This window comes from Phoenix dactylifera, chromosome 4 (assembly GCF_051530095.1).
Source record: "Phoenix dactylifera cultivar Ajwa chromosome 4, Ajwa_hap1_PhDact_Kaust_v1.1, whole genome shotgun sequence".
Classification (NCBI taxonomy): Eukaryota; Viridiplantae; Streptophyta; class Magnoliopsida; order Arecales; family Arecaceae; genus Phoenix; species Phoenix dactylifera.
In genome coordinates this window covers 4,150,072-4,213,306 of record NC_143193.1, presented here as the reverse complement: position 1 = coordinate 4,213,306, position 63,235 = coordinate 4,150,072, and the positions used below count along the sequence as shown (strand labels likewise).

The 63,235-nt window shown below is 37.2% G+C and overlaps 4 protein-coding genes across 7 annotated transcripts; 1 reads left to right on the top strand and 3 right to left on the bottom strand.

Annotated features, from left to right (window-relative positions):
- Positions 1 to 2,794: 2,794 nt before the first annotated feature.
- On the bottom strand, positions 2,795 to 15,034 carry LOC103706514 (nuclear pore complex protein). The gene is made up of 9 exons (XM_008790642.5): positions 14,442 to 15,034; positions 14,286 to 14,339; positions 14,112 to 14,171; positions 13,890 to 14,000; positions 4,035 to 4,100; positions 3,874 to 3,960; positions 3,655 to 3,756; positions 3,426 to 3,575; positions 2,795 to 3,334 (listed from the first exon to the last, which is right to left on the bottom strand). Exons 1-9 carry the CDS (start codon positions 14,916 to 14,918, stop codon positions 3,197 to 3,199), a joined length of 1,245 nt encoding a protein of 414 aa, XP_008788864.4. The 5' UTR covers positions 14,919 to 15,034; the 3' UTR covers positions 2,795 to 3,196.
- A 3,968-nt stretch (positions 15,035 to 19,002) lies between these two features.
- LOC103706543 (chloride channel protein CLC-b-like) lies at positions 19,003 to 23,744 on the bottom strand. 2 transcript variants are annotated; one of them, XM_088719642.2, is made up of 7 exons: positions 23,592 to 23,744; positions 23,254 to 23,503; positions 22,954 to 23,153; positions 22,652 to 22,800; positions 21,146 to 21,678; positions 19,871 to 21,020; positions 19,003 to 19,343 (listed from the first exon to the last, which is right to left on the bottom strand). In XM_088719642.2, exons 1-7 carry the CDS (start codon positions 23,641 to 23,643, stop codon positions 19,248 to 19,250), a joined length of 2,430 nt encoding a protein of 809 aa, XP_088575768.2. In that variant the 5' UTR covers positions 23,644 to 23,744; the 3' UTR covers positions 19,003 to 19,247. The 2 variants fall into 2 exon arrangements, with proteins under 2 accessions (XP_088575768.2, XP_089786181.1); XM_089930055.1 differs by having other exon boundaries at positions 22,652 to 22,831; positions 22,955 to 23,153.
- A 4,438-nt stretch (positions 23,745 to 28,182) lies between these two features.
- On the bottom strand, positions 28,183 to 34,220 carry LOC103706513 (F-box/kelch-repeat protein At1g67480-like). Of its 3 annotated transcripts, XM_088719644.2 has the most exons (5): positions 34,034 to 34,220; positions 32,819 to 33,242; positions 32,409 to 32,474; positions 31,377 to 32,267; positions 28,183 to 29,127 (listed from the first exon to the last, which is right to left on the bottom strand). In XM_088719644.2, the coding sequence occupies exons 4-5, from the start codon at positions 31,901 to 31,903 to the stop codon at positions 28,500 to 28,502; spliced, it is 1,155 nt and encodes a 384-aa protein (XP_088575770.2). In that variant the 5' UTR covers positions 31,904 to 32,267; positions 32,409 to 32,474; positions 32,819 to 33,242; positions 34,034 to 34,220; the 3' UTR covers positions 28,183 to 28,499. The 3 variants fall into 3 exon arrangements, with proteins under 3 accessions (XP_088575770.2, XP_008788862.4, XP_088575771.2); XM_008790640.5 differs by lacking the exon at positions 32,819 to 33,242; XM_088719645.2 differs by lacking the exon at positions 32,819 to 33,242 and having other exon boundaries at positions 28,252 to 29,127; positions 31,377 to 32,276.
- A 24,748-nt stretch (positions 34,221 to 58,968) lies between these two features.
- LOC103706542 (transcription factor FER-LIKE IRON DEFICIENCY-INDUCED TRANSCRIPTION FACTOR) lies at positions 58,969 to 60,811 on the top strand. The gene is made up of 3 exons (XM_008790674.5): positions 58,969 to 59,527; positions 59,940 to 60,317; positions 60,410 to 60,811. The coding sequence occupies exons 1-3, from the start codon at positions 59,072 to 59,074 to the stop codon at positions 60,512 to 60,514; spliced, it is 939 nt and encodes a 312-aa protein (XP_008788896.3). The 5' UTR covers positions 58,969 to 59,071; the 3' UTR covers positions 60,515 to 60,811.
- Positions 60,812 to 63,235: the final 2,424 nt, after the last annotated feature.

Below are 63,235 nucleotides of genomic sequence, written 5' to 3'. Positions count from 1 at the left end.
GGATATTCTATCTGAATTACCTTGAGTAAAAAAAATCCAATTCGGACGTGTATATTGGATAGTTGACCATCACTTCTCCATGCCACGTACAAAAGGTTAGCATTATTACTAAATCAAAGATTCCAATTAACTCTGTTAGTAAAGGCAATTTGGAAACTTGGATTCAGATCTCAAACTCACCAACCTGATTTTGGCTGGACTTCCTCCTATCCTTGTTTTTTAAAAAACATCATCAAACTTCTCCTCTGTTCCTCAAATTATGCAAAAGTAGCTTAATTTTCATTTTTTTCTTTCTTTTTTGCTAGACCAGGTGATTCATACAACTCGTGTACGGATACACCCAATAAAATCGGAAAACAAAATATCACAAAGCTCCCGAGGTAGCTCTCTATCCCCTGCCCACAGGGTGCTGCTGGCATGGTTAGCCACGTAGGTGGCCACCCAATCCGCAGCCTCGTTGGTTTCTCTAAACACATGCTTTGCCAGGACAACCCCTCCATCCCTCATCATCATTCAGATATCACGAATCAAGGGATGGTCAGCAGCAACGACCCTCGGACCTTCCGGTTCTAGCTGATGACCGTAGCCGAGTCACCTTCCAAGATGACTGAACTAGCTGAGAACACGCACTGAGCGTGTCGAAGACCCGCCTAGGTAGCTCTCAGCTCCGCACCAGCAACCGTGCAGTCAAATAACTGCAGCCTCCCGCTGCCACGATCCTGGAGTTCAGGTCCCCAATGATGAAACCCGCTCCACCCTTTGTGCCTCTATCCAGCACCGACCCATCAAAATTGACCTTGAGAAAGCTTGGGGGTGGGGGCTCTCAGGTGAAAAACACCGTACGAGAAGCTGTCGAGGTAAAATGAGAACTCCAGATATCCCAAGCTGTCAAAAATCCTTCAAAGGAGGAAACATGACTAAACTCTGTCGCCTGCGCCCGGGCGCTCTCCGCCACGAGCCTTGTTGACATGCTATGCTGGCCGAAGATTCGAGCATTCCTTGCCAGCCATATCTGGTATGCTATGCAGGTCACTCTAACTATCTCTTGGCATGTCAATGGGTTGTCCGACCACCAACGGATGGTCCATAAGAGCTGGTCCCCCTGAGACTAACCCTCCCACAGCAGCCCCGCCGCACTCGCCCATGTGCACTAAAACAGCGCATGGTCCACCGATTCATCGGCTCCGCATGCCCCGTACTCAGGAGGCAGCCTCAATCTCCATCTGCTAAGTACTGCTCTCGTCGGAAACTGATCCCAGACGACCTTCCATAAGAACAGTGTGGCCCTCGGATGGAGGCCCAGGCGCCAGACTCAGGCACACTCCGGACCTGGCTCATGCTCCGGCCGGAGCACTCGGGAGAGCTCCCCCACCCTAATGCCGGTCCTACACGACTTCAATTTTTCAATTCTAGAAATAGTCCTAATTGGATTACTTAGTTAAAGATTTAAATATTTCTAAAATAATCCTAATTAGATTCTCCCATAAAAGACAGCACAAGGGATTCTAATGCTGCTGGACTTGGAGAATTGAGTAGAGAGATTACATATGAACGGATAGGACAAATCCATTTCTTTAATAGACTGGTTTTGGACTTCGTCTAATCCCTTGTTATGAAAGTTTGGGCATATTATTGAGGCTATATCGACAAAACCAAAATCATAGGCCAAAGATGCATGAAACTGCTCCATTAAGTCTTTTGAATGCAGATGTATTCATAGCAGCAAGTTCAGCATTTGCAAAAATGCAGACAGAAGTAAAGATTTGATATTGGGTAAAAATCCAGAATAAAAGTTTGGGAAAGAATTGAGATAATCAAAGAATACAAAATATAAACCAATTCAAAAAATAAATTATTGAAATATATATATTTGGTCACATGAAGATAAGTACATTAATTAATGGCCAAAAAAATCATAACTAACAATATATACCAGATGAAAATCATAATTAATGGTGGAACGGGTGCTAAAAGGATTTATATAAAACTTATTTGAAAATTCAGCTTGTTGGTCTTTGGCATTGGACCCAATCTAAGATGCCAATGGTATGCTGATCCTTCCAATTCAAATACTATTTCATAAAAGGATAGTTACCATCTTGAGAGAGGATAGAATCCAGCATTACTCCCATCACTGCAGATGATAGACTTCACTCTACCTCAGTTGCTTGAGGTGATTAGGGTTCTCAACTCTATAAACAGAGGGTATACCTCAATGGTATGTGAATCATGCACAGATCACAAGCATTGAGAAGATCAGAGATCCAAGGAGCCCAGCCAAGTGAGTGGCCAGTGCTCTAGGAAGTTAAAAGTCGCTCTGCAGCAAGTGGATGCTTTCTGCTACATGATTTTATTCTCATTTGCAGGATTGAGCAAGTAATCTAACCCGAGATTCTAGATACGCTGTGTTCGTGCTTCCACAAGGTTTGATCATCCAAATTTATAAATGCTGTTTTTTTTTTTTTTTTGATCTATGTTACAATCGACACACTCAAAATCAAAACTTGATATGCTGCGAAAGTTCGGTAGTATTAATACCATCTATCTAATAGATCACTGAAAGGAAAAATAGAACTCAAAAAAAGAAGACTGAAAATGGATTAGAAAGTACACATTGTGATTTCTAATCCTAAGCAAACCATATAGATACAGGGACTCAATTTCTTCTAATATCTCATTAAGGTTAATGTGCACAATCTCAGAGCAGCTAGAACAATTTGGCTGACTGTTAGCACTCTCTTTTAACTATCACAGAAATTAAAATCCAAAAAAACAAAACAGATGGGCTAACTGGTTTCAGAAACACAATAATATATTGGAGATGCGGGGTATCCATAACTGGTTTGAAAAACACACGAGAAGGAAAAAGAGCTGACTGTAAGAAAACTTACAGGTAAAAAAGGTGAATGAAATTCACAGCCCATTGATAGATTTGGGGGTCACAAAGTGCAAGCAAACCAAGAAAAAGGTGAGACACTTGAATGCACAAAAATTGAACTCTGAGAACTCAAAAATTAGAGCAGAAAGTTTTGGGAACAATGCCATCTGAGTTCGTGCAAGCTTTCTCCGGTCACTGCTATACACCTTTTCTATTTATGCCCTAATGTGCCTCAAGGTTGAGCCGGCTGCCAATATCTCCCCCGGGAACTGAAAAAGAACATTCTTTCATAGCCTTATATGGCAGGTTAACTTCTTGTCAGCTTCTCAAAGCCCACCTCCCACCACCATCTTCAACCATGTCAGTGCTCTCAGACATAATGATCTCCATATCTCTGGTATCTCTCTTCATTACAATCCCTAACCTGGCAATTGCTTCAGTTTGCTGCTGCAAGACCTAATTTTACAAATATCAAATGATTAAAGATGGGGCCACCATAAACGGCTTAATTGTAGAAATTTTAGGAAATAGGCTGCACTATCTTCACCTCTTGCAGCTCAGCTAGGCTCTGTTCATGAATCTTCGTAGAACCAGGAAGATAGATACAACTGCCAAGAGCACCAGTATTTGCACGCACACGTGATATGGTAAGCATATTATGAACCCTCCTGGATAATTCCGCTCCAGGTCCTTTCAGCTGGATCGACGTATTGCATCCACAAATTTAGTTAAGTGCAACCGAACTAAAAAAACAGAGAAGAACGAAATGGACAGACCTGTCTTGCTATCGCATTCAACTTCTCAGCCAACTCAACTTCACCTTTCATCAGCGGCACACGCAAACCCTTACCCTCCAAGGCCTCCACTATTCTCATTACCTTTATCCAAAACAGAGCAGAAAATAATTCAACCAGAAGTATGAGTAGATAAAAAATTCTTCTTTTCTGATGCCAAAGATACACAAATAAAAGCAAATCCTATAGGAGCCTTCCTACCCTCAAAAGACGCCTTTGAAGCACTTGTTCTTTCTGTTTCATCTTTTGAATCCATGGAAGTGTGTCTGCTTGGAAATGTCTTAGAAGCTGTGGCACGGGTAACAATTTCGGCTCAGAAAGACAATTGTGATGTGCAGTAACATTAGTAAGCAAAAACAGACCATTTTGACATTGGCTTGTGCCATACGCAGCCTCTCAGCATCCGAAGAGAGGACTTCATCTTGAACCTGCAATAACAGGGATGACGATAATGATCAATTTCTTGCACAAAATAGCCGACAATTAGTTGATGAATGACAGATCTGAATGCAATTTTAATGCTGAGGTAGGCAAACTTTGGTCAGTGCGGTAGCAGAGGGGTTCTTCATAATGAATTTAATTCTTATACTGGTATTTGTGATGCAAAAGATGGGGGAAAGGGGAGGAACCAAGAGAAGGAAGATGCTTCAGAGTTGCTATAATATTGTATGACTTACATCAGGTGGGCTGGAATAGTACAATTTTGGCTCAACAAGAACAAAAAATAACATATTTTTAATTAAACCCTTGTTGACATAGATCATAGATCAAAAAGAAAAAAGAAAAAGAAAAAGAAAAGAGTTGATATATGGTTCTTGGAAGTTATTTATACATGAAGGTTGCAGCTGTTAAGCTACTAAATTTAGTAATTTTTGGCTGCCACGAAAAAGAAGTTTGTAATTTTGTTAAAACATTGAACAGAATAGAATATGAAACAACTTGGGCAAGGTTCATGTGTTACTAATCTTTTACTACCTTCAGAGACAAATACACCAGTCAACTTACAAGTTATTCACATCCGCTCTCCTACATATTGTAATAAATCATTGTTTTTTAGAAAATCAGGCCATGCACTTGGAGCTAAAAGGATAGAAGAAGCAGTTTGGAGGCACTGGAAATGGGAGAAGACATGTTTGTAAAGCATCATTAGACCGAAAACTTTTTGCAAGTAAATTTCTGGCAGGTAAAACGATTAGAAGTACATAAATGATCATATGCATCATAAGTAGAAGACCAATTGATTAAACAATTTAGCAGAACCTTTTGTATAATTTATAGAATGTTTGGACTTTACTATCTTACCATTTTTCAAAGCAATTTTAATAGGTCATGGATTTACATTTTTTTCCAATCAGATATCGTGATATGTCCTTACAAAACTCATATTAATAATTTGGGACCAAAAAACAAGTGCGTAGACACAGTGAATGAACAAAAGTCTAAGAATGCCAAGGTTCTGCAAGGCAAAATATAAACCATTATGTAATACAAGTCCAATATTTGCAAATGAAAAGGACCGGAAATACAAAGAATGAGCACAATGGTGATGATGAGAATGACAATAAAATGGATATGTGATATGAACAAAATATCCAAAAGTCAAAAAAAACAAAAAACAAGTTGAAAACCCTAATTTTATAAGAGTGCATCAGATTTATCACTTGGAGGCAAGTTCTCCCATTGTTTAGAATGTTAGATGCCCACAAGAATGCTCAGATGTTCCAATAAGGGCCAGAACCAAACTAACCGCTCAGAGTTGTGAACAACAAGCATGCTAAGTTAACTGGAAACTTGCATGTTGAATATCTTATCATCAAATTGCAAATACGCACTTGATGAATGCTGTGGTTGAGTTGTAACTAAGGTTTGCTATACCGATCGGTACCGTACTGTACCAGCACCAAACCGATAAGCAGTCTCGTACCGTACCAACACTCGGTACGTCTTGCTATCTCGTACTGTACTGCATACTGACACTGTGATAGAACTTGCCCTGAATGCTCAACTGATGAACTGATACGAAGCACTCAAGGAGGTTGAATAGAGGAATATCGCTTAGAAATAACTTAATTTTAGATAAAATCACTATGCACTAATAGTAAATGTCTAAACCAAGTCAAATCATATGCTTGGATAAGTCCCGTGTCCATGTAAACTTGCATGTTTTGAATTTAATTGAATTGTCATATATTTATCTAATATATTATAGAATTGGCAGAAACATCGGCCATTGATGGAGATTACTACTAGCATGTAGGAAGGCAGTAGTTCCAGCAGCCACACCAGGCACCTTGTCTTAGTTAAATTTCCTCCTTCCTAACGAAGCACTCAAGGAGGTTGAATAGAGGAATATCGCTTAGAAATAACTTAATTTTAGATAAAATCACTATGCACTAATAGTAAATGTCTAAACCAAGTCAAGTCATATGCTTGGATAAGTCCCGTGTCCATGTAAACTTGCATATTTTGAATTTAATTGAATTGTCATATATTTATCTAATATATTATAGAATTGGCAGAAACATCGGCCATTGATGGAGATTACTACTAGCATGTAGGAAGGCAGTAGTTCCAGCAGCCACACCAGGCACCTTGTCTTAGTTAAATTTCCTCCTTCCTAGCAAGTTCTATCATGTAGACCTACGCAACCGTGTTAAATTTTCTATCTTCAGGAGCAGGTTAGGAATTATGCAAAGTGGTTTAAGGTATCAGGAATGCTGGGAAAGCAAAGTTACAATGTCTCCTTCTGTTGCTCTTGTTCGTGTCTTGAGGCATAACCTTAATTACAATCTACAATAACATTTTTCACCATATCTTTGTTGGTTGTTTATTTCCAACACCGTACTGATTCTCTGCTATGTGGTATAGTTGCTTGTGACATTAATTTTGAATTCTTAAGCAGGCTTTATGGAAGATCAATTAACATTATTATATAAGTAGGAAAAGATTGTCATTTATTAATTAAAGTGACATGTTACATTGAAATAGGTCTCAAATAAATGTAAAAACATTCTCTCATTCAGGAATCTAGACCAACTTATTATCTATCAATTTTTTTACCACTCTCTTCTATATAAACATTGTGTTTGAACTGATAGAGTTTTTTTGTCACAACATTGGCCAAGCTTCTAATAACAATTATAGGAGGGCCATAAAGACAGTATTTCAGCTAACCATTAAGGCTACAAGTAGCAACATTTTGAATCTTAGCTGTTCAAAATTTCCCTACCAGCCAAAAGGAAGGCACTCGAATAATCAATCAAGTTCAACAGCTAGATATAGTTTATATAAAATACACACACACACACACACATAAACACACATACATACACCAATTTTAATTAATGAAAGCATCACTTTTGTCAGAACATTTGGAAATTTTATTAATAAAAAAAATTGTTGCCATCTTTACTTTCGGATCTTGATTTCTGCCTTCACCTTTGCAAATAGTTTCATCTTATCGTATCTCTCAGTTCCATATTTCTTAGCTAAATTATCCCCAAACGAGCAAGCACTGATGTGAACTAGTTAATCAAAACTCTCCTTTTCCTTTCTCTTTTTTTACTCTTCTCTTCCTTGTCACCATCAGCATTACCAGCATCACATTTGTCTTCCTCTGCTTTTGTACATGCATGCCTGTATATACCTATTTTCGCTTCTTTCACTCTGAATGGTGACAACAAAATCATGCCAAAAAGCTTCCAGCTGATGAAGTTATTATTTTTAATAGTTTAGCTTATTATAAGTTTATACAATACTTCCTACTCTTAATTGGTTACGCATACATCAAAAGACATTTTTCTTTTTGAAAAACTAGAGAAATTTTAAAGCATTCAGTGAATGGTCTAAATGCTTTAACAACAATGATTACGACAGACTGGCCTTCTCAAAGAAAAGCAACCTATAAACTAGAAAGGTACCTAGTAGGGTCAAAGTCTATTGATGCTAGATTGGGCAATGGTAAAAACATCAATACTAGCAAATATGACGCGACAAACAAAGAGAAGTAGGATTTTGATGTTATTCTAGGAGTGTTATCTAATAAATATACTTATGAAGACTCTTGATGATGATGCTCATGTTAAGAATGGTGCAAAAAAAAAGATCAAATTAATATGAGGATCTCATCTAAACCAATGAAGAACTTTAAGATAATAAATATTGCATACAAAGTTATAAGACCGGGAGGGAATCCATGAACATCTCCAAAGTGCACTTGCATTAAAGAAAGAGAAAATTCTTGTCTACCTAACAAAAGGTCACTATGAACTATCACCATGCAATAAAAGCACAAATAGTGCTCACCTAACTAGAATGGAGAAACTGGTTGTCAAAATCAATGATTTACTCATGAGGCACAAAATGGGTAAAAAATGGACCAATCAACAAAGCCATTGTCATAGGTCATGATATTATAGATCCTATCTGCATTTGTTAGGAATATTCAATGTTGGAAAAGGAACAATGTGACAAGAACCCATATGTCGGAGAGCTGAAAGCCCCCTCAATTCGTTGTTAAACTCTCAATATGATCCACGAGGATCACCAGACTCGATATGAACCACTTTGGCAACTACAAGTATTCAGGAGGATTACTAGACTCGATGTGGACTACATTGACCACTACAAATATCTAGGAGGATCATCAGATCGATGTGGATCACTTTTGCCACTATGAGTATCCAAGAAGATCACCAAACTCGATGCGGAATACTTTGGCCACTATAAGTAGAGCAAAACAGGATCCGCTACATCGGGAAGCCGAATCACATGCCGAAACTTCGGGAGGTCATAACTTAGTCATACAATACCCGATTGAGATGATTTTTTTTTGAATTAGGTAGCTTTTTAAGATCTAGAACTTTGGGCTAACCCCTAGAGTATTAAATCGAGACGAAATTCCATTGTTTGGGCTCTAAAATGGACTGGTCAAATCGAAACTGTCATTTTCGAGAAAGATTTTGACCGAACGGCATCTCTGAATCAGAATTAAGTAGAGCAACAAAAGACAATGTTGATGTAGAAGCCGAGATTTACCCCCTGTAGAATTTTATTTTTGGAGATCTGGTTCTATTCGAACTAGAAGAGAAATCCAATCCAAATTGTGAAAGAGAGAACCTTACTAGTATTATAAATAGAATCTATGTGCATTAGTTTAAGAGGTGTAGATCATCAACAAAAGAAAAGAAGACTTAAGCCGTACTTTTGCAATTCTTCCATCTTCTAGTTTTTTTTTTTTAAGAGATTTGAGTTGAGCGGATTGAAAAAAACCTTTCTTCTTCTCGATCGAATCAAGTTGGAATTAGAGCTTCAATCCTCTACATTTACGGAAACCTTAGTGTATGGTCTAGATGCGTGAGCAGTACAAACAGCCAAGAGAAGGGCTATCCATGCTTGAAGTATATTGAAGGATAAAGACGATTATGGATGCTAGTTCTACCTTGATGGATGATGAAACGTCTCACACAACTAAAGAAAAAGATAGCCCAACGCACCAAGATCGTGTCTCGATTGGCGACGCCTTCAACACAAGCACCGGCAATTCTCTCTGAGCAAAGCCAAGTGGTTTGGCCGTGAGGCAAGAAAGCAGGCGCTTCTCCATCTTCAGTTCTGATTTAGCAGGAGCTAAATCCCCTAAACAAGAGAGGCTCCAATCCAGAAGGATGATCAAACTCGATATGGATCATTTTGGCCAATACGAGTACTCAGAAGGATCACCAGACTCGATGGGGACCATATTGACTACTAATGATATCTAGAAGAATTATAAGACTCGATGTGAATCACTTTGGCTACAACGGATATCTAAGGAGATCACCAAACTCGATGTGGAACATTTTAGCCACTACGAGCAAGTCTAGACAAAAACCATGAGCAAGATCCACTACATTAGAAAGCTGAATTTTGTGTCAAACTTCAGGAGGCCATAACTTAGTCATATGATACCTGATTAAGACGATCTTTTTTTAAAAAAATTGGGTAGCTTTTTTAATATCTACAACTTTGGGGTAACCCTCTAGAGTGTTAAATTAGGACAATATTTCATTTGGGCCACAAAACGGGCCGGTCAAATCAAAACTTTCCTTTTCAGGTAAGATTTTGACTGGACGTTATTTTTCCATCCGTGAAAAATTAAGTAGAACGATAGAAAGCAAAGTTGATGTAGAAGTCGAGATCTACCTACTGTAAAATTTTTACTTTTTCTAAAATATTTCTATTAGTCATATTTATTTTTGGAGATCTAGTCCTATTCGAACTAAAAGAGGAATCGAACTCAAATTGTGAAAGGGAGGACCTTACTAGTATTATAAATAGAGGCTATGTACATAAGTTTAAGAGGTATGGATTATCAATAAAAGAAAAGGGGACTTAAGCCCTATTTTCATCTTCTTCTAATTTCTTTTGAGAGATTGGAATTGAACAAATTGAGGGATGTCTTTCTTCTCCTTGATTGGATCACAACGTTGGGATGTCACTCAAAGGAAGAATGCTCCTGATCATCTTGAATGGTTTCAAAATATCTGTACTAAGAACTTGGCCTAAGAAAGCTCAGATGGACAACAAATAAAATGTTGGCTCCTCAAAATAATAAGGCAGTGAAACATAGGCCATCTAACAACAATCCAATTCTGCTTGAATATGGTTTAAGATGTAGGGCTTAAGCAGCTTGACCAACTCAAATCAAACAAAGCTACAAATCAAATATGTTATGGAACTTTCTAATCCAACCCAACCTAATTTGAATCTACATATATTACACAAAATATATATTTGAACCTAATTTGAACCTACATGTATTACACAAAATATAGGATGTTTGTACAGGTTTGTAATAGAGTTATTTGCAACATTCTCGCAAGGGTAAGAGAGTTGTCACAAGGTCTTACCATTGCAATAGTAGAGTTCGTACAGGTATGTAATAGAGTTTTGTGCACTATTCTTGCAAGGCTGTAAGAGAGTTCTCACAAAGTTCGTGCATTACAATAGAAGAGTTTATGCACATATGTAACAGAGTTGTTTGCAACATTTTTGCAAGGTTGTTAAAAAGTTATCATAAAGTTCATGCATTGTAGTAGTGGACTTCGTACAAGCATGTGACAGTTGTTTGCAACATTCTTGAAAGGTTGGAAAAGGTTTCTAACAAAGTTCATGTATTGTAATAGTGGAGTTCATAGAGGTTTGTGACAGAGTTATTTGTAACACTATGGTAAATCCGTATAAGAGTTCTCACAAAATTCATGCATTACAATGATGTCGTCCATGTAGGTTTATAATAGAATAGTTTGCAACATTCTTGAAAGACCGTAAGAGAGCTCTCACAAGATTTGTACATTTCAATAGTGAAGTTCGTGCAGCTTTGTAAAAGAATTGTTTGCAACATTCATGCAAGAATGAAAAAGGGTTCTTACAAAGTTCGTACATTGCAATCGCAGAGCCCCCAACACACAAAACATGACCTGTAAGCCCCCGACCAATCCTAACACTTCTCCACTTAACCAATTAATTTAGTGTGGGTTAAAAGGTATGGAACTGAGTCATGAATAAGTAAGAGGAACTGTATTTCAATAAGGATAGTTTGGATTAGGATTGGGCACTTAACTGGCCTATAGGGTCTTGATTAGCTGCTAGCTTAAGCCCAAAAGAAATAGAATTACAGGCCACTGACTCCTTAGGGGAACTAATATCAGGCCTAGGATCCATCTCTTTACATTTTTCTTTCATTTTATAAGTCTAGTCATCTGTTTAGCTTTTGATATAAATGATAATGTAATTACAGATAATGAATTGTTCTAACCTTTAACATTACTTTTACTTGTGCAAGATTCTACTGGGCACCCATGTCATCTGATCATTTCCCCATGTTCATGATCATCTTATGGATGCATGTTCTGAAAGAATGAATCTTCTTACGCTCGGGTTGAGAAAATTTTTCATCTACTCAATTCAACATCCAAAAGATAATTGTTATTTGGTCCCTTCTCTCTTGGTCTATTCATGAACTCAATCAAATTCCTGACAAACTCTAAAAATGATAATAAGATATCACTATTTTGTCTTGATGTATCTATTAAGTTAGGTTTTAGTAGAATAATCTAAGTGTTAACATTGACACGGAAAAAGTAAAATGAGTGATTTCTTGTTGGTCTATTAAGTTAGATTTTAGTAGCATTATCTAACTGTTAATATTGACATGGAAAAAGTAAAATGCACTCTTACATTCAACGCAATGAGACATAATAATACTATGGAGTTAATAAGTATTGACTGCACTAGTAATGCAAGCTTTCCATTGCATGTATTGACAATACTCTCATGGAGTACATATTTTACTGATGTTTTGAAGGAGCACAATGGTAGACCTTCAATACTAAGATACACTGCCTTTTTTCAGTTCTCTGTATGTCTATATGCATAAAGAATTTATTTGCTTACTTTACAAATTTCTTCTAATTCTTCAGTAAAGTCTACCACGGATTCAAAGCATGCAAGTCACATTAAATCAATAGCAAAACTCCATGATGCAAAGACTATTTATGAAATTATGTAGTGAAAATTCCATGAGTTTGCATATGTAGGGTAGAAGAAATTTACAACTGAATGCAGATTGGAAAAGCAAGCAAAAGCAGATGCCTCTAGTTCGCAACCCAAGCTTACATAACAGTCAAGCAACCCAATGCCCCCAATTCATACCCATGCTTCCAGGATAAACAAGTTGGCAGCAAACCCATATGTAGAATGAAAGGAACTAGCTCTATATTTGACACCTTCACTCTGGATAAGTGTTACACATAGTACCACATAATGCATAGCTGCAGATCGGTGAAAAGGAAGAAGGAAGAACATGGAAAGGCCTTCTTACTATAATAAATCATGATTACAGTAATAGTTGAAGATCAAATATCTAGAAGGACAAGGCTATTTGCCAAACAAACATTATATACTTTGATTATGCTTTGATAATGGATGGTAGGTGCTCCATATCTGGCTTAGAACTTCCTTGAAAAATAGGTATTCAAAAACCAAGATTGGCAATATCTCTCTCAGTTAGGAAATTAAGAGAAGGTAGAAAACTCATAGAAATGTCTTCTAACTGTCATTGTCAAAGATTTATCAAAAGCAATTACGATATGACGTCCTCTTCTATGGTAGCATCATATATTTTGTGGGGTCCATTGTGAATTTATGATAAGTAAGGTGTCATGTAACTCGGTTCAGTCCAATTGAAGTTGAATTCCAGGGGAAATTCAATGTGATGCTGGTAAACAAAGATAAAAAGGGGATAACATAGATCAGGTACTTATTTTGTTTCATGATTTAGGAGTAACAGACATTCTTTTTTGTTTATGAATAAGGAGTTTGAATAATGTAAGGTAGCTATGTTAAAAATAAGTTAAAATCAGCTCAAGCGATAATGGATGCATGTGTTTGAAGTTGCTCCATATTTATGATGTGCGAACTACATGCTTGATGAGGCAAGCAAAGATGTGGTCAGCCACTTAAGTAAGTGTTATGCTAGCTTGAGAAAAGAGGGAAGTTTTGGGCCCAATAGAGGCAAAATTCAGAAGAACCATTGGATGGCTAACTTTTTGGTGGAGGCCAACTAATATAGAGACCTTATAGTGGTTGAACATCCAAATATCCATTTCCCTTTCCCCCTTAACCATGAGATTCAAGGAGTCTTCTCTTTTTCTTCTTCGTAGGCTAGATTTCACTTTTCCTGTAATCTCATCAATATTTATGTGAATCTCTGTTCAGGCATCTGCCCAATTCTTTTCTTTTCCAGATTCAGATGTTCTCTAACGAAACAACTAGTCAGATTTCCTATATTTAGAATTGAAATTATATCTATATCCATATTCAACCTCCAAGTAGCCATGTCAAGAGGGGTATGCAAGATTTCAAGCAACAACAATTTTTTTTCTTAAAAAAAAAAAGGCTTGCATCCCATAAATGACGTTAACAGCAATACAAATTAACCACCTTCCAAGCTCAAATTAACAGCAAATTAAAAGCATGTCATGTTAATTAATAACAAGTCAGGAAAAGAAAAAAACCAGTGGAAATATGTGCATAAATGTGCAGTAAAGAATGACAGAAGAAACACCAATGCTAATATAGTGGTGAAGGTCCAAACGAAATGGTATGATGAGGGGCAAAGGTCAATTAAGCAAACAAGGGGCTCACATTTCAGTTGAATTGTACCCCTTGTTCCTTACCTTGAGCCGATGAGAGAGATCTTTAAAACTCTGAATAAGCTGAGGCCACAGCCTCTCCCGATCCAAACTATCCATCCCCTCCAGCTTCCTCATTGCCTCTGCCCACATAATCTGCAACCACAAGCCATACTCCCGTATCAAATCCACAAACCCTAACCAATCCCAAAACAAATCCATCAACAAATTAGCAGAACAAGCTGAACGAAATAATCAAGAACTCACATCTGACACACCAACTGGCTTCACCCGAGCCGCTGAATCAGTAACACTGAACAGCAAATGCTGCAGAAAAGGAAAAATTTTCCATAAATCGAGAAACGCCAAAGAAGAGCGGGAAACCCTCAAATTCAAAATTTTCAAACAAGAATGAGAGGAAGGTGAGCAAAAGAATCAGACTCTGAAGGAGTACTTAGGGTTCCCAGGGTCCTCCCTGTAAGCATCCACGATCGCCTAACAACATCAAGACACAAACTTTAGAAGCATTTCATCGAGGGTTTCTTCATTCCTTCAACAATCTATGGTTTGGGTCTCAGAGATGCACGGAATTCGAACCTGGAGGTCGCGATCGGCCAGGGAGAGGGTGAGGGGGGCGACAGGGGCCATCTGGGTGGTGATCTGAGCATTGCCGAAGGGCGAAGCCGATGGCTGGAATCCAAATGACGGCATCGATTGCTGCTGCTGTTGCTGCTGTTGCTGCTGCTGCTGCTGCGATTGAGGGAAGAGGGAGAAGGGCGACGGTTGGGGTTGCTGCTGCTGCAGCGGATGGGAGAAGAAGGGCGAGGGTGAGGACCCAAATGCCGACGGCGTGGCGAAGGATGGAGCCGACGGGGTGCCGAAGGCCGGCGTCGATGAAGGGGTGCCGAAGGCCGGCGTCGATGAAGGGGTGCCGAAGGCCGGCGTGGAGGAAGGGGTGCCGAAGGCCGGCGTGGAGGAGGGGGTGCCGAAGGCCGGCGTCGAGGAGGGGGTGCCGAACGCCGGCGTCGAGGCGGGAGTCCCGAACGCCGGAGTGGACGGAGGGGTCCCGAACATCCTTCTTCTTTGCAGCCTCCTTCGCTGGACTCTCAGTGGGAGGGCTTGCTCGGTTTTAGGGGTTTTGAACGGGGTTTGGTTCCTTTGCTCGGTTTTGGGACTGGATACGGTCACCGCTGGTGAGAAGAAGAATTGGACCGGCACGTATAGTGGCTAAGGTGTTCGCTCAAGCCACGAAGGGAGGGAAACAGAGAGGGCAAAAATTACGTCAACCAATTTTATGTAGCGTCCGGCATACGCTTTTTTTGTTTGCAATTTTTTAAAATTTAAACTTAATTTTTATAGAAAGCTAATATTTTGAAGCTATCAGCAACGATGATAATGATGGATGGTAATGAGCGATGGCCGATGGCCGGCAACAACAACCAAACAAGTTATGATTGACAATGGGCAATGGCTAACAACAAGTGGTGGTTGGTAATGGCTCACAGATGATGTGTGGTGGCAATGGTTTGGTAGTGGTAGGCTATTGTTTGGTTTCAAAAAATCAAAACCATGTTTTGTAGTTTTCACGATTTTAAACACTCAAAAATTGACCACTAGGCTTAGAAAACCAAAAATAAAAACTAAGTTACGAAAAACCTATCTTATCTCGATATTTATGCCTTTTAAAAAATAAAAATGTGCAACTAGCAAGTTTTTTAAAATTGGGTTTAACTCGAAGATTAAATTCTATTTAGAGCTACACGCAAAGAAAAATCAAATTGAATTACAGAAGAATAGTACATCTAAGGCCATGTTTAGATGCTAGCTAAAGGATGGATAACATAAATTTATCCTGCTAACTAGCCAACACCATCTGAAAAAAGGCGGATAAACTTATTTGATCGAAGGTCTAAAAAGTTGTTTAATATAGATGAGTTATTTCGAGAGAAAGTGAAATAACTTTAATCGTACAAAGCTCTCTCTTCTCACTCTACTTCTTTATTTTTTTCAACAATTTTATCCCACTAATGGGAGAACCAAGGAAACAGCAAAAAAAAAAAAAGGTTATTCCATAGTTAGGCAGGAGGTGAATACCCATGTTAAATATATTCAAGGAGTGATTAGCTATTCGGTACCCAAAAGCATCCTATGAGATCTTGTAACTATTGGGTCAGACAAGAAGCCAACTCTCAACTTGATCTACCAAACTTTTGTTTAGCAATTAAAGCTTTTAGGGATGATGCAATTCCAAGTTTTCGGATCTAAGTAATCATGAAGCAGGTGGATCTCCCATTCTTTCTCTATATATATATATTTTGATTTATTCTCTTTGTTCTCCTAGATAACAATCCTTCAGCTGACCAATCTAGCAGCTCTAGAGATCTAGTAAAATAAACAAAAATTTGGACTCTACTGGAAAAATGGCAATACTTGTATGCACTAAAATATTTAGTAGTAATTGAGGGATAGTCAATAACAACATATAAATATGCCATGAATGTTGAAGCCACCATTAACCACATATAATAGCATTACAATTAAACAAGGGTACTTGAATACGACCATTTACATAGGGATATGTCAAGGTTACGCCTGTTTCTATGGAAGTGAAGAGCCCAAACTGCACTTCAACAGTCTTTCAGGCATTTGTTTACCATGTAACTCAACCTGAAGTGAGCAACTTGACTTTACACTTCAATAAGAAAGCATTGAAGTTTGGTTCAGATAGAACCGAATCAAGTTCAAGCATAGGCGAGTAGTGTATTAATGTACCTTTAATGTCCTCTTACTCACTTTCGATTATAGATACTGCTTTTTTATTTATTTTTAGTAGCAGTTTATAAGCAATGAAGTATGTAATAGAGGCAGCTCTTTCCAAAATATCCTAGAACAACTACAAGAGGCTTCACCAACTTGATTAGTTGGCACCTTTATCAATTTAAACTTTCAAAACTCGCATTTCTAATGTTTGCATGGAAACAAATGAATCCTAACAGAAAACTATTTTATTGAGCAGAAAGATGTCAAACCCTTTAGGAACATCTCCTAAATATGTTTTATTATTAATATAAGCAACTTCCAAAATCTAAAGCAACTTTGGTCAAACAAAGTTGTCCAAAAATCCACCTTACTTTAAAATTTAAGAATTACCTACAAATAGAAGAATAGAGAGGAAATTCCGACTATTGATGAAATTGGAGCGATTCTAGAGTAGTTTGGCTGAAAATCTAATTGAACTTTGGAGAAGTTGTAAAGTTAGAGCAACACTTGAGTTCATGTATCCAAATAAAGTAGAAAGAATGAAATTTATTTCCTATATCCCTGAGGATATGGAAGAATTTAAAATAACTATATAACATCTCTAAGTAAAAGAATTGATAAGAAAATCAAAAATCTTTGTACGTCTTCCATATTAAATTACAATATATTGTAAAATAAAATAGAAGAAGACCTATGCATACTTGCGTTTAGTTTCATATCTGTTGTGTATTAGAAAGATCTTGAATACTCATATAGAACCGAGAAATTTAAATTGCACATTGTAGCTAGGATTTTACTATGATCATAGTTCTATTTTCATTAATTGAATGTCTAAGATGCAGTGAAAAGAAAGTACAAGGCTACTAATTATCAGAATCAAACATTTGATTCTAAAGCTTCCTGCTTCGCAAGAAAAATCATAACTGCTTGCTCTCCACAATATGTTTGCTTTAACTAAATATTCTAGAGTAATTTAGATGAAAACTCAATTAAAATTTAGAAGGGAAAAAAGGTGTTTTTGGACAGAAACAGATCTTTGCACCATCTAATGTCTCTTTAATATAACCACTAGTTCATTGGATGGCCCCCAAATTAACCGGGTCGGTTAAAGATTACATTTGATGGAGCCTTCAAACAGACCTTAGCTGCTGCAGGTTTTGTGATTGAGGTTTTTAGTGCTGCTGACATTTGGCTAACAACATTATCAGCAGCCTGGAATAGTGCAATCTCTGCAATGGAGCTTTTTAATGCCACTGACATTGGCTCGAGGGAGACCCTTCCATGATTATTACTTGGCTACAAGGTAAAGGAGGTTCATCTCACCATTTTCTCCATGATCTACTGCATTTAGAGGACTTGGCTACTCGCTTAACAGTTTTCATATCTATAGACAAGGCAACCAAGTGGCAGATTTACTAGCAAACATTGTCTGTCAATCTTCTCAACCTTTATTCTAGGATCAAAACTTTCCACCTGGAGTTTCTTATTTTGCAAATGCTGATCTTTCTTCTTCATGTTACGTTTGTAATGTGCTGTTTCACCCCTTATTTTCACCAAAAAAAAAAAAGGGAATTAGTCCATGATGAGACACAGGACATGTGGGATTCCTCAGATCTTGTATAGCTTCTATTAGAAAGTTATGCTTTGTCCTAAGGCACTTAATGATTGAAACTACTTCAAGAAGTGTACACCTTTTAAAGTCCCTTGGAAGGCAATAGTTTTTATCCTTCTGTAAGTTGGTAGGGTGGGGTTGTGGGGCTGTAAGTAGGATAGCATGGATCTCAAATACAGGTGCTGATTTTGTTTCCTTTGACATCTCATCCAGTGAAAATTATAATATCATAACGGATGGCGTCTTTATCCGCCTCCTTATTCATCAAAAAGAAATGGAGAGAAAATTATAATATCATCATATAGAGAAATGCCTGGATTAGAATGTGTTCTCTGGGAACTGAGAGCGTTTTGTTTTCAATTTCATTCCATGCACACCTCATGTTTACATTCTTTCAATCTATTTGTTAGTTTTCCTATGAATGAATTGTCTGACCTCATGGTCATTCATGACAATTGGACCTATTATTGTTGACCGAACTTTTAAGCCTACAACATTGAAGATGAGAGTCATGATCACCACCATTTGCTCCAGATTGTAATATTATTCTAGTCTTGATCAAGTGGTATATAAGTCAGATTTCTGAGTTATTCTATCATTTCAATTCAGGTTGGATGTTACTTTGATCATATCCTTTCCCTGCCTATTTCAATTTCTTGATGCTTCATTTGTTTGTATACCATAACATGGACATGATGCTGAACTTGTGGCACCATTAAAATGGGTCTTTAACATGAACATGCACTGAAAAAACAGGAAAATAGGAAAATGGAGATAACAAAGCAATAAAAAAAAAAAATAAGTTTTGGATTCTATATTTAAACTGTTGTTTGGTATCTTTTTGATAAAATCATATCTAAGAATAAGTAAAAGGAATGAGGTTTTACAAGCCATTGGTTTTATTTGAACACTCTTTTGGAATGAAAAGAATAATTATAGTGGTCGCGAAAATTTTACAGAGTATAACGAGCGATCGTGAATTCCCTGTGAACTGAGTAGCATTACTGCCTTTTGACTAGGAATTGGTACTTTCACTTTTCTCCCTTTTTTGCCAGATGAGGGAAGGCACCCAAGATGTTGTGGGCCTTGAGATCCTGCCTGGTTAGGATGCCTACAATAGGTGGTATCTACAAAATCAAAACCAAACATCCAGTTCAGTGAAAAGATATTCCATAACATTTTGTGTTTACTAGTACTTTTATAAATCTCTAAATCTAACACAGTTTGTAAAGATTAGTAGAGTACTGCATCTTTGTTTTCAGAGAACAATATGCTATTTAAAACTTCTTAGGTGGCATGCTGCTAGTCTTTGTTTTCAGACTTGGTGATTGATGCAAACACATAAACTGAGCTCTATGAACCAGATTTTTGCAGTACATATATCCAATCATAAATTTGTATATATATAAAAAATAAGTAGATGTCCATGCATGAAGAGAATAATGTTGAAGCATTGGGTGGATAATTGTATTGTATGAACTGCCTGCCTTAGTTCTTGTTAAAGATTATAGATGGTCTATATTAAACTGTCCCATGGATTTTTGCATTTTTCTAGCTGTTTTGTGCTATTATGGCTAATGCGGACTAAGCATGAGAGCACCGAGCATACTAAGGTATGTAGGAAGAAGAGGAATTGGAGAAGAATTGAACTCACCCCTGCTCCTTGGTACTTGGGAACAATCAGCAAATGCCGAAGAGCAACTTGTCTAAAAAGCACCACAGCCTTTGCTACTGACATGGTTTCCACCACAGTATATGGTGTTGTATTTGTGAAAGGATGTAGATCAATGTACATATCCATCTCATCTTCTGTGAGCACCAGCTCTTGTATTTTTGGCCCCTTTTGTGTTAGATCAACTGATGTAAAACTTTCTCTCACTTCCCACTCTTCAGTTCTTCTCCTCTCTTTTAGAAGCCACTTTTTCCTCAGCACTGCAATGAGGTGCGACCGAAGGACCAGTCCATGAAATTCTGTTGCTCCGGTTGGCATCCCTATGGGCGACGGCACTCCTTGATCAACAACAGGGAAGCCATTGTATTTGGTGGATTTCAATACCTCAACAACTCGAGCTACCTTCTCTATGCCTCGAAGACTCGCAACACTGGGCTTAGCTGCTGCAAGCTCTCCTACAGTGAGATTCCTCATCCACGGCTCTGGATTTGCTTCCAAGAATGGCAATCCTTTGAGGTCAAGTATGATCTCATATATGCTTGGGTTAAAAGCATCACCAACAGTCTTGGCAATGAGCAATACAAACATCATTATGGGCAGGAGGAGGAGGTTGTTTGTGAGCTCCAGGAAGATGACACAGAGAGAAACCGTCATTCTCATGGAGCCAGCCATCAGTGCAGCTGCGCCGAGCACGGCATAAAGACCATGATCGATGTAGATATATGATCCCATCGCCAGGGCAAGCAGGCGGCCGTAGGCCGAGCCCATGAGGATGATGGGCAGGAAGAGACCCGAGGGGACTGCAATGCCGAAGGTGAAGAGGCCTAGAATACAGTAGAGTGCAAAGAAGATGAGGAGAGAGATGGCGCGGAATTCAGTCGAGGTGCCCGTGGAGAATATGTTGCGCACTGCATCATCATTGGTTGCATGAAGAAGGCTGGCCAAGTCGTTGTAGTATCCATTTGGACAGTTGAATTGCTTGAAGTTGCCGCTCCGCCCGACCGTCGGACAGGCGGCATCCATGGAGGGGTCGCATGGTGTGCATGGTGCAAGGAATGGAAGGAGGTAGAGGCAGATGGAAGTGAAGAGAGAGACTCCTAGGCTGAGCAGCAGCTTGGCCATTCGGCCTTTCCTGCAATTCAAGTGCAAGTATGGAAGTATCAGTGACACATGGAACTGTTCATCATGAAAACATAGTTAGATGGAAGATTTATAGAATTCAAATGATTACAAGGCAAAACAATGGAACTGACTTACTCATTAATTAGGTTGTAAAGCCTAAGAACCTTGTGCAAAAGATGGTTGTATAGACTTCCGAGTACTCCTCCTATTATGCCGATCAATGCGACAGGAAGAAGATCATTTGCATGATAAGTCACAGAAACAGAGCTGACATCAAAGAGAATAAGTCCTCCTTTTCCAAACAAGCCACATTTTCCAGAGTTGCAGTACTCCATGAATCCCCTCAGCACCACGACGACGATTACGGTGCTGAAGAAGGTCCTCCAGAGAAGAGCACTCCTCCACCATGATGCAACCTCTTCGAGAGCGAATAGAACACCCCCGACTGGTGCTCTGAAGGCGGCGCAGACACCAGAAGATGCACCGCAGGTGATGAGGTCCCTGCGGTCCCTATCATTCTGGAGGCATGGAAGCCATCTCCACTTGAGGTGGTAGTCGTCTGATCCACCTTGGCCTAACAAGGATGCGAGGCAGGCTCCGATGTGTACCAGTGGCCCTTCTTTTCCAAGATCTAGGCCTGCAGACACAGCTACAATGCTTCCAATAATCTGTAGAAGGAATGAATTGGAAAAGGAGTCATGAACGTCAGAAATGGTTGCTGAATGGTTTGAAGTTTGAACTATATTTTCGCTGTTTGAGCTTAAGGTGCATAAGAAGTTTTGGAGGCTTGTAAACTATAAGCTAGACCGCTCAATGGAATTCCTAGTATCATTATATCAGCTGAATCAAATTAGTTAGTTTAGTCCATGGAGCATTAGTTCTCTCACATCCAAACTTTTATTCAGAAATTTTTTCCTGGAAGCAAGTTCAGCATACCTATGCTGTGGATGATTTACTTGGATAGATAAGTCTTTGAACAAATTCTTTGTGAGGACCTATGCAGGCGTTTGTATTTGATCCTACATCGGCTATGCATTGGATAAATCCTAAGTACTTATACAAGCAAAGAAGCTCAAATAGCACTTTCCGGCTAGTCTTTTTGGATGGTCTTATGTTGTTATATTCTCTGAAGCAAATCTATTGATAAGTTAATATCAAAAATTATGATTTCTATAGACATTCTTAAGTGACTAAATGCATTTATATAGATGGATTTGATGATCCGAATTCTCCACAAGAAATCAAGAAGATATCATTATGCTACATTTAAACTTGGTAAATTCTCTTTTCAGAAAAAGAAAAAAAGCATCATGGTGATACGTTGTCCACTTTTACCTGGATGAGTGACATCAATGGAAAAATTACAAATATTCTTGCCTGAAATAGGTTTAACTTTAACATACAAATATTGATGAGAATGGTTCCTTTCACTTAAGACTTAAGAAGATGGTTCACTTAATAAATTTTATCTATGGAGAGAATCTCTGGGTAAGTTCATCTATTGCTTTTACAAACTTGAATGCTTTTCATATTAAATTCAATCGAGCAATCACTAAAGCAAACTTATATAGCTTTAAAACTCAGAAACTAAAGTTTTCAGGTAAATCGCAATACAGGAAGATAATTCATAATTCACCTTACCTTGACGATCAGTGTGGATGCAACAAACATATTGGGAGTGTCAACTCCATTAAGGTAAGCTTTGATCTCTGGTATTCCTGGCCCTGCTGCAGTTGGAGCAAACACGACACAGAGAGTTGCTGCAACCATGGTTAGAGCAAAATTTGCCCCTGCGAAGTAGACAAAACCATTTATATACCTGCACCGCCATCAAAAGAGACTATTCCAATCTCAGGTTTACAAATTCTCAATTAAACAGCTACTTACAGTTCATTCTTCAGCAAACTAAAACCTTACTGCATCAGAGGGAATAGAAACTCAACTTTTTTCATTCACAAGGCGTGCCATGAGAAGCATCTTGATGCCAGCAATGTTTTCAATAGCAAGGTTGATGAGGGAAGCAATGACACCAGTTAGTAGTCCGACGAGAAATGCCGACATCCATTTCAAGAATACATACTGCAGCACCTGAACACTGGATCTGCTCGTCCAGTCATGCTTAAATATATCATTCTCATTGATCCTGCGCCAAGAACAAACCATAAAAAAGTAAGACACAGTACCCAATTGGATATTTAATTGTTAAAAGGAAAGAATTCATGGATAGATGGTTAAGGACATACTCATAGTCTAAGCTTTCTATATGGGAGACCTTTGCTCCAACCATGGCCAAATGATTGGTAGTGAGCGTTGCAGTTCTCTTGAGAAGTGGCTGATGCAGAGAGTTCCTTTCTGGATCATGTTCATCTTCTTCTCTATCCACTTCCAAATTGGCTTCTGCTGCTGCTGCTGGCACTGGGAGTGGTCTTGAGCTCTCTTCCATTAGCTTTTTGCTTGCTTCCAATGAAACAGGATCACTATTGTCTGGTTTCTCTGGTATCCAAAGCTGAAACTGGACAATCTGGAGTAGGAAAATTGACTCAAAGAGTTCTACAATTCAAAAAGATGTTTAGAGCCATACTACAGAAGATTTGAATGGACCTGTCCTCATGGACTAGATATTGATCACCCATGTGGAAGGTGAGGAGGCTTGGGGCCCCTTTGTTTTCACTTTCTATGAGTCATTGCCAAGGGATAATGAGCTATAGATGGTTACATAAGGCATAGAAAACAGAAGAACATTTGTCCCTATCACTACAAATTTAGAATACATCAATCATAGACAGGGAAGGACAAGATCTTCCAGTGACTTGTGGGAATGGACTAATGAGCAACTCTCCCAATTTGGATGGCTGAACAGACTGAAATGCTCCTCTAGATTGATTAGAAATGAGTATTTGGTAGGATTTTAGATGGGTGATGGTGTCATTTTTTGGGACCTAATGATATAACTAAGGACCATGCATCCCACCTGCGCGAATTTATTATTTCCTGGCCTCAATTCTTCAGTATTTGAATGAAAGGATAGTTCTGTTTTCTTCTTATCTACATAATTGTGTAGGTTTTATCCCCTAGATTTTTAGCTTTAATCTCACTTATATTTTGAATGGGCCCTTGATTAGTGAGAAAGGGTGTAGCTCACGCAGTGTGGAGTCGATGAAAATCCAAAGTGTATGAATGAAGCATGCCTGGTCTGATAAGTTGAAGACAACATGATTAATCAAATCTTTTAGATGAGGATGAGGAAAATAAAAAATAAAAAAGGAAAAACCTTGTGTATTAGATAGAGAGTATAAGAAGTTTGGAAAGGCAAGTTGTAGCTGTTGTCTTGTCCTCCTCTAGTCTTTTTTAGACCTTTTAAGGGGCATCTAGTCTCAGGATTATACCATGAGTTCTGGAAGAGGATCATGCTTGGGTGGTTACATCATTTAAAAACAAAGTTAAAGGCTCACCATGCATCGATATCAGTATATGGTTGGAACAAAGTGTTTGCATCTCATTAGTAATTATTGTATATGAGCTATCTTTATTAGAATAATATATGATTGTAACATCTTGATATTTTAGGTATAACTAGATCTATCATCACATCTTCCTCTTCTTGACTATGATGAGTTTTGATTTTTTTCTAGCCAAAGAAATAATGTTCACCATATTATTTGGACATGGCATAATGACATGAAAAGTATAGCAATTGGCTTCTGACTTGTTGCTTACTCCTCCGAACATTTTTACCTAACACGAGATTAAAACCTTTAAACTTGTATATCGATGACATCCATGAAAGTGAATATATCAATCATAGAGGGACAAGAAAAGAATAAACTAATCCAAGGCCAGACCTTTATACGCCATTTCCATCAATGAAGAGCATTTATTGCTTAATAAGCTTAGATCACTGAGTTCAGCATCTTTTCATTGACATAATTGATGTACCATGCCTTGCTTGACCAAGATGCTTCCACAGCAGATTTAGACCAAGATGATTGATTTATGTTACTGTGCCAATATAGCTGGAGGAAACTCTTTCGGTTCACCGAGTCACTTAACTGAAATTAATATGATCTCAAATAGTTAGGACAAGACTTGATAATTATCATCATGCTCCTTGAGCCACCTTGGCCACAAGGCTGGCCCTACTTGCACCCTAAAAGAAGCTGGTCCTACGTGCATGAATCCTTAAAACTTTAGATCTCCATGGAAAATGCTGAAGCATGAGAAGGAGACAAACACGCATGTCATCATCCTCCAAATGATCTGCATGAGATGGACGGATAAGAAAAACTGGCCATTCGAGGTCCCAAGAGCCGCCTTATCTAATCCAGTTGTTCTTTTGTTAATCAACTTAGTGTGACGTGTGTAAGTACGATGGACTGATAACAATAGGCTGGAACCAGTCATGGAAAACAATCAACCATATGGGTGTTTGTTCTTAGGCTACCTATCATTCTGAATTCCATCATGCAGAGGAGTACACATCGCCCTTTGAGATCCTCAAGGTTGGCAGCATTCAATAACAGCTCTTCCAAGAAAAGGGAGTGGAGAAAGTCATGTGGGTAACACTTGTATTGAAAAACTCGTACGGGCGTATGTTTATCAGTCCCACATCAGTTATTCGTTGGGTAGATCTTGGATACTTACACAGGATCAAGGAACGCAAATAATATCTTCCGACTAGGCTTTTTGGATGAGATCCTGAATTGTTACAAATAGTATCAAAACGGACTAGACCCATAATCTGCGGATTAGGAGACACTACAGCACGATTAATTGGGGCTGACCACGAGTTGATCATAGTGCTTGTGTTTAGATTTGAATAGATTTGAACCCTTAGCCTGACGAGGACATTAGGGCTTAAACGGAGAGAGTATGTGAGGATCTGTATGGGTGTGTGTTTAGTCCAACATCGGTTATTCGCTGGGTAGATCTTGGATACTTATACAGGATCGAAAAACCCAAATAATACCTTTCAAGCCTTCCTTTGTACAAGAAAAGATAATGGGTACTTGCAATAAATTTTCATACACCGGTGTTTTTAATCTTGAGAAACACTTTGCTTACTAATAATTTATTTTTTAAAAGAAAAAAAAAAGCAATTACCTTGACATCTGCGGAATAAGAGGATGTCATCTGAGCAATTACGGAATAAGAGGATGTCATCTGAGCGTTTTAGTATAGCCTTGGCAGGACTTGGTTGTTCTTTGGAGCAGTGCTTCAATACTTGTCCACAAACTATTTACAACAAGCAAATCACTAAGCAAATAAGGCTTGTTCTTTGTAAAGAATTTATTCATTTCAGCCATATCTTGACATCTGAAAAAAGATGTGTGTCAATGAACACATGGGTGCCAGTAATTTATGCTGTCAAAATTCATCTTCTTGTTGTTACAGGGAAGAAATTAATGCAACACAGCAGGAAATATTGCTGGTGTAATCAGAATTTTCAGAGCAGAACTGAATATTGATTGTGTGGGAAAATAATCAGTTCTTGTATCTAGCTAGATAATTGTAGTCTAATGGACCTTCTGAACCGAAAAAGATAAAAAGAGCATTTACACTTTTAATTTATGAGACTTGCTTAATCAATTAATCTGTTTTGAACTTGTCTAATGGACTCAATAGTTCACCAAGGAACTAAACAAAGTGTTCATTGGGCAATCAAATAGGGCCATACCATCTTGTTCGCATCGGACTACTCATTCTGAATTGCTGGGTGGAGCTCCATGATTTCGAATATGGTGCCATAAATCGAGGATTGGCAAGATCAGAGGAAAACCTGACCTCATTCTGAAACACTCCCACTATTGTCTATTCTGTTCAAGAACTCCTGATCGATGATAAAAGATTATCAAAATAACATTCATCTCATTAACTTTGCTTAAACATATTCTGAAAAAAAAAATCAAATCCTACTGACTCTTAAGAAGCTCACAAGTTAGAGAAGACTGTTTATAGAACAGAGAGTTATAAGTAATTCATGTGCTGATGAAGAACTGAAAAATAATTTTCTTAACATATTTTAGTATTTTAAATGAACTGAAGTCTGATTTTCTATTGAAACATGGGAGTTATTTAAAGATTGACCAGGGACTTAAAGGTAAATTTACTTATCATATCTTATTTTAGCTGAAGTTGGTGACCTCACATTGGAGTAAGCAAATAAGGAGTTTGTAGCGCTTCAATACTAAATGCCTAACTTGCTTTTCTGATAAAATATTTGAAAGCACAACTACTCTCACACGCTAAATGGGCTCAGTTGAGCCTATCCAGTGTACTTGGATCCGATTAGAATATGACCTCAAACTTAACTAAGAATTTTCATTTCAAGAATCTGCAAGAAAATGTGTTTGCTTTATTGAGTATGTTCTAGCCCTAGCTTTCTTACTGAGATCTGATTAACTGAACAAATAAATTGCATGACCTTGCAAAACTACTGCTAACCCACTCACACACATGGTTTAGAAAAAAATGAATCAAAGTTGTTGAAAGATTCAGAAAACTCGATAACATTTTAGCAAATTATCATATCATGTCTGTGTCAATATCGCATATAATCAGAAATATGTGCTGTAATTTGATTGGCATCTACATAATATAGTAAGTAAATAAACTATAGATCAAATAGGTGAATCCACTATGATTTGCCCATATTTATTTTATTCGTCGAAGTTGCCTGATTTTCCATAAGAGCCATATCAGAAGTTGGATACGATGAATTCAGTTTGTAGTACGCTAGTCACGGAGGATTTATAAAGCCTGCCATCTTCAGATAGTTGAGACAAGGCTTGATGGTTATGGTTTAGATACTAAGATTAAAATATTTGGATTTAAACTTTAATTCAAATGACACCCAATTATTTAGGCTAAAATTTTTTTTGGTCCATTTTAATTTCAAAATGATATAGTGAAGAGCCATCAGACTGCTGCTCCAGAAGCAAAGCTTCCATCCAGCCAGAGAACACCTGTTCCAATATATTGTATCCGACACAAATATCGTTTCAAACTTGTTACACTGAATACTAGCACTCATCCAAGGACAATAAGCAAAAGAAAACTTAAGGGAGCCAATATACTAAAATAATTGCAGATCACAAGAAGACAATCACAAGTAAAGCTTCCATTCAGCCACAAACTCTGCCTGTTCAGATTTCCTTGTGACCTGTTCCAATATATTGCATCAAACACAAATAGCATTTCTTATATTACATTGAATACTAGCATATATCAAAGGATAATCACAATAAGCAATACAGAGCTTAAGAGAGCCGATATATTAAAGTAGCTGCAGCCATTGTATGGTCACACCAAGAGAATCATTACTTAAATGGAGTTGAAACCAAGTTACCAGTTCATACATCCCACAAAACAAAGTAGGGTAAACCGGTCTGGTCTCATTTGCGATCTAAATAGAAAAAGAACATCTAACCTCGCCTTAAGCAGCAGCACACTAAATAGCAACAGATAAGTAATCCATGGAACATTCAAGACTTCAAGCTTTGATCGTCACACTGCACAAACACAGACCAGAAGGCTTAAGTGAAGATGTTTGCCACTCGGATCCCACTGGAGCAACCGGATCATACAGCAGTGTCTGGTACCCAGGCTCTTCCTCCAGTGCAAAAAGCAACAGTTTGCCATCAAGTATCCCAAAGCGAAACTCTATGGTTGAACTCCCAGTGACCGGCACAGGGATCTTTTGCCATGAGTTATCAACCGGATTAAATATTGCCAGCTTCCGCTGGCTCTTCCACTCCATACAGAATAGTTTCTTGCCAAGCACAGCATGTGCAGTGACCATCACACACCCATTCTTCATCTCATACCAAGACTGGCATTCAGGGTTGTACACATCCACAAACCTCGAGTTGCCTATTGTGAAGCTTGACCGTCCACCCATGACATAGAGCTTGCCTTCAAAGCTGCAGGCAAAGCAGCCCCACCTCGGGCGGCGCAGGCTTTCGATCAAAGTCCACTCATTTTTGTCAGGGTCATAAACTTCAGCACTTGATAAGCTCTCGCCATCAGATCCATAGCCACCTACAGCATATATTAAACCATTGACCTCGGCACAGGCAAAGTCATAGCGAGCAACGTTCATCTTGGCCAGCATGCTCCAACTACAAGCAAAAGGTAATGATATTTATATTGCATAAATCTCCAGTAGAAAGAAATAAGCTGAAAGCGAAGCATAATCCATCCAGATTTCACAATTACCAGAGTAAATGGAAAGCGAAGTATAATCCCACAACCTTGCGATTGAGGTGCAAGACATGAGCTGAAATCACAATGCAATATACCGAACTGAGACTCGCAAAATAGTAATTCACAAGCTTAAAAATAGGTAACAGCAATTTGCTGAGGGCATATGATCATATGTCAGTGCATCAATTATTACTTATTGCTTGTTATAAGCACTCCGTTACAGATTTAAAAAGAAGGGTGATGCCCCATAATATTGGTGAGCGAAAGGTGATTTAAAGATGGAACCACCTCTTCTCTAACCAGATAAATACCCTCTGTGTACATATATATAAAGAAAAAAAGAAGATACATACCATGTGTTACCACTTTATCGACCCAACCCCCAATCAGCCTCAAACCCTAGAAATCCCACATCAAATAGCACACACATACGGTGGCCAAATAACACTATGCTTTTGGGATGAATAGTAAGCGGTAGAGGCAACACCATAATGGTAGGATGACCTGCCGATCATGAGGTAATCCTCAAAGAATCTTTTCATTCAGTACGGTAAAAGATAGAAGCTTATGTCATTTGTAACAAATCACATCTGACTATTATTACAGACATTTACATAGTATACTAAAATCATACCATGTGACGTTTATGCAAAAACTGATTTTTTATTTTTTTATTTTTTTTCCTTGACATACTGGAGCAAGAAGTTGCAACAATTGATGATCTCATGGATGTCAAGCTACTGCTTGAGTATTGGAAGGAGAAACAAATTTCTCACATCTACAGGTAGGAAACCGAGCCACTAAATGGGTACTGAAGCAAGGAACCAGCCCCCAGCATCAGCTGCTGTGACTGGAGAAGTTACTAACAATCCAATCTAGGTTGATATGGAGGATATATCTGCAGGCTAAAATGCCATGGGATTATTACTGCCCCAGTTTTGGTGCCAATGGAAGGAAGATCATGATTTTAAAATTTACAAAATCAAGGCAGAATGGAGTTTCATTTTCACTACTTTTGATGATTATACCAGGAGGGTCCCTTTATGTACTTAAATCAGTTAAAACACATAAAATCTTAAACTATAACTAACCGGCTACGCTACTAAATGCTTTGAATAAACCTCACAAGTATTGGACATATGCAATACATGTGATGCTTTCATGTAGTTTATGAATGCTTAAATATTATCCATAAAAGGAGTGAGTTTATTAGCATACTTTTAAGCTAACAGTCTATTCTGTATCATCTAACATCCAATTTAAATATAATTTGACATGAAATCTTGACAACCAGAAGATATGAGTCACTTTTTAGAACAATGGATGCATTGATGCTGGCTGTTTGAAGACAGAGCAGTTCATTTTTCCCCCTCAATCTGAATGAAGGAATATTGTCAAGTTCCATCTCATGTCTGGGTCTCACATGGAAGTGAATTGGTTTCATGTTCAGTTCAGAAAAGAAATCCCACAAAGTTGACGTCCTAAATTTTCACCCTCCAAAAATCCTCCTTGTTTTCCTTTTTAAACAAAAGCAAGGATAGATATCTTTCATGGACTGTACATTTTTGGATAAGCTTCCTGTTTTGGCAGCAATTAAGTTTGGATAAAATTTCTTTCAATTCTACAAAAGTTGCACCAAAGTGAAAAGCAAAGAAGCTACTTAGCTACCAATGCACCTTTCGACAATACAAGCAAATAAAAATCATAATTCATGGCAAGACGCTCAAAAAGGAAAAAAAAGTTAACCATGTTACACAACTTGCAGCCAACATTAGAATAATGTTGGTACAGATTATCAGTGCCTTGGACATGAAATTAATAACAACAATAAATACTACTTACAACAACAAATATTATGAATATGAAGATTGGTAAGAGTTAGAAACCATAACAGGCTATGTAGTTGATTCGCTGGAAGATACCAACCTTCAAGAACTACTAACAAACTTAATATAATTTAGCTGAAACCTCCCTTATTTCAAAGAGCACATATAGAAGCATATTACTCATCTAACACAAATGCCAAACCATAAATAAGAACATATTCCTGATACCTGAAGATACCTTTACATAGAATTCTCAAATTCAGCATCACTCCTAGGCAATAATGAGACGATAATGCCTTAAAAAAGAAAGAAAAAGAAAAGAGCAATATGTTACATACCCATTAAGCCGAGAATCATATTGATAGACATCATCTAAAACACACCCTGTCCCAGCATCGACCAAATATCCAGCTATTACTAAAAGCTTGCCATCAAGAACAACAACTCCAAAACCAGCTTTTACAGGACCAGGCATTGGTGGCAACACCTGGTGTGTTTCTCCAAAGCAGCCTAAGACCTCCCAATGACTCCCCTTTCCATCTGCATCACCAGTTAAGATATAGAGCCATTCCTCAAGCTTGCCTGCCTCCTTCCTTACAGTTATGAACTCCTTGCTTTGGATAAATGATCTCCATCTCTTGCAGACGGCACCCATGACAGGAAAGTAACACCGGGGAACAAGTGCAAGGCAATACTTTGCCACATCATCAGGCAACCCAGATAATAAAGGGCAGTACATATCCCATGGTGCTTGCAGGGTAAGCCCCGTGGAAACTTTCAAACAAGATGCAAAATTATTTTTTGTTGCAATGCTGAGACACTTCTCTGACTCAGCAAACCGTTTTCTGACACCAAAGTCCAGCATTGTCAAACTTCCCTGTTAAAAGAATCTGCAATGTGCAAGCAAATCCCTTGTGCCCCAACCAAATGTTTCTCTTCGACTACCAATAAAAATTGTTGGGTGTATTATAAATGACAGTAACTCAAACACAGGGATTCGTGATATCCATCACTTATAGGGATTTTAAGAGACAAAGGCCTGAAGGATGGCGACACTCGGGGCGTGAATGTCAATGATGCTTTGGAAATTGCCCGCACAGTTTTAAATGCCATTCCAGAGAGGCAGCTCTTAGAATAGATTCTCCCTATTGATCTGCAGAAACTAAGCACCTGATTTTTGTTGTTGCTGTTGTTGAAATTGTTCTCTCCCCCAAACATCACCCCAATATCTACACAATCTCAGGAGAACCCAAAAGAAAAAAAGAAGAATCAAAATCTCCCACACTATCTCTGAAAACAAAGTGTACACACACAAACACATGCAGAAGAAAAAGGGGAGAGGAGGGGGGAGTGAGAAAGAGAAAGTTTACCAAAGGCCATAGAATTTTGAATTTATTTAGCCCCCGGTAGCATCCATTTTCTAATAGCTGAATCAACTGTAACAAGGAAAATGTAAAAAAAAATAACCAGATTAAGCAGACTACCAAAATGAAAGTTTAGTTGGCATACATTCACTGTCAGAAATTTTTAATTTCTTGAAGATTTTAAAGGCTTGGGATTATTTAGCTTACAACTAGTAACTAATGGTCTTGCAATTAATTAACACATATTGGCACGACATACCAAAATTTCCTTAGAAAATTAATTTCAGAAATTTGTGCCTTCAATAATCTGATTATCAAATGATGCAGTGCAGAAACTTTCACATTCTTTTTTTCTCGATAAAAGAAAACGATTTCATACTGGATGAAACAAAAATTGAAATATGATTTTCCAAAACCTGTAAGTAATACTGGCCATCTGCTTGGGTGTATCTTCTTCAAACTTTATGCTTGGATATTTGAACAAGAAAGAGCCATTCAAAACAATCAGAATATGATGTTCCATCTTGCAGATTGGACCGAGGAAACTAAACTGAAGACTCAAAAAATAGATGCATGTTCTTATCAAGGAGTTAGGTATCAGTAGGCTCAAACTCTAGAATCTTGCACCCTCAAATAAACCATGAATGGGCCCAGTTTCTGCTTGAGTATTGTTAGGTGTTCTTGTCATTATCTTAATAAAAAGTTCATCGGTGTTTTGCCCGGGCTTGAGAGTAAATATAAAAGGAAATAATTCCGTAGCACATCTGAAGTAACCCAATGGCTTTCTAATATTCTGGAATTCAAGAGTTTCAAATGCTTAACATTTACACCAGATAGTTCCTGCAATAACCACTTCAAGAGATAAATATCTTATCAACATGTTCAATGAAAAGCCGAATTTATTTTTAAGCACTTTCTACAGTAGCCACCTTTATAAGTATGACTGCTTCAGTATAAGTGCTACATAATAGCAGATTCTCCCCTATCACCATAGCAATGGAAAAAAAAAAATCTACAAAGAGAAAAAGAAACTCATGACTTCTATGTGTTTTTCCTTTTCTAGAACATATTAGGTAGATATAAGATATCTAGATGGATGTTCATATATTTTCATTTTTTACCATCCAAAATTCCAAATGGACACAATAGAACATATAATAACTACTTTACTCAAAACCTCCCCTCTCCTTCCCAATCTCCAACTAACAAATCAAGCAGAACATCAGAATAACCAAAATCTAAATTTATTAGAAGGAAAAAAAAATACTAGAAGAAACAACAAGCAGATATATTCAACTAATTCAAAAAATTGAAAGAAAATAACCAATTTACTTGAAGCAAAAAATAGACTTTCAAAGAATCTCATATAACTCCATAGCAAGCCGCCGAATCGGAGATCACCAGTGAAAAAAAGAAAAGAAAAGAAAATCCAGACATACGGAAAAAATCGAATTTTTCGACTCGAAAAAAGGAATTTGCACGTAGATTCCTAGCAAAAGCGGAAAATTGATACAAAAGTTCGCTTGGAAGATTAGACAAATTCGATCTGCAAGTCAAACGGATAGATTTTGAACAATATACTGAATAAAATTGAGGCAGAAAAATAGGGATAAGAAGATGAGGAAAAATACCTAAAAATAAGATTTTTTTACCCGACCAAAATCGGAAGGTGAGGAGAACGGCGAGATAAAAGGGGGCAGAGAGGGATGGGGGTCGGAGTTGGGGTGGGGGGGTCCGGAATTCCCCAAAAAAAAGGGACGGAAGAGGACAAAAAAATGGCAGCCAAAGGAGTTCATCCGTGCGCCGGCTCCACACAACAACAATAAATTAATTATTATTATTTTTTTATTATGTTTGTTTGCAGGAACAAAGGGAAATTATTAGTATTTTCTGATATTAGATTGAAACGAGGTCTCAGAATTTTTTTTTTGATCAGTCCTCAAAAAGTTTTAGGACCTGTTGGATATTCTTTTACTCTTTACAGAAAATAAGGCTCAGAATTCTGTAGAAACCAGAGCTACTTATCCATCTAACTCATATCTTCTAAAAATTTATCTAAATTCCAGCCCAAATCCTATCTCTGAGCTAAGGAAGAAAACAACGCACGATTTCTCCATAAAAAATTTAATCCATCTAACTCACATCTTCTAAAAAAATTATCTGCCCAAATCTAATCTTTGAGCTAAAAAAAAAGACACAATTTTTTTATAAAAAAATTAGTTTTTTTTTCAATAGAATTTATATTCAAAAATGTTTGATTAATAGAGCTATGCATAAATGTGCCGCCCAATCGATGAATCCTGCAGAATTTTTAGCCTAATTTAATAATAATATCTAAATAAACTCTTAATTATTGCGTATCTAATTTTAATAGATCCCATAGAAGTTGTTCTTCTCATGTAATAGCTATTATTTTCCCAAAATATATTATTTAGATTTTTAAAGGAAAATAATAACTATTGGGGTCGGTATTATTTATATAACGATGAAAAATAATGATCTATGGATAGTGTTGCTTCTCTATTTATCTTTTATTAGATGAAAGATATTACTTTTCAGGATAGCACAATAAAAATCTAATTAAAAAATTTAAATTTAAAAAACTAATATTTTATTTAGAGATTAGAGATTATTATACTGCTAGATGGATATTGTCATGTTAAATATATGTTAAAAAATAAGCAAAATTTTATTTAATGTAAATATCGGTTTTTCTGATTGTTGTAAAAAATAAAAATATAACTGAGAAGAAGTCCGTACCATAAGAAAAAATAGACAGTCGTGAATTTTTTTATCAGAATCAGTTTTCTATTCTACCAACACTGAACCAAATTCTGTTTGCGGATATAATAGCTGTAAAGTATGTAAGACACTAGCTTTTTCTTATTTGGGCTACAGATTATTGTCCAAAATGATATTTAAGTTTTATTTAAAATTATTTTATTTTTTTATTTTTTAATATAATATTTGAATTTCATTTAAGATTAATAATTTAATTAATATTCTGTTAAATTATGAATTATAGTATTGAATAAAAATAAACTTTAAAGGGATAAATATAGGTTTTTGAAATTATTGTAGCTTGGAGTAATCTATCTCTAACCTTATTCAATATTTTTTTAAAAAAAACAATGTTATTTCCTTTCTCTCTTTTTTTTTTTTTTTTTTCTGCTAAAAACGGTGATTCATACTACACGGGTACGAATGCACCTAGAAGAGTCAGCATACAAAATGTCCCGAAATGCACCGGGCAAATCATCCTCACCAACCCATAGGGAGCCGCCTGAGTGGCTCGCAACATACGCCGCCACCCAGTCCGCCGCCCCATTGGCCTCTCGATATACATGCACAGCTCGCCATAGTACCCCCTCCCTCAGCATCAACCATATATCCCGGAGCAATGGATGAACTCCCCTCTCGTTGAGAGAGCCTTTCCGGATCCAGCTGATCACCGTGGCCGAGTCTCCCTCCAAGATGATGGAGCTCGCCCGAAGGACAAGTCGCGCAAATCGCAACCCCATCCAAGCCGCACGCAGCTCTGCCCCTGGTACCGAGCTGTCGAAGATCTGACAGCCTCCATGTTATTTCCTTTTCTCTTCCAATACTCAGTAGAGTCAAAGTTAGACAGGCCCTCGTCCCTTTCACTTACGGCTGCTGTCCTTTTCGGATCAATTTAGAATATGTTAACTATCCATGTGGTACGTGCGTGTACTCTTCTGCAAGACAAAAAATTATTACAGAAGTGTGATTTGCTTTCGAACTTTTTTTTTTTTTTTTTTATATGCAAGGGCAACCCACACTAATTTGCATGAGCACAATCAATAAAAATAAAAAAAAAATAATAGAAAAATTCTCATGATTCTTTCAAAGACTTCTATTTCAATATCGAATAATAAAAAACAAAATGGCCTTATCAGTAATTTTAGAAAGTTGCTACATCCTTTCGATAGCTTGTGAATCTTCTGCAGCAGTGGTTGTTCGTCGTCGTTCTTATATTGGCTTTGAATCCATTTAATCACCGTGTCGGAATATGCTTCAAAATAAATACAATTTACATCTAAAATGTGCCTCGTATAAATGAGATTTTTTCAGGTAGAACTCAGTTCTACTCGTACACAAAAAAAAAAAAAAAGGGCTAGTTCATAACTCTGCTGATGTCACCATATTTTTTTAGTTTTCTTTTTCTTTTTTTAGGCTACCAGGCTGCAACATTGGGTTAGCCAGGTGATGTCACTCTATTGTGGATTAGAAAATGATGGAATGGTCATGCTTTCCTTGATCTCTAGGCTGGGAAGAAGCCCTGTTTGGCTAAAAAAGTGAAAACAAATGAAAAAAGAAAAAGGAGGAGAAACAACTTTCCTGCTGTCTACTTCAGTATTTTTATTTCATCAAAAATTAATTATTTCACTATCCTAGAAATGAAATAAATATGGAATACAGATCAAATTGCAATGACTCCAAATTTTTTTTTCAAAATTGATGTCTTTTATAGCAAAATTCAGATGCATTTTAGTTGTATTGTCTAATTAGCTCCAAAGTGAAGTTGCTCAGATGGGAGCACACCAAAGCATGATCTCTAGCAAAATCATGACATTGCGAAGGGAAAATAATATCAGGGTAGAGATCTCGTGACATCGAAAGGATGAGTAGAGGTGAGTGGCGATCTTGATTTGCCTAAATCTTTGGCAGTGGGGCAGCAGCGAACTCTCTACTTGGATAGACAATGAGATTAGGTGATAAGAGTGTAGAGAAGGCAAGAATGGGAAGAGTAAGAGCAATTAGGGTTGTGGATCTGAGTCGGTTTTCTTTTGAGTTGAGAGAAACTAAGTTAAATTTTAAATAAAAATATGTGCGTATATTAATTTAAAAGCTTAACAGAATGGAGCATCCCACTAGTCAAGTTTGGTTTGATTGTTTTACAAGCTATATTTCAAGTTTGAGCTTGGTTCATTTGGGCTTTGAATGAACCCAAATGAGCTCTCTATGGAGCCAAGCTCGAGGTTCTTATAGACAGCATGGTGTGTTTGCATGACTAGATAGTATTTCCACTATATTTTCTCAACATTGAAACACTCATCCGAATGGAAAGAAGAAAGAATTTTCTCAACCCGTTCAACTTGAATCTCTTTAAAAAAATTACAAAAAGGTGAAAAAATTATGACAGTGGAGTTTATGTTTCATTTTTTTTCATTAATAATCTACACCTCATAAACTGAGGTACATAGCTCCTATTTATAATAGTAGTGAGATTCTTCCTTTCACAATTCAGATCGAATTTCTCTCCTAGTTTGAATAGGACTAGAACTCAAAAAAAATATGACTAATAAAAATAATCACAAAAAAGACTAAAATTCAATAGGAGATAAATCTCGACTTTTATATCAACTATGCATTTTGTCACTTTGTTTAACTCTTTATGAATTAAGAAATACATCTGAACAAAATCTTTTCAAAAAAAAAAAACTTTCGGTGTGACCGACTTATTTTAAAGCCCAAACAATAAAATTCAACCATTTTAATACTTGAAGGGGTTCGCACTAAGTCGTAGATCATGAAAGATTACCCATTTTTTTTTAAAAAAAATATCATCTCAATTGGAAATTATATGATCAAGTTATAACCTTTGTAAGTTTGGCATATGATTCGGCTTCCTGATATGCTAGATTTTGCTCCTAGACCTTATCCAGCCTTACTCATAGCAGTCAAAATGGTCCACATCGAATCTGGTGATTCTCTTAAATTAAAGCTCCCTCTATTTAGGAGATCTAGCTCCTACTAAATCAGAACTAAAGATGAGAAAATACTTATTTCTCTATCTTACTCTTGAACTACTTAGTTTTGCTAAGAGCAGACTTGCTCTTCTTTGATAGATGCTAGATCTTTATCTTTAGAAATGGAAGACAGCTTCACTATAGAAGTTACTGGTGCTTGTGTTCAAGATGTCGTCAATCGAGATACGATCTTGATGAGTTGGATAATCTTCTTCTCCAATTGCGTGAGATATCCTCATTATCCATCAAGGTAGAACTAGCATCATACCCACCTTTATCTTTTGATTTACTTGAAGCTTCTATTATTTTCTTATATTACTTGCACATCTGGACTATAAACGAAGACCGCTATAGATGTAGAGAATCGAAGCTCTGATACCAACTTGATCCGATCAGGAAGAAAAAAGAAATTTCTCAACATACTCAACTCGAATCTTTAAAAAAAAATTAGAAAGATGAAAAAACTATGAAAGTAGGGTTACGTCTCTTTTTCTTTCATTGATGATCTATACCTTATAAATTGAGGTACACAACCCCTATTTATAGTAATAGCAAGATCCTTTTTTTCACAATTCAAGTCGAATTCCTCTTGTAATTCGAATAGGACTAATTCTCCAAAAAAATATGACTAGTAGAAATAATCACAAAAAATACTAAAATTCTATAGAAAGTAGATCTTGGCTTCTACATCAATTTTGTTAGCTGTCACTTCATCTAATTCTTTATTAGTTGGGAGATATATTCGATCAAAGTTCTTTCCAGAAAAAAAATAATTTGACTAGCCTATTTCGAAGCCCAAATGATAGAATTTTAGTTTGTTTTAACACCTTCAAAGATTGGCATTAAGTTGTAGATCTCGAAAAGTTATCTAAATTAAATATTCATCATTCTAATCAGTGTATGACCAAGTTATTGTCTCCAAAAGTTAAGCACACTGGGGCTTTACCTGTTGGGTTGGCTAGGGACATCTAAAACTTCCATTCTGCTCTTGCAGCGTCTAGGACCGTGCATGTCTCTTGGGTGCCCCCATCCCCTAGCTTCCTCAAGATGAACTTCGATGATAGTGTGGGTGAGGACGACAGCTGTGGAGGTGTGGAATTCACCATCAGAGACTACGCTGCTTGTCTGGTGGCGGCAGGGGGACGGTGGATTTATAACACGTCTATTGCATGTGCCGAGCTTAGAGCTGCCTGGGAGGGGTTGTCCTATGCCCGACAAGTGTTGGCGACAGATAGCGTCCTCCTCGAGGGAGATTTGGCTTTGGTGATCGAGTAGATCCAAGGTTGGGTATGTATCACGGAGGAGAGACCGATAGTTCATGATATTTGCAGACTTCTGAGGGAGTGCAGCTCCTACCAGTCTGCGCATGTATACAGGGAGGCAAACGGTGCTGCCGACTGGGTAGCCTCGTTTGCGGCTCATCACTCGGGTGGCTTTGTATGCGTGGACCAGGCATCTTTGTCAGTGGGCCTATGCAATATTTTGTTTTCTGATTTATTGGCCGCATTCACACTCGTTGAGCATGAGCCGCCGTTGTACCAAAAAAAAAAAATTGGCACATGACTCGACTTTCTGATATGGCGGATCTTGCTCGTGGATTCTATTTAACCATATTTGTATTGGCTAAAGTAATCCACATCAAGTCTAGAGATCCTCCTAGATCAAAAGCTAAAGAAAAATATACTTGTTGGATAAGGAACATCCAACAAAATCTGGAGAACCACATCCCAAAAACAAAATTTGGAGATAGACATCTAGATCTAGATGAGGTTCACTTCCTAATTCCAAGAAAATGCTATATGATATAGCTCAGTGACACAAACATGTAACACTAGGATGGTACATTTTGATTTAATCAACTCTTCAAGAATCAAGCCAATACCCTCAAGTGGCTATTAATCCCCTTGTGTCACATGATATTAGTGCACGTTATTTGTTTGATGATATCTTATATGATTAATGGTGTAATCTAACTGAACTTGATTGAGTCTAGGTGTGATCAAGCTTGGATGGGAAATTATTTTGAGCTCAATACTTGAGATTAAGCTTTATTTGTTTGCCATCACTTTGAGTTTGATACGAGCTTAATTTCGAACAAAGCCAAATATGAGCCTAATTGATTAGCTTGAAAATCATAAATCAAGCTAAAAATCAATTCAAGTTGGTTTAAATCTTAGTTATGAACTCTCAGTCTGAGTATGTTATGGACCCCACCATGGGGGCTAAAATGTTGGTACTTAATTAGTCCTAAAAGTTATATCGCAAGAAGATGCGTGACATACCGCAAGCAGATATGCCATCCCAAAGAATTTAATCGCTAGATGATGCATGGCACACTATAAGAAGATATATGGTATTATGATCCTACAACAAAAAAATATGGCCATAGCTCATGATTAAGGAGATAAACTTGATAATTTGAAAGAATTCTAATTTATAAACAAAATTTAATTTTGAGAAAGATTGAATTTAGCATGCATAATATTTGATAATGCTGCATACTAAAATTTGGTTTTGAATTAATGAATTCCATATGTTTATTTTCTATAAATGATTATTTAATTAATTACTTGATTAATCTCATTAAAGTGTTCATTACTTATTGGGTTGTGTAGTTCATTACTCAAAATCTTACTATTTTTACAAATCTAAGAACTAAGATGGCATGGGGTTATGAGGAGAATGACTAGAATCCGAATTTGACGGGTTTAATTTAGACCAAGATTTGACTACAATTTGATGTAAGATCTTTTGAATATTGTTGGTTTTATGAGACATTAAAGTTTGATTCTAGTTATTTAAATTAAAGTTTGAACATTAGTTATTTAAATTTATTTCACTGCTTGCTTTATGATATCATGATGAGATGCCTTGCATGCTTGTGGAAAGAATTTTCGATAAGTATGCGGCGGTTGCTGCGACCCCTAGCTCGTGATCTTGGGTCGGAGGTGTGATAGGATGGTCATTTCGAATTCTTTAATGTCAGGCCATACCTAAGTCCTCATATCGTGTATTAATTAACAAAGAGAAAGGTTTATGGGCATGGTTTGGCCATGCCAAAAACACGTCTAAGAGTCCAAAATTCACCACAATTCCTTTCTCTGCTTTTTTTATTTAAAAAAAAAATCTCTTGCTATATCATACGAGGCCTGGAGTTCAATATGCACACTAGACTTGAGGTTTTCGCACTATATAAATAGAAGTTGAGACGGTGTAAACCAAATACATTTGCATGATTATGATTAAAGGTATGAATGTGCCAAGCTAAGCCCAACATCAAGCTACTAAGCTTAGCTCAAGCTCGAAGAAAGCTTAATAGATATTGTTTATGTAACACCCAGCTCAACTAGTAAGGAACTAGACCTAGTCTACTTGATCGGCCTAAATATATAAGTTAGAGTAGGAGATAAAAAGAAAAAGGATAGAGCCTTGTTTGACTAGGAGTGGGAGACATACTTTTTTCTATTCTGATTTCTTTTAGGAGCTAGAAAACCTAGCCCGCAACAGCAATTTAAAGACCCCAAACCCCTTTTCACCTCACTACCGATAGATTATGTCGATCACCACCACTAGAGCACCATCGATTCCTTTCTCCTTCTCCTCTTGGCATCCAACGACCTTGGCTCATAATGCCTACTGAAGATTTTAGTTAAGTGCTCACCGGAGTCTTAGGTTCCAAGAAAATTTTTAAAATTAATTAAGTCTCTAGTTTGGTTTCGCTTGCAAGGTAAGTAATGTGACCATTTTTCTAGATTTATTGGCAAATTACAAAATTATTATATTAATCATTTTGAATCATACTATTCATGATACATGGATTTGATGAATGGTATTTTATTATTAAATATGCTTTATTTTGAAATATTATTACAATGCTTGGTTGGAAATATTGAACTCATTCTATTGATTTCGATATCGCATGATTTTTTGTATTTTTGTTAAACTGAGATATGAAATGCATGATTATTTTGAACTCTCAACCTAACTTTATTAAGAACTCGGCCAATGGGAGCTAATATGTTGGCACTCGATTTGTCCTGAAAGATTTATGTTGCAAGAAGAAGCGCGATATACCACAAGAAGATATACAGCATTATGACCCAGCCATAAAAAATATGGTCATACTTATGGTTGATGAGATGAACTTTATGATTTGAAAAAAAATGAATTTATGAATAAAATTTGATTTTCTGAAAGATTAAATTTAGCATGCATAATATTTTGATAATGTTGCATACTGAGATTTTTTTAATAAATGAATTCTATATACTTATTTTATGTAAATAATTATTTAATTTATTACCTAATTAATCTATTAAAAGTATTAATTACTTACTAGGCTATTAAGTTTGTTATTCCATACCTTGTTGTTTTTACAGATTTTGAGAATTAACATGGCATAGGGTTATGATCGGAAGAGTGATTAGAGGCCGAATTTGACATCTTTAATTTAGATTAGGATTTGACTAGAGTCTGATGTAAGATCTTTTAAATATTGATTGGTTATGTGAGACATTAAAATTTGATTCTAGTATTTAAATTAAAGTTTGAATATTTGTTATTTAAATTTATTCTGCTATTTGTTTAGGATATCTTGTTGAGATGCCTTACATGCTTGTGGGGAGAGTTTGCTATAAGTATGCGGCGATTGCTGCGATCCTCGACTCATGATCTTGGCTCGGGGGTGTGACAATTCAAGCTGAGCTTAACTCAAATGAGATACTAGCAATTCCAGCCCTATCTGACCATAAGTAGCTAAGTTGCAATAGTAAAAATAGTTCCAAAAAGAAGATTTGTAAGGGAAGCCAGGTAGGTGACATATTGATTTTTTTTTACATGCAGGGAAGGAGTGATATGTAGAATGACATACTATTCCGTGTATATCAAATGCACTAGCCCGGAATCCAAAACAAACACTAATTAATTCATGAAATAGAAATGAAAAAATAGACAGAAGAAAGATTTTTGGAGAGAAAACAATTTTTTTAATAAAACATAGAAGCCCAAATGAACAAATTCGGCTTCTCTCCGCAGCAAAGATGCCACAAGCTCTCTCTCTCTCTCTCCCCCTCCCTCCCTCCCTCCCTCTCCCTCCTCTCATAAAAACTCTTCCTACCTATGGTGTCTCAAAAGAGACTCCCAACTCTACTCTTCACTTAACTCTCCCACTCTTCATAAAACCATATACTCCCACTAAATGACAAAAAAGTTCATCTTCCATTAAAAGATGAAAATAGCACCATCTTCCACTAAAAGACAAACTCTAGTATATTGTATCTAGAACTCAATCTAACTTAACATTGATTTGAATCCTAATATTATTAAAACTAATGATCAACTAAATAGAAATTCTAATAAGATTAGGATTAGGCAATCGATCTCAACATTCCCTCTCAGTGCAAAGTCCATGCCAATAATATTGAATCTTGCTAAAATCAGTGCAATAGCCATTACCATTATTGCTGCAATAACAACATACAAGGACTTGTCAAACTAATAACTAAATAATTCAACTTCTTTATGGGTTGGAATAATAACTCCTTCACTAGCTCGTCTTCTTCGATGCATATATTGAAGTCGACAATGTTTTTTAACATTTTTTCTCAACATTGACTCCATAGTTACAATACTAAGATTCCATCAAGTATCTAAATTATTCTAATGAACATCAAGTTGCTAATTGTAATCGCTGCGAGCATCAGCAATTACCAAGGCATATTATGAATCATCTACACCAAGCATGAATTGTTATTGTTTGATCTCTAAAACTACTTCCAAATTAGCTGGCTCTTCATCCTTGTGGCTAACTAACTCTCCAAAGTAAACATCCATATTTTGGATTGTTTTATCATAAGACTCTTCTAAATGATTTGACTTCTCTATAACTGGATTAATTATAGCATCCTTTGACTCGTTCTAAGCAATTTCAAAATCAATTTATTCTTCCATCACAATCTTTTCTAAACTTGATATGATATACATTTGATCGAGCTTCTCCTGCTCTAAATTTTCTTGTGGAAATGATTGATTCTTGAGCTAATTAATCTCATGCTTTAAATTTTTAGGACTTGATCCAATTTCTAATTGAATATTCTCTCTCTCTCTCTCTCTCTGCTTCAAATCTTTATCGTTAAATCAAATCCTCTCTTTATTTGAATTTTTGGGATAGCCAGGAATTAAAACTCACTCTTCAAGCAACTTTTGTTTGAAAATACCTTGATGTCTCGTCTCGTTAGATCTTGAGTAGACAACAGCAAAAATATCCTATATTATCTGCTGCTTTAGTATATCCTAGATATAGAAATAATTCTCTCTATCCATCGTAGCCTATAGAATCCACATCATCTTTTTAACTTTCAAATTCTACTTTCTTCTTGCAACCTCATTATCAAGAGAATCTATTAGCATCATCTCTGACTTTTCAAAATCTTGTCCCATCAAATATGATTGATCATAGACTTCCAAATTGGATCATTAGTATTGTTTAACTTACAAAGACAAATGATATCAAAAGTAGCTATATTGATGTTGATAAAGTCGACCACAATAGAGTCTACATGTTTGCCCACATGCACAATAAATTACTGGAAGCTTTAGAATTATGCCAAACAATTACCTTCAAAACCACCAATAATCAAGTCACCACTTCAAAAACTACGCTCTGAATAAATCTAATCGAAGTCCTACACCACTTTGCCATACTCCAATCTTACTTTGATATCATGTACAACAACATGTTCCTCGGTATAGATCAAATATGGCAACCTTCTATCCAGAACAAGAACCAATTAATTCAAGCAATAGAAGTGAAAAAAAAGAGAGAATAAAGATTTCCGGAGAGAGAGCAAAATTTTTAAAGAACAAACTCAGCTTCTCAATACAACAAAAATGCCACAAGCTCTCTCTCTTTCTCATGCCATGCAAAAACTCTCCCTACCTATGACATCTCAAAAAATTTTCCCAACTCCACTCTTCATGTAACTCTCTCTCCTCTTTATAAAACCAAACACTTTCTCCCACTAAGGGCTAATTTTTTGGGAATAAAATATCAGGAAGAAGTTAGTTAACTTTTTTGTTGATCAACTTACCTATGTTATCATGCTTCAATCAAAACGTGAAGTTGTTGTGGAGTCAACCCGGGTCTGAATCAGAAAGTAGAGTTGACTCAGTCACTGAGGCAGGCTGAGCCCAGATGATTTTTACTGTAAATTGGGCCAGTAGGCCTGGACCCATGGATGTAGTGATGAAGGAGGTTGTGTCTGGATTAGGCCATCTTAAGCAAGCCAGAAGCCCACCAACGAACTAGAGGCCTTCGACCCAGGAGAGGCTGACCTCTCCCCAACCCAGTGGGGGCGAGTCCCATGAAACCAGTGACCCCCCATCCCTGATGGAGGGGAGGTCTCTCCACGTAGGGTTTCCGTGTCCCCCATACCCTCAGCTCTGCCAGCCGAAGAGGGGGCGTCGGCTAGTCCGAATGAAGCCTTGGCGATGAAGGGAATCACGAAGGATGAAGGATCAGGGTGGGGGCTCAGTTCAGTCCATCCATGTGGTTCAATGGGTAGAAACCTGGAGGACGTTGGTGAAGCCCGATGTGGTCGCCAATCTTGCTGATTCAGGGGGGTTGGACCTTGAGGTAGCGACTACCAACCATGGGAGGGTGGTAAGGGAGGGCTGATGTGGGCCACTTGGGGGACCAGCAAATCGGATGGATGCAAAGGTCTGGTTGAAGATTCAATTGCCTGAAATGAAACTATTGACTTAGAATTGTAGAGGGGCCCGTAAGCCCTTCTTCCTGACAACCTTTAGAAAACTCGTGCACTTGAATGGGCCAAATGTGTGTGTCCTTCTTGAAACAAGATTGTTAAGACGAAGTCTTTAGTTGGCAAGGCGACGTTTCCCTCCCTCTTTGGGTTTTTTGCTATTGAGTCTCAGGGCTTATCCGGAGGCATTATGGTGGTGTGGAGGTTGGGCTTTGCCATCTTCGACATTTTTCATAGATGTAACCAGCAAGCTATTATGGTAATTACTGAAGAAAATGGCAACCCTTGGTACTTATCTGCTGTGTATGCTAGTATGGATTACATGGTGCATCGGGAGCTGCGGAACGAGGTGTCATGTATAGTATAGCAGGGCATTCCCTCATTGGCGGCTGGAGATTTCAATTGTATTGATGGGCTAGATGAGAAGCGAGGGGGAAAAGCATTCTCAAGCAAGCCCAAGGTTAGGAAGTTCTAGATTTTTATCTCTACCAATGGACTTATGGATTTGGGGTTCACTTGCCCAAGGTTCACCTGGTGCAACAACCGACAGGGACGAGCGAGAGTTTGGGAGAGGATTGATAGGGCCTTCGCCACGGCGAGGTGGATCCAATGCTTTCCGAACTACCATGTTCAGCACCTAGCCCGTATTGGATCGGACCACGACCCAATTCTCATAAGTACTGATGCCTTTATGACTCCTCGATCGAGCAATAATACAGAACACTTGGAGATTGAGGAGAATTTTGGAGGGCTACTGCATTGCTTCCGATTAACGAGTTAACCTATCCAAATCTGTTGTCCTCTTCAATTCGAAGACCAACCAGCATCTCAGGATTGGCATTAGAAAAATTCTAGGTATAGAGGAGCAGGTTGGCAGCTAGAGATATCTTGGTGTTCCTATTACTGGGAGAAGATTACAGATGACAAAGTGCAGTGATATCAAGCAGGGCATCAACCATAGGTTGGAAGGGTGCTACGCGAGAGCGCTCTCTATGATGGATAGAGTGACTTTCGAAAGATCGGTCCTTCGCTCAGTCTCAGTTTATTTGCTGACCCACACTGCTATGCATAGGACTTTGCTTACAAAGATCGAATAGTTATTCAGAAACTTCATATGGGGTGCACACGATGGCAGGAGGGGTCTTCATCTTGTTGCTTGGGAGGTTATTTGTTAGCCCCGAGACCTTGGGGGCCTGGGTATTTGCTCTCTACTATTGAGGAGGGAGGTGATGGTGGCCAGTCCTATTGCTCGATTCTTGCTTGAGCCGAATAGTCTGTGGAGCTCCCTGATGAGGGCCAAGTATGGTGACCGAACCATGGTGTCTAACTTTCAGGCAGATCATCGCAGCTCTTTTATTTGGCAAGAGATGTGCTCTTGTGCCTCAAAGATGATGACAGCCGATTGATATGGTCAATGATCCCTGAGAGTCAGATATTCCTATTCGATTATGGCATACCAGCTTTTCGAGGGATCAGTTAGCGGAGCAAATTCTAGCCATTCCGGTGCCTCGAAGGGGAGGACCTGACAATAGGACCTGAAGCTCGACTTGTAGATCCAGGATGAGAGCTAGTGACCTTAAGGAGCTGTACAGAGTTGAGGAACCTCGGTCGCTAGATGGTGGTTGGCTTTGGAGGCTCTATGTTCACCCCCAGATTGCCTTATTCCTTTAGAAGGTGCTATCCCAATGAGAGGAGTTTTAAGCAAGTGGGGTGTAAGCATCCACCCCACTTGTGATTGGTGTAGGGAGGAAGAGGAGACCATTGAGCATGTGTTGTTTAGTTGCCTGAGAGCAGCTCACATGTGGCAGGTGGCAACTGGTGTTTCTTACAGTCTCCAACCCTAGTTGCATCTTTCCTTGATTACCTGAAGGGATCCACAAGTAGACTGGTCACGGTGTTTGGGGGTGTCATTACTTTCTAGTTGCATATCTCACATGGTTGGACAAGAATGCCAGAACCTTTGAGGGACATAGAAAAAGCTTGCGTACCATGGCTGCTAGGGTGGTTATTTTGGTAGAGGAGTTTACTCAGACTCAGGCTGAAGGAGGATCTAGGACAGTTAGGGACATATGGAGCCCCTAATCAGCTCTTAGAGCGACTCGGATGATTCTCGTCTTTTAGGAGCCTCCATCCCCAAGCTCTCTCAAGGTGAACTTTTATGGGAGTGTGCTTGAGAAAAAAGGTTGAGGAGGTGTTGAATTTGTGATTAGGGATGCCGATTCTAGGCTGACCGCTGCAGGGGGGACCCAACTCTATGATATTTTTGTTCCTGGAGCCGAGCTCAAAGCTGCTTGGAAAGAAATCACTTATGTGCAGGTTAGATTGGGGCTTGAGTACATCCATGTAGAAGGAGACTCGACTATTATGATCAGGTCGATCCAGGGCCATATGAGAGCAAGGGACGAGCACCTGCTGCTATAGAAGATCAGAGATTTTTTGAGAGATTGTGTGGTCGTCCAAGTTACTCATGTTTATCGTGAGGCGAATAGTGCCGCTGATTGAGTCACCTCCTTTGTCGTGCAGCACTCCGGCGGCTAGCTTTGTGGGAGCTACGAGTCTGCTCGAGCCCCTTTTTCTCACATTTTTTTTTTTGATTTTCTTGGTTGTAGTCATGCTAGAAGGGTATGATATATCTGGTTTACCAAAAAAAAATGAGGTTGCTAACTTAGTTTCCCATAGGTAGCATTTACCCAAAAAATGGGCGGAAACACTTATTCATTTGAGAGATAGGTAAATTGGTTTTCCATCAGTTGGGTAAGCAAACCCTATTTTTTGTTCCTAAAATGCCCCCACTTATTTTGATATACTAACAAACCCTAACCTCTAATCTGCTCTATTTACTAGGCGGCACCACTGCAATCCCCAACCAATTCCCGACCAAATGTTTGGCGGATTTCTGGGAGTTTTTCATATTTCTCAGTTAAATCTCCTCCCCTTTTTTTATCGATAAGTTTTACATTTTAACACCGGTAATTATGGATGATTCTTTCTTCCTGTTCTTTAGTGGAGATTATATTCTTTTATTCTTCGATTTGTCAGATTCCATTATTTTTTTCTATTTCTTCCCTTACTCATATTTAATTGGATATAGTTTTGACTTTTTTGTCATACCCTTATATCATCTAGCTCTCCTAATTTTGTATGGGCTAAAAGTCTAATTTGGTACAAAAAATTGGATTTAATTCACAAAGGGACAATACATGATAAGTGTTTAAATTGGATCTGAAAGCATAAAGGATGTTATGGAAAAGATTAAAAAATCTTAGTAACTTATCTAGAAAGTTGTAATGCAAAAAAACATGGGTAAGAAATTTTGGAGCCACTTTCTAATGCATGAAAGAATTTGAGTAAATTATTTTTCTAAGTGTTGCCTGAGTAACACTTGTCCAAAAAATGTAGATTTATGGATAAGTTTCATTCTCCTTAAAGAACAAGCCTTAAAAGACAAAAAAGTTACCATCTTTTATTAAAAGACAAAATATTACCATCTTTATAAAAGTCAAACTCTGTTATTTTGAGCCTAAGGCTCAACCTAACTTAAGATGAATCCAAATCTTAACATTGTCAAAACTAAACAGAAAGTCTAGTAACATTAGGGCTTTGCAATGAATCTTAGCAGGATGGTAAGGGTGGGTGTGTGTGTGTGTGTAAGAGAGAGAGAGAGAGAGAGAGAGAGAGAAGATTTTTTAATTCTCCTTTGGATGTCCAAAGCACGATTAGTGCATTTTTATAGCAAAATGTTTTAGTAACTCAAAATTATAACTCAAAAAGTCATTTAGCTGATATGTTGCAATCCTGTTGCTTCCTTCCAATTGGCATTTGAATTGTGCCACAGAATAAAGCAACTAAATGATGCAAGATAGCTTAGTGACATTTTTGAGTAACCCCTCTAAGTTACCATACGGTGCCTTCGTTTTTTTTCCTTCTTATCTAGCATTCTTAGCTTAACTCTTCCTCTTCTCTATTTGTCCAAAAGAAGTAAAAATAATATAGCAACATTAATCATCTTATATATCTCTTTGTATAATGTGAAAGAGTGATCTCATCCATCTAGAAAGACCCTTCATGACTCTAGTACTCAAAGCAAGTCTCTTTATTATCTAAATTTGCATTGGCCTGAGGAGTATGGAACTTACACTTAAATGAGGCTCACATAAATGCTCTCAGTTCCATACATGGTGAACTCTCTAGTTTAGAATTGTGGTTTGAGGTCCATATATTTAAGAGAAATTACACCCTATACTACGTGCACCTTGAGATCGTGCACCATGCCAATCACCACATCTCCTTTCTATGGGCCAATCATTGAGACAAGGGCATGATGAATGGAGTCCATAGGAAGGAGACATGGTGATTGGTGTGGTGCACAACCATGTTGGTGCACGCAGTGTAGATTTTAATTTTTCCATATTTGGTAGAAAATAGTTGATATGTTGGCCTTAAATCATCATTTTTTTAGAAGAATAACTCATCATTATTAAAAGATTTAACTCGATATACTTTGAAAAATTAACATTTATATATATTGACTAGTTATAGTGCATGTGCATAAGTTATAGTGCATGTGCTTATGCACATGCATCCAAAAAAAAAACCATATATGAATTAAGTAAACTAATATAAAGAAAACATATCAAACTTGCAGAACTCCCAACTATCAAAAGTCAAAATTTAAGTTTCCAACAGCAATTCTCCTATCTCATCCATCTCTTTCCCATTGCATGCTTCTTTAGTTTTTCATATACAATGACCTACCACTATAAATTTCACCATAGAAAATCAAATTAAACCTAGAACTGGAGTAATGAATAAAAACGTTCAAAGTAATGGATGGTGATGACTGACATTCTAATGAGTGGTTATCTATATGGGTGATAAAGAGACAGTGAAACTTTTGTTTAACACGCTCAACTATTGGAATAGTCTCTCTCTAAAATTTCATTACATTTTTCATACTATAGCCATAATGCAAACCAAGTTTGTAATACTAAAAAAAAATGATTATTAGCAGTATTCTTAAGTGCCACTATAAGCTGGAAAGAATGCCTCAAATACCTTTCCAGTATTTTTATGGTATTTTCTTCTGCTCCATCTTAAGATGGTGTCGGCAATTAATTATCGGCATTTTCAAAAAAATATTGATAAATATTTCTACTACAGCAGCATATATAAGTGCCCTTAAAGTTTCAATTCTTGCATTTTATATATGCCGGAAAAAAAATATCAAAACTAAATCATATATCTTAGAATTCGAACCAAGGGAGGAGTTGTTATTAAATAAGAACTGTTTGTTTAATACATTCATATCATTAAATAAGTATTTGAGGTACATTTTAATATTTCATATTTTAATCATTAATTTTAAAGAATTCTTTTATTTTTCACAAAAATCAAAAATAAATTTAATTTATATAATTCTTTATGATATTTCTAAGATTGTTGTTAAAATATTTAAAAATTAACTTTTGTGTGTCGCTATGTTCATATATAATTTTTTCGCTAACTCTTTAAGATTAGTTAATTCATTATTACTTTTATTTAGTTTATAATAAAAAGTATTATTTTTATGCAAAAATGGTAATATTATTATATTACATTTTTATCTTAAATAATTTTAGTTTCTTAATATTTTAATACAAGCTTGCTCAAACCAATGACATATATATAGTAATGCTAAGGAGATATATGTACGATAATATATTTCATGGCATATGTATAAAAAATAACAATTAAAGTTTATCGGCAATCTTCCAAAATTCCACAAATTATGATATATTTACCAGCATATTAATTAAATGCCAAAATAGCAATTTTAGTTTCCAGCACTTTAAGATATATACTATAGACTACAAGTTTATAACAACATTTATAATAAAGTACCACTAATAAAAAAATGCTTATTGATAGATAGCGGCATTTATACTATTATAATGCAGCGCATATAATAAGAAATGCTATAAGCAATTTACCGCCAAAAGTCATTTTAGTTGTAGTGTAAAAATCAAATCACATTTGATTTAGCACGTTGGGTAATTCTTGCCCAAATATGAAATAAAAACTCTCTCTTAGTTCTGAAAGTATTAAACCCTTTGATTAGATCTCTTTTTTTCTCATTCATTTGTACAGCTATGTACCACTTACATGCATCATGTCTCCATAGGGTGCATGACAAAACCATGGAAGTGGACAAGTGAGCAGAGGCCTAAACTTAAGTTATGGGGATTGTTATCTCAAAAACAATAAAGTTATCGCAATCGATATTGGTGCCACTAAGATCACTCTAATTAGCTGAGATTGGAAGTAATGGACATTGTGAGAAACTTGGCTCTTAGGTACTGCAAGACAAACTAATGGTTATGAACCACTTGAACTCCAAGAGAGCCAGTTGAAAATAAAAGGAAGGAATTGATGAGTATTTGACTACTTCAGCCACATGTTATTTTATCTTGCATCACTTGTCCATATATCAAGAAGATGTCAAACAGGAAACCTGGAGCTGTGATGATGGAAGATATATTCAAGTCCATCTCAAACCGAGATTTTGTAATTAGCCGTTTGTTAAGAATTTTAAATTCTTTAACAGGCAATCGTTTAGGCGAAAAGACACACCAAATGAAAAATTATGTTTTGAGATGGCGATAATTTTAGATATGAGACAGGAGGAGTGTTGAGTGTTCTGAGCAAAGAATTTGTTTAGCAAAGATATTATGAAAATAGCTAATATTTCAAACATTATAAAGGTATTTTCTGATAGGGGCGTTCTAAGAATAATGAAAATTTCCATATAGTTATTCCCACACTTATGCAGTTTTTAGGATTATACGAGTAGCAGATCCAGAAGCACTATTTACAAACTCAATGATCTAACTCAAGGATCATAAGATTTGGATCGTAAAGGTAGGATTCCTGATTGGATCGATCATATCATAGTAAATGACTTGATCAAAAACTTAATGATCCAACTCAGTAACTCGGTCAAGTTTTTGAGCGGATCGGTGATCTAGCTCAATCAATTTTCAGAATTATCTTTATTAAAATATGTTTAATTTATTTTATGCACTTAAATCTATGTAACTATAATTTAATATTTTGTATCTTTCATTTTTTAGTAATTTATATTAATTTGAAATTATATTGTATATCTTTATATCTAATACAATTTATATATTTATACATATGTTTAACAATATATCTATACATTTAATATATATTGATATAACATTATATATTTATATTATTCAGATATTATATATTAATTGTTTTTGTATTAGCTTGCAAGTTAACTTGTCCGAGTTGCCAATCCACTCAAATTATTGGAAATCCCAGCGAACCGAGTCTCCATGGTTTTTAGACGCTGAGTAGAAGACTTTTAACAAGGTAATCGCATGAGAAACCAAAGGCATGCAAACCTCCTCCTTTTCTTTTTTTTTTTGCTAAGTTAACCTCCTCCTTTTTGTGAGACTAATTTATATCTATTTTTTTGACAGTAATTTCTTAGGTTTTTTTCTGCATTTGAAATCGAATAAACGGAGGTGTCAAACCTTTGCATTATTCCATCTCTATATACTACTGCTGAGTGCGTAACTTTAATTGTCTATCTTTTCAAATTTAGTTATATATATGTATATATATAGCTTCAGCTCTTTCCAAGCTGCATACATTAACAAGGGTGGTTCTGGAAAACTTGATCTTAAACCACATTAATCATGTCTTTTTTTATTAAAACCATAAGGAACATGAGTGTGTGATGCATGGGGAGTGTTTCCTTTATGAATGTACTGGCTATCTGTAATAGTTCACTTAAAAAAAGAAAGAATTAAATAGAAAAACAATAGGGAATCTGAACTTTTGAAAGAATAAAAGAAATGAGCATTGTTGATAAGTGGCATTGCCACCAGTATTCTCCAAAGAGCAAACATTATTGATCCTTGTTTAATCTGGTAGATTCGACGTGGGATTCGACGTAGGCTAGTTTGATGAGCTTATATGATTTATTAGTTTAGTTGTCCACATCATTAGACCATGGTTTCCTAAACTAGAACCTTAATTGGTTGAAGAGGAGTGCATACATGGAGTTTTCCAACCAACTGAAGGATTGAGAGGAACATAAGGCATGTTAGAGGCCAAAACAAGATACATATAAAAGCATTTTGACTTCTTCAAATAAATTGGGATTAATCCAGTGGATGGGCACTTCTCCTTGTCAAGGCTTTCATCTCGGCGGATATTTAGGTTTGAATATGAAGCAGGAACCTACCTCTACAATGTGTTTAGAATCTTAGGCTTTTTATATTAAGCTGATATAACTCACTTGAAATTTTCACCTCAGTTAATCTCAGCTTTACTATATCAGCTGAATATAGATATCTCTCACTGTACACATATCTGAATTCATCTAGGTTTTGATCATCCATTGAGAAAACCAATACTTCGACATTCGAAAACCCTTGCTCCTCATTTGGAGTTCTGAGAAATGGGTCCCATAATGTGAATCTAGGAATTTGATGTGGCTGCAAATCCAATAGAACTCCAAAAGTATATCAAATTGAGGTGGAGGGTAGGGGTTGCATCTTTCGCGCAATAGAAGGATTCACCTTCTGTAACAACCTAGGACCTCACCCAAAATGACTAGCCAGAAGTTATTATTTGGGTTCCTTGATTCTGTATAAGTACCCAAGATCTACCCAACGAATAACCGATGTGGGACTAAACACACGCCCGCACGGATCCTCACATACTCCCCCTGTTCAAGCCTTGACGTCCTCGTCAGGCTAAAGGTTCAAATCTATTCAAATCTAATCACAAACACCACGATCAGCCCGTGGTCAACTCCAATAGATCCGTGCTGCAGTGTCCCCTAGTCCACATAGGTTATGGGCCGGGTCCGCTCTGATACCATTTGTAACAACCCAGGACCTCACCCAAAATGGCTAGCCAAAAGTTATTATTTGGGTTCCTTGATCCTGTATAAGTACCCAAGATTTACCCAGTGAATAACCGATGTGGGACTAAACACACGCCCGCACGGGTCCTCACACCTTCCTTCATAGGAATCCACCATTGGATCACGCAATCATCGCTTCGAGAGTTTTGCAGGTTGATGAATGAGGGAGTTTGGAGTGTTTTGAGATCTGTGTGGGGTGAGATCCAACCGATGGTGTCGTGAAGAACATCAGTCATTCTTTCATGCGTAAGATACAACTCGAACCCGGTGGAGGATGGAAATATGTGTAATTAGATGCAAATCTCTTCAGATGGTTGAATTTAAGTAAAGCTACGTAGCTCTACCCTAGAAATTCATGACTCCCTGAGCATAAATTTTTGAATGCAACATAAGTCGTTTTGTTCTTGGATGAAAATCCGATGCCGGTAAGAGCCATAGCTTGATTCATTAACAATTTGGTTCTCAGTTAATTTATTTATTTTTATAACAATGGGAAAGGGTTTCTGAACACCAGCCAATTTTTTGAGATATAAATCTCTAATACTACTAAATCCTAAATCCTATTAGATTAGGCAACTCTTCACTTAAAGGTCATGGGTCTAGTTGATTGATTCGAGTTTGAGGGAGTTGAGTTAAATTATATGAGATCCATACTTGATCAAATTGGAGAATCCTAAATTTTGGAACTCATGTCTAACCCATGAGTCTTGGCTTCGATTATTGTTGGAGTCTAAGTTGGATTTGATTTAGGGTCAGTTTAGCTCTATTTGACCCTCCTGATCCCTAAACCCAATGTTTTTTTCTGTTCTTTTTCTTTTTTTAGAGAGAGAGAGAGGGAGAGAGAGAGAGAGAGTTCTGAAATCAAATGGAACTCCCATCAAGTCTATAAACCAAATCAAAGAGTTTCTGCAACGACCACATATGGGGAAGGCTGCATGTAGTTTAGGTTTATCCCAGGAAGGTAACAATTAATCAATTAGCTGACCTACCAAGTAGTGCTTAATTCGTCAACTAAAATAAGATAGTAGAGGTCCTTAAAGATTATAAGTGGGACCTAATTATAACATGATGGTTATTTATAAGAGCATATTATCACGTAAAATAATCAACATTGGTTTTGTCACCATTAGGATTCTTTCAAAGTGATTACATCTGTTTGTCTCTTTGTTCTCTTGCTCTCTATGTGTTTTTTAAATTTTTTGGTAGAGCACTTGATTTTTTATAAGGAAGTTGTCGGAAACACAGCTTGCGGTGTCGAAGGTCAAGAACATTATCTTACTAGACTATACTGGAAATTAAAGAAAGGAAAAAAGCTTAGACAAGAAAATAAGAACGTAGAAGAGTTAATTAAATTGTAAAAGAGAAGAATTCTTATTATAGTGACTCTCGATTTGTTAATTCATTCATATGAAGTGATGTGATAAAAATAAAATGAAGTAATGAGATGTTCATGGTTCAACCATTCTAGTTCAAGCTATTAATGGTGAAGTTCTAAACTTCTAGCTAAATTGAGCAGCATTATCTTACGAACGGATGGTTCAACCATCATTAATTTACATCTAAAAGAAATTGAGTGGCATTTACTTCCAACCAGGTAGAAATCAGAGCATTATAATCTTGATGTCTATGCTTATTGTGATGTTCTATAATGTAGTGTTATATAATTTCCATTATTCTTATGAAATGAAAAATATAATACATTTGCATCCCCTTTTCTAATCTTTATATATCGAAAACAAACAAAGCAATTAGCTGCAATGGCCAAATGAGAATTTGATAGTCCAAAAATTCTAGTCCCTCCTTTCACTCAGAAAGATAGTGCTTATCTCCCACAAACTTTAAAAGAAACAAAAAAGAGAGAGAGAAAAATTAGTCCTTAAACCCTAGCAATCTTACAGTAACAATTTGATTCAACCATGCAGGATGAATGGAAATCTGACCAAAGCTGCACTCCTAATGAGGGGGAATAGTTTAAATGGTTTAAGACTTTGAAAGCAGGTAAGATGTGACGAAGATAGCCATATTGTTCCTCCAATTAAATGAACCCATGTCTTCATGCTGGATACCACCAACTGTTGTAATGTCATCTTGGGCATTTGGAGCCATTGGATGCAGCTACATAACTCATATTAACTGCCTTTGAATAACATGGACACTACATGGCATATGTTTTAAATATCCAAAGGTATAACTAAACAAGAGCTGAACATTCCACCTGAACTATATATCAACAAGTCCTATGTTTTAATGTTGGTTGAGACATGAGAAAGACTGCACTAATATAAGCTCTATCGTAAAAGACATGGGACATCAAGGAGATGGCTAGAAGCATCCAACATTGCTTTCAAATGCACCAAGGTGGCATGGCTTATTTGCCCATTATCTAACACTCATGGATGGTGTGAATGTGAACACATATGGAATCAGCATCTAATGAATAATTCTAACGAAGGCATGCTGTATTCTCCTAAGAACATTCACAACCAACTCCCTTTTCAACTTTCCACCGCCAAAATGATTAGAATAAGAGACTTATGTTAGACCTTTATGGTAACCATCTTCGTGGCAACCGATACCCAATTGAGATAGAATGATATATCGGTTAATCTTGTCTGATATTCAATAACCAAAAATAAAAAAGTTATAGAGTATATTTAAAAATTAATTATTAATTAAATTTTAATATTTAATAATGGACAATATTTTGTAAATATTAATTTGTCTTATACCGATAAAAATTTATATCTCAGCCAAAATAAGAATCATGACGATAATGTAGAGAGATAGAGAAAGAGTTTTTTATAAAAATTCAATGTATTAGTGCATTGTATCCTATCAAACTTGATATGGAGAAATGAGAGGCATTGATTGATTCAGATGGATGCTGAATGTTGGGTGAGGTAATGAAGACATGCATGAAGTCAGTCCTAAGATTCCAGATCATGTTCTTGTTTTGATGGAAGACTTCTCTTGAAATATTCCCTTTCCTTGTTTCAATGTCTAGATAACCTTAGGATATCTCGATTGGGTTTTAGGGTACTTGGGGGCCCCTTCTTTCTCAATTTTTTTTAAATTTTTCCTTTAATTTTTTAAATTTCTTTAATGACCTATAATCTCTGATTTTGCTTTTTTGATTTTGGCTTTCTCGGTTCTAAACCCTCCTACTGTAGTTCCTCTTGGTTGTGTCCTCTGGCCTAGTGCCTTATAGGTGGCCAAGCTCTTGTGCTCTTCTCATAATGAGTATGCAATTGAGAGGCTCTTGTAGCAGTATATCCTCTAATAAGTAAAGGTTTTCTGGTTGGAGGTTCATGATTAGTAGTATCAAAGCCAAATTTATTGAATGTCATAATCTTTATTAGTCATGTGGATTTTTTGGGCAGATATCAGAGTCGAGTACGACTCGGGCCACAATTGACCCTCTCTCTCTCTCGAGCAATAGCCAATCATAACGAAGGCATTGCGAAATTGGATGGGAGAAATTATCATAGTCTCACATTGACAAAATAAAAAAAAGTACCATATGGGTTTATTAGCCTGAGCTGGTTCTTCTTCCAACAACTTAAGTTTTTGGATTATCAATCCATGACAACATGTCGATTATTGTCCAAAAAATTTGCTCGATTCCATGGTGAAGCATTCATCTTAGAAATTCCGGTCTAAAGATAAGACATTTTGATGGGAAACAGCTCAAATGCTAAATCATTCTTGATCCCTTCCACTATTCATCATATGTTAAAAGATTAAACTTGCAATACTTTGAAAAGTAAATAATATAGACTATGTGTACATATATGAATGCATGTTTATCTAATTATCATTACTCTATTCCCCTTTCAGCAAAAACAGTGGGCGACCTGTTTGTAACCCATAAATTGAGTCCAATATAATGTTTTCCCTTTGTGGCAAAACGATGGGCAGCCACCAGGGATCGCTCATTTAATATCTCACCCATCCATTTGTGGACCACACGTGCCATTTTGGCGTATGCACGTGTCTGAGGGGTGCTAGTACGTGACTCACAGCACAAGAAGGGTTTAGGAGTATTAAACACCCTTGGATTTTATTTTAATCCAGTTCTCTAATCTGCTTATATTCGCTAATGATTCCATTCATACTACGTAGGCACGGTCACCATTTCCACCTTATATACAAGTCTCGAGCACTCTGAAAACCTGAAAAGGTAAACTCAAAGATATGGAGGCGCACCAACTATTCTTCACACCACAAACACTCCTCATGGACTCCATCCCTCATGATGATCTCATGAACTGCAATGCCTTTGACGCAACCATCACAAGCTACGAGCACGTCTTCGATGAATTCATGCTCTTCGGAAATGGTTACGATGGCGATGGGCTGCGTTCGACGGTCGAGAGCGTGTTCGGCGGCGAAGGCGAAGGTACTTCTGGCTTTGGCCTGCGCATCGATGCAGTCGAGGGCTCTCCCGATGATTACTTGCCGGCGGACGGCATTGCATCTGCGAGTCCTGAGGAGAAGCAAGGTGATGGCAGCAATTCCTCTGGGGGGGCAACAAATGCGGCGAAGTCGAGGAGAGATCGTTCAAAGACTCTGATCTCCGAGAGGAGGCGGCGCGGTCGGATGAAGGAGAAGCTCTATGAACTGCGGTCCTTGGTTCCTAACATAACTAAGGTGTGTCCTCTCATCAGTCTTGTTCCAAAACTTAACACACTAGTTTCTGGCTCAGTAGCAAGAAAAGGATTGCATGGTGCTGTTCTCAATGTTTGTGTCTGTTTTGAGCCTTTTCTTCTCTTTCTAAGCTTGTGGAATGCTTGTGGCTTATGCCAAAGCTTGTGCATTCCTTAAAATAAACTCATGTTTCTATCAATGTGTCCATGTCCTTAATTAATTGGCACTAGGATTGCACTTGTGTGGCTCATGTTTGTGACTTCAGGGGGACCAATTACTTGAAGTAGTAGTAGTAGTTCTACTAAAATAAAATAAGGCAAGAAGCCATATCCGAGATAAGCATATGCTGGAGTAGTTTTATAACTGTTTCAATGGTTCTTATAATTGAATTATATATATATATATATATGAGCAGATGGACAAGGCCTCCATTATTGCTGATGCAGTCATGTATGTGCAAAATCTTCAAAGGCAAGCAAAGAAGCTAGTAGAGGAAATCACTCTGCTTGAATCCTCCTCGAAAGTAGATATTGTGTCGCGAATTCCTTTCGAAAACACTATGAATGTTTCACAAGTTGATCAGGGGAGAAGTGGTCTATCCGGCGGAAAAGTTTTGAGATTGATAGCTCTTGAAGCAGGGGAAGGAAGATTCTATGTGAGGTTGGAGTGCAGCAAAGGTGAAGGTGTTTCATCAGCCCTCTACTCTGCGGTCGAGTCTCTTGGGTGCTTCGATTTAGAGAGCTCTAACATCTCCATTGCCTCTGAAATATACGTGTTAACACTAACACTGAATGTAATTTCCTCATCTTTTACTTTCTTTTGTTTGTGTTCTTGGTGTATTGGCTAATGACATGTCAATTGATGAATTCTTTGGTTGGTCAACAGGTTAGAGGATTTGTGGAGGAGATGAATGTGTCAACTGTGAAGCTGTGGGTAATGGGGGCAATTCTTAAGGAGGGATTTGAGTTCGAGATGACAGCGATATTTTAGATTTTTTTTGTCTCATAATTTTTCATACTCTCCTTTGTCTTTTGGATGTGTACCATCTTAGACTGGAAATGCTAACTGCAGGGGCAGCTTCTGGTTGCCTAGATAAACCACCGAAAAATATTTCATTAGAAGTTGTAATTTGAGAAACATTCTGAAGAGGTTTCTTGTTTTCAGAGAGATTAAATTGTTTGCTGTGTAATAGTCTTGAAATGAGGAAGAAGAGGCAATAGAAAGTTTCTCAATCGTCTATTGTTGCCAATGACATACCAATTTTATATGACATGCATCATCATCAAGGCATATGGGTTTCTTGAAGTCTGAAAATGAATTGCACTCAGACTGCAAGTTCTTCCTTGAATCTCTCTCTCTCTACATACATTAATACACACATACATACATACACATATATATGTGTGTGTGCACACTTGTATGTCTATATATATATATGTGTGTGTGTGTGTATGTATGTATGTATGGAGCATATGTATGTATCTCTTTCTTTCTCTGAAAGGGTGGCCATATACTCATGACTAATTTCTCTTAATTGTATATGATCCATGTGGTAGAATATTCTCCACCACCTCAGGAGTAATAAGGTGTCATTATCTATAGGTAGCCCCAAAACTAATTGTTTTTGGGCTAACTGATTAACTGTAATTTTAGTACTAGTCCTTGCTTAGATTTTATTTAACAACTAGCCTAAGTCTGTCTTACATAATTTTGCTTTGTTTTCATGCACACTTATGCCCTATTTGTACACATTTACTGGCCAAGGACTAAGAAAAAAATGGTCACCAAAACACAGAGCCAAAAATATCATTAAGTTTGCTGATTAACAAGTGCTAAATGTAAAATTTCGACCAAACTGAGGTGTGAAACTGATTAATTTGAGACACCATCCATAATTTGAGACACCATCCCAAAAGTAATTTAACTTCAAATATTGAAGGCTTATTCCATAATTAAGATCAGCCCATGCTTCGGCCGACATGCCTCAGCCCTAGTCAAATAACAGGGAAGGCCTCGTATATTGTAAATTTGATCAACATAAAACTAATCAATTAATTAGTTGACCGATAAACCTATCAACCAGGTGGGATGGCAAATCTGGGGGCGGTGACATGTAACCATTGACCCAGGAAGTCGTATTTCATTATCTGCAAAGGGATATACTACCAATAATAGAAATAATTCTGTCCTCATATAAATAATGGAAGCAGGTCTTTATCACCATTTCATTCACATAAGATTGATTGCTCCTCAGATGTCTCTCCATGAGTCTTCACATTTAGTTCTTTATGTAGATGTCATATAATTTACTCTGTTGGATTCTTTCTTAAATACCTTTCTTTGTCTTATCCTAACATATTAAACTCTCAATACTGTATGTTGAAATTTGCATCTGTTAACTATGATGGGGGTGTCACTAGAAACTTAACCTTTTGTTTTTTATTAGCTCCTTGTTGTGACATTGGTTGGAACAATCTGTCAAGTTTTAGAGGCAAATTTAGGAGGATGCAAGAAATTGCTGTGTGAATGCTAGGATGCCATGTAGTTTGACTTTCAAAACCTTTCATTGTAGGGGTCAAGCCTAGGTTTTATTTTGACTTGCACAAATTTAAGGGGCCTAATTATAAGTCCAAAATTTTCCTATCACTGTCATGCCATGCTGCACAATCATGAATGGGTTCGGGTTGTATCTTTTGCCAGAAAGAATGACTGATCTTCTTTCACAGCGCCGCCCATCACATCGTGCTCTGCACAGATCTCAAAGCAACTGTTTTGCGATCCAATGACGGATTCGTGCGAAAGTAGGTGAATCCCCTTCTTTTGTGTGAAAGATACAGCCCTGTCCCATTATCAATAACATCAATTCTATAAATTACACTACTCAACTTTCATCGCATGGAAAGCTACTTTTCTTTCTTAAGAGAAATAGAGAGAGCTTACCCATTCTCTAATTATCTAGGCCCAAACACTTGGAAATGCGTCATCGACTTGGAATCTCTAGTTCTTAAAAAGGGTTTGAGCATTAAGGCAAGCCCTAATTTTGCACCAAGGCATGCAAGCAATAAGAGAATTTCTTTGGTTGCCATAGTTGAACAGCAATCATATCATCACATAGCATAGGGGGCTATATCCAAATAGTTGTGCCTCTCATCCAATTTAGGAAGGTTCGAATTTTAAGTTTGGGTTTGGTTTTAAAGTGTCAGGCTTGTTTCCTTTTTATATTTTAAAAGAAAAGAGCATGCAAGTCTAACCATTTTTATCAAATAGATGAAGGTTCCAAAAGGGTACAAAGATGAAAAGAAGAAAGGTAAAAAAGAAAGAAACAAAAAGAAGAGGAGGGGAAGGGATGCGGAGAGAGCAGAAACCAACAAAGAAGAAATTAGAGAGGGTGATCATAGCAAATAGACAAACTATAAATCCAATGCAAAAGAATGGTTTTAGTTTGTAATAAGTTTTTTTTTCATGCAATAATTATTAGCTTTTTAAGATGAAAGGATGTAGATATTAGCTAACTTAGGATTTTTTTGATGCAAACATGAGACTGAATTTGCTACCTCCGACATGGTGATCTAATGGAATGCAAAAGAAAATTTTTTGATGCAGATGTGGGACTGAATTGCTACAAAATTCAGATGAGCCAGTGAATCCTTACAAGATGTAGAAAATATCATTATGAAAGGCAAAAGAATGGTTTTAGTTTGTAATAAGTTT

Excerpts from the sequence above, each read along its gene's own strand:
- LOC103706513 (XM_088719644.2), bottom strand. The coding sequence starts at position 31,903 with ATGCTGGACTTTGGTGTCAGAAAACGGTTTGCTGAGTCAGAGAAGTGT. Across the intron at positions 29,128-31,376 it reads TATGATTCTCGGCTTAATGG|TTGGAGCATGCTGGCCAAGA; the intron begins GTATGTAACATA and ends TTTTGCTTGTAG.
- LOC103706542 (XM_008790674.5), top strand. The coding sequence starts at position 59,072 with ATGGAGGCGCACCAACTATTCTTCACACCACAAACACTCCTCATGGAC. Across the intron at positions 59,528-59,939 it reads TGGTTCCTAACATAACTAAG|ATGGACAAGGCCTCCATTAT; the intron begins GTGTGTCCTCTC and ends ATATATGAGCAG. Across the intron at positions 60,318-60,409 it reads TGTTAACACTAACACTGAAT|GTTAGAGGATTTGTGGAGGA; the intron begins GTAATTTCCTCA and ends GTTGGTCAACAG.
- LOC103706514 (XM_008790642.5), bottom strand. The coding sequence starts at position 14,918 with ATGTTCGGGACCCCTCCGTCCACTCCGGCGTTCGGGACTCCCGCCTCG. Across the intron at positions 14,340-14,441 it reads TGGCCGATCGCGACCTCCAG|GCGATCGTGGATGCTTACAG; the intron begins GTTCGAATTCCG and ends TGATGTTGTTAG. Across the intron at positions 4,101-13,889 it reads ATCTCTCTCATCGGCTCAAG|GTTCAAGATGAAGTCCTCTC; the intron begins GTAAGGAACAAG and ends CTGTTATTGCAG.
- LOC103706543 (XM_089930055.1), bottom strand. The coding sequence starts at position 23,643 with ATGGGTGATCAATATCTAGTCCATGAGGACAGGTCCATTCAAATCTTC. Across the intron at positions 23,154-23,253 it reads ATAGAAAGCTTAGACTATGA|GATCAATGAGAATGATATAT; the intron begins GTATGTCCTTAA and ends TTCTTGGCGCAG. Across the intron at positions 21,679-22,651 it reads CATCCACACTGATCGTCAAG|ATTATTGGAAGCATTGTAGC; the intron begins GTAAGGTGAATT and ends TTCCTTCTACAG.